The sequence below is a fragment of the Erpetoichthys calabaricus genome, chromosome 15, assembly GCF_900747795.2.
Source record: "Erpetoichthys calabaricus chromosome 15, fErpCal1.3, whole genome shotgun sequence".
Taxonomy (NCBI): Eukaryota; Metazoa; Chordata; class Cladistia; order Polypteriformes; family Polypteridae; genus Erpetoichthys; species Erpetoichthys calabaricus.
The window spans coordinates 4,205,392-4,277,480 of NC_041408.2; the positions used below are offsets into that span (position 1 = coordinate 4,205,392).

A 72,089-nucleotide genomic window follows, 5' to 3' on the forward strand; every position below is an offset into this window, starting at 1 on the left:
GGACCAGGATTAGAACTCGGATTCCTTGAGCTCTGAGGGAGCCGCTGTGACTGCTGTGCCATTCGGCTACCCAAGTGCTGAAAGTCTAAATAAAGGGAAAAAGTAAAACAATTTAAAAGTTTCAGGGCCCTGCTGGCCTGCAGTCAAATAAACACAAAAGATGACACAGCGTCTGCTATGAACCGGTTAAAAAAAAAAGAAGAACAAAACAGCCATAAAAGTGATAGGATGAAAAACCATGATGAGAAGGTTCCAGAAACCACAAGCATCCCACCGCATGACGAAGCCACTTTACAAGTCATGCAAGGTCAAACTTCTCTGTTTCCATTTCTTCATCCTTGCACAACTTCAGCTGCATAACACAGAATCATTAAAGTGCTGGTGTCTTCTCTGAAAGGACCACCTCCATCAGAACAGGACCACACAAACTGAGGGCGATTAAAAAAGAGGAGGAGAAACGGCGCTCACTGTCATTCTGCATAGATTGATTGATGATATAGTGCCTTTCACATCTATCTATCTATCTATCTATCTATCTATCTATCTATCTATCTATCTATCTATCTATCTATCTATCTATCTATCTATCTATCTATCTATCTATCTATCTATCTGTCGAATCTTGCCTACTACGCTATCTATCTATCTATCTATCTATCTATCTATCTATCTATCTATCTATCTATCTATCTATCTATCTATCTATCTATCTATCTATCTATCTATCTACAGACATCCCAAGTCGTCCCATGGGGCAGCCCTGTTGAGTTCCTTGAAGGTTGCCAGGGGTTGTGATTCCTATTTTGCGGGATTTCCCCCTGACCCAGAAGTTCTTGTGTTCCAACACTGAAAGTACTCTTGGGTCATTTTTAAAAGGTGCCACTCTACCTCATCCAAGTGAGTTGAAGTTGGGTTTGGAGGAGGGACAAAAATCGTCTGGAAGGAGTGGAGAAGCAGAAGAAGAAAAAAAAAAGAGAGAATTTCTTTGTTTTTTCTACAGGAAGCCTGTGTTGAAGATACTTTATTTGTAATAAAGCTTTCATTTGAACCCTGAACTCGTGTATGCGGTGTGGGACTTTGTGGTGCCTCCTACAGGTCACACCTTGACTTCCACCCCTCAAAAAGGAACAAACTTTAGCGACTTTAACATTTCACAAATATTTGTGGCAATGTGGCAAAACTGAATTCAAGCTCCGCTCGTGGCAATCTGCATCCCTGAATTCATTGAAGTGGCTTTGAGAATGACGCAAGAACGAGAAGTTCACCTTAAGGGTAGCTTGTCCTAATGGCGCATCAGAGAAGCATTCTGTAACCAGAATTTGTTGCCCATTCTTTTATTTCACAGGGCCAATGGTTTACCAGACAGTTTATTTCTAAGAACAGCAGACATTTTCTGGCTTGACAAGAATCTTGAACTCAAGCTCGGTGAAAGCCCCGCTCATCTCCTGATATCCAGCTGCACACAAACTGGGATGTCTCTCATCTGCTGTGTCTTTTCAGCTGCCTTTGTTTGGGTTATTTCTTGGCTGCCAGTGGGATTCCATCTCCTCTCCCCCCTTCCTCTAAAGCCATTGTTTAGAATTTATAAACACCAACAACTCTAATGAACTGGAGTGTCGCAAGTTCACGCTGAAGGATTACGGATTGGCGTCCATATTTATTTATGAACTGCTCAAGCCTCATTACACCTGTGTGCAGATTTTAAAATCCTGGACACTTATGAACACTTTGGAATTTCTAGTGACAAACCTCTATGATTTACTAGACAACTTCAACCTTCATTAATCACTCTGGACAACTCGTCCAAAAATGACTCCTCAAACCGAGTCAAAAAAGGGAATCTGCCTATGCAGCTTACGAGAAGATACAAGGGATTCGGAAAATCTTTAGACCCCCTTTGCTTTCTGCACACTTTATTGCATTGAAGATTTCACTTTAAGTGGAGGGATTTGCCTCCTCTGTTTGCTCACCAGTTTACCCTCAACCCACCCAGAATGACAAAGAGATACCTTTGCTCTCCTGAAAAAGGACAAGGAACCCCAAGAATCAGCTGCCAAAATGAAGAGCAGCAGATAAGAAAGGCGTTTTTTCTCTTAGGCAAAGAAAAATGTAAATATTACATTGAAAAGACCCATTGTTAGGACTGGGGTGATACGTTGAAAGTTAAATTACCTGACAAATCCTAGTGAGAAGTCAGGTAAAAGACCCCTTTAATTGGCTAGCTGGAAAGATTACAAAATGCAAGCTTTCAAGGCAACACAGGCCCCTTCTTCAGGCAGAGGTGTAATACAGAAACTGGAGTTCCCCAAGTTTAGTCTAGTCAAGATCTTTGGATAAGATAACTGTCCAACAAAGTCTTTGGAAGTTTCTGATGTATTTTTCAATACAATTTGAGTCTATAGTCAGGTGGTCTGTGTCAGTCCGAGAAATGCAAACAATCTTCACATCTGGCCGTAAAACCCATCTCTCTATTTACACCATGTTGTAATGTGTTCAATTTTAGCCTGAGAACTTCTGTTCTCTCTTGCCGTGTTCTGACGTTGCCCATAAGCCCTGTGACTTTGACGTCCTTCTCACGGTGTCCATGGCTATTGAAGTGGGCTGCTACAGGAACATCTGTGTTGCCAGGGTTGATGTGGCGCCTGTGTGAATTCATTCTTTGGCGGAGTGTTTGTCCAGTCTCTCCCACATAGAGTGCAGTGTCGGGACATTTCATACAGAGAATGATGGAGACCACATTAGATGATCTGCAGGAAAATGATCCCTTCATGCGATGTTCTAGCCAGCAGTGTGGTATAACTACATCAGTAGTGTAGCTGGAGTTCATGACGCTCGGGGCGGGGCGGTGCTTCAATTTGCCACCCTCCAACATATCTGAATATGTTAACCTATTTAAACAGAAAATTAAAATGACGTATAGAGAAAAATGAAGATTCATTTTGCATAGATTTATTCATCTATAGAGAAACAGCAATAATTTTTTACATATAATTATTTATAAGCATCAACCAGACAAGAATATAGTATAGACACACTGATAAGCTGTGTTCTAATTATTAGTTTAATATAATTACGCTGTGAAAGCCAGAACCAGTGTAGTGTACAAGTGATAGGTGGGGGTGTTTTCTGTGCAGAGCAAGAACGCATTCGGACTGATAACGAAATAAAACTATAAATTGTAAATTAGTTGTTTATCTTCCTAGAACTGCGGTGGGTTGGCACCCTGCCCGGGATTGGTTCCTGCCTTGTGCCCTGTGTTGGCTGGGATTGGCTCCAGGAGACCCCCGTGACCCTGTGTTTGGATTCAGCGGGTTGGAAAATGGATGGATGGATGGATGGATCTTCCTAGAAATTATTATCGGTGTAACGTTTATGTTTATTTTGTTATTGCTTCATAATTTTCAACAGAAGGACAGTCTGAAAATTATTTCTGAAGCATTTTGTGGTAAAAATCAGAGAATTTTACTTTTGTCATTCATGAGTGATATTTTTCCAAACCCCGCTGCTTCCACATGAATCGTACTGAGCCTTTGGGTCAATAAAGCTGCCCCCAAAAATGTGCTACCCCCTCCGCCCGCCCCTAGCTATGGGACTATCGTGGACAGTTGGATGATTAATCGTTGAGGTAACAAGGTGTGCAAACTGGACTCTGCACCACTAAAGGCTGTTTCCTCCACTTCATGTTTTTTAACTGACTTTTAGAGTGTGGACTGTGCGCTTTCCTTTTCAGAAAGGGATTTTCGTTCCTGACATCATTAGATTTTTAAGTTCATTTATGTTTTTAATATCCTTTAGATTGTCTTGTGTAATACAATTGCTGTTGTGTCTTTCATTGTGTGTTGACTCACCGCCCAATTTAAAGACATCTGTGCGCTCTTATCGGTAAATCTCAAGAGTTCCCAGTCTCTTAATAAAACTGGTTGGCGTAGTCGGATATTTTACGTTAGATTACCTGTAAGTGTGACCGGTTAAATCCAACCCTGCTGTCAGCTCAGAACTCATAGAAAGCGCTGGAAACCAAGACCACCCAATTCTGAGGTCAGAGATGGTGATCCCCTCGGAACAAACAGATTCCTCACTTTTACGAAATGTCCAGGCAGACTCTCGTCCATCAGGCGTCTGATTGGTACGCAACTTCGATGACCCCCAAACACATGACCGAGGTCATAAAGAACCATCTTCTGCAAAAACAAGAAGAAGAAGAAGAACAACAACAACAGATGGAATGGCCCCCACAGAGCCCTGAGCTGTCTGGGATGACCTGGAGAGACAGAAGCAAGTCAAGAGGACAGCCAGAGGCCGCAGAAGAACTGGGACAAGTTCAGGAAGGGGGGCTGGGAACATACAACCAGATGATTTTTCTCATAAAACTGAACAGCCGACAGTGGACCTCAGAGAGTTGATGCAATTTTAAAGGCAAAGGGCGACCACACCAAGCATTGATTTGCTTTTGTTTTTGTACCGCTCTTTGAATTACATTTTATTTTTTCATATTTGGGAACTTTTCCCTTGAATTTTTTCTGAAAATACGTTTTTTTTTTAAATTTGAGTCTAAGCCTGAATATAACAAATGCTGTCTGAGAAATATTAAAGAGCTTGGCCATCCTCCAGCGTCGTTCTTCTCGTTCCTACCTTCTGGACCACTGGGGTATCGAACCAGGAGATTCAGAGATAATAACAAACCATACGTGTGAAAGTGGACGGCACTCCCTGCTGTTTGGCAGAAGGAAATCGGAGAGCAGGAAGGAGATCACCGGTTGGAGGTCCAAAAAGTGTGTTGATGAATAGTCGTAGTGTATTGAAGAACAGAGGTGGCGGTGCCCTCCTTGGACTATCCAAAAGCTCATTGACTCCTAAACAGTGTGACAGGAGGACAGGAAGCAGACAAGATAGTGGGAAAATATGGGGTACCACCCCGTTAACCCCCATTTTACTCTTTAACTCAATAAAGAAAATGGTAACAGAAATGAACTCAGGCTTTACAGAAACAACATGGCTTCTGTAGCAGGTAGACTTCTCTTCTTTGTGGCCCTCTCAAGACGACGCCACCTTTTTTTTTTTTATGTCCCCGGGACCAGAAGGGACAGGACTTTCTTCTGACCTTACTATCAGGCTTGGTTGACCTCACTGGGTGAGGGGAGACAATTAGCGAGAGCGCCCCCTCTTGGCTAGGAGTGGAACTACTTACCTCGACTGAGTACGCATGTGTGACAACAGGACCACAGCAATGGCACTTCTGGCTGACCAGGCTGTCGTTTTTGATTTTATACAATCGACTAAGGTGAAAGGTCAGCGTCACATCAGAACTCAGAGACTTTGGGTATCTTTGTTTTGTACGGAGCTCCAGGTTTGCGGGGTGTTCATGTGAAATCTCTGACTCAGAAACTCACATTTATTGTCTGTCAGTATGATTCCTGTATGGCAATAGCACGCTCGAAAATCAACAGCAGCTTCTGTTCGTTCTGTCTTCTTATAGGAAATCGACCAGAAGTGGGTGGGACTTCCCAGAAGCGAAGTCAGAACTCGTCTGTGTTGTCGTCCTCCACTCTTTAAGGAGGTACAGGCAGTTATCATCCATGTTTTACCAGAGCCAGTGAGACGCTCCTGTGGCTTGGAGATGTTGGAAAGTGTAGTCAACATGCAAGACATTGCCACAAAGTACATGGAATAAGTCTTCTTCTTGTTCTTCTTCTTCTTGTTCTTCTTCTTTCGGCTGCTCCCGTTAGGGGTTGCCACAGCAGATCATCTTCTTCCATATCTTTCTGTCCTCGTCATCTTGTTCTGTCACACCCATCACCTGCATGTCCTCTCTCACCACATCCATAAACCTTCTCTTAGGCCTTCCTCTTCTCCTCTTGCCTGGCAGCTCTATCCTTAACACCCTTCTCCCAATATACCCAGCATCTCTCCTCTGCACATGTCCAAACCAACACAATCTCGCCTCTCTGACTTTGTCTCCCAACCGCCCAACTTGAGCTGACCCTCTAATGTCTTCGTTTCTAATCCTGTCCATCCTCGTCACCCCCAATGCAAATCTTAGCATCTTTAACTCTGCCACCTCCAGCTCTGTCTCCTGTGCCACCATCTCCCACCCATATAACATAGCTGGTCTCACTACCGTCCTGTAGACCTTCCCTTTCACTCTTGCTGATACCCGTCTGTCGCAAATCACTCCTGACACTCTTCTCCACCCACTCCACCCTGCCTGCACTCTCTTTTTCCCCTTCTCATCCACATTCTCCATCAATCTGTACTGTTGATCCCAAATATTTAAACTCCTCCACCTTCACCAACTCTATTCCCTGCACCCTTACCATTCCACTGACCTCCCTCTCATTCACACACATGGATTCTGTCCTGGTGGTCCTATTGACCTTCATTCCTCTCTTCTCTAGAGCAGATCTCCACCTCTCCAGGGTCTCCTCAACCTGCTCCATACTCTCGTTACAGATCACAATGTCACAAGAGATAAGTAACATATTAAAAAAAAAAAAAAAAACAAAGTCGTCAAAAACACCCAGCTGCTACAACACCCCCTAAAATTCTCAACACACGCCTTGTCAAGGAGCATCTATACTCTTGTGCTGAACACGATGGAAAGACACAGAGAACAAAAATATGGAGCTCTCAGCTGCTGTATCTACCTACCAGTGGTGAGAGGGTGTGTTCATTATCTCAGGGCACAACGTGAGCTACCACAGCTATGCTGATGACACACAGCTGTATTTATCAATAGCACCTGATGACCCCAAAATCTCTTTATTCGCTAACACAATGTCTAACTTGTATCTCAGAATGGATGAATAGTAACTTTCTCAAATTAAATAAAGAAAAAACCGAAATCTTAGTGATTGGCAATAATGGATACAATGAGGCTATTAGAAATAAACTGGATGCATTAGGATTAAAAGTCAAATCAGAGGTAAAAAGCTTAGGGGTAACCGTTGATTGTAATCTGAATTTTAAATCGCATATTAATCAGATCACTAGGACAGCATTTTTTCACCTAAGAAACATAGCAAAAGTTAGACCTCTTATATCATCGAAAGATGCAGAGAAATTAGTTCATGCGTTTGTTTTCAGTCGGCTAGATTACTGTAACGCACTCCTCTCAGGACTACCCAAAAAAGACATCAATCGTTTGCAACTAGTGCAGAATGCAGCTGCTAGAATCCTTACCAGGAAAAGAAAATCCGAACACATTTCTCCAGTTTTGATGTCACTACACTGGTTACCTATATCATTCAGAATTGACTTTAAAATTCTGCTTATGGTTTATAAAGCTTTAAATAATCTCGCCCCGGCTTATATATCGGAATGTCTGACACCTTATATTCCAAATCGTAACCTCAGATCCTCAACTGAGTGTCTCCTTAGAATTCCAAGAGCAAAACTTAAAAGAAGTGGTGAGGCGGGCGACCTTCTGCTGTTATGCACCTAAAATCTGGAATAGCCTGCCAGTAGGAATTCGCCAGGCTAATACAGTGGAGCACTTTAAAAAACTACTGAAAACACATTATTTTAACATGGCCTTCTCATAACTTCACTGTAATTTAATCCTGATACTCTGTATATCTAATTCATTATAATAACTATTCATTCAAAATCTGTACTAACCCCTACTCTCTCTTCTGTTTCCTTTTCCGGTGTCCTGTTGGTGGTGGCGTGCGCCACCACCATCTACCCAAAGCACCATGATGTTCCAACAATGATGGATGGATTAAAAGCCAGAAGTCTGTATGACCATCAGCATCAAGTGACTCCGTGAAAAACCCGAACTACCAAGAGGACTATTTCATTTATGTTAGGTAGAATGCCCAAAGGGGACTGGGCGGTCTCGTGGCCTGGAACCCCTACAGATTTAATTTTTTTCTCCAGCCTTCTGGAGTTTTTTTTTTGTTTTTTCTGTCCACCCTGGCCATCGGACCTTACTCCTTTCTATGTTAATTAATGTTGTCTATTTTAATTTCTTATTTTGTCTTTTATTTTTCTTCTCTTCATTATGTAAAGCACTTTGAGCTACTTTTTGTATGAAAATGTGCTATATAAATAAATGTTGTTGTTGTTGTTGTTGTTGTTCATTAAAAGCGTCAATTCAGAAAATGGTACCCCCAAAGCTGCACATGGCTCATTTGCACAGGCACTGATTTGAAAAACGATTCCACTCGGTGGGACATTTAAACCCGGCTGGGATCTAAACATTTATTACCAAAACACCTTAAAGTCAACTGTCAGTACAATACAACATCTGCCGCTTTTTAATATGCTGACATTTATTCTGGTGACCGCATCATAAAACTCATGACATATGTAAGAGCCATTTTCCTAGTTCTATAAGATTCATTGAGGAAGCAGAGCCTGGGGACTCGGAGGTGGGCTCCCCCATCTGTGGGACTGAGGTCACCGAGGTGGTCAAAAAACTCCTTGGTGGTAGGGCCCTGGGGGTGGATGAGATACACCCGGAGTTCCTCAAGGCTCTGGATGTTGTAGGGCTGTCTTGGTGGACACATCTCTGCAACATCGCATGGACATCAGGGACAGTGCCTCTGGATTGGCAGACCGGGGTGGTGGTCCCCTCTTTAAGAAGGGGGTAAACTTTATTCTTCAGTTAGTGACAGCCTTGCCATGTGTAAGGTGTGGAATGCATAAGGTTTTAAATTGTGCCTGGGCACATGCCTACGTGCCTGGTTTACGGGCCTTTTGAGTGTGTGAAGTAAATATATAAGAAAACTGCACTTAATTTATGTGCTCTGCCATACGTTTAAAGAAGAAGAAGCTAAGAATCTTTAAATAGAGAAGAAGAAGTAAAGAATCTTTAAGTACAAGAATAACTAAAGTTTCTCAAGAAAAGCTAAGTTTAGAGAAGATACATTTCTCCTTTTTTTGCCTTTTATTCTACGTGTGTAACTATTTTTCCTTTATTCTTGTGTGGATTATTTACTTTTAACTTTCACTAAATATTTTTAAAACGAACTTTTGGACTTTTGAGATTTCTTTTGCAGCGGCAGCTACAACGACTACAACGAAAATATTGGCTTTGCTAACAAGCAGGGTTAACCACTAGCAATGAAAAATAGTGTGCTTATGTGATGTAACGGTTAGGTGCGGGCGAGCAGTGCGGGGCGTCTCAGGGTAAGCAGACTTGAAGTGACTGCCATTGTTTTGATTGGCTGGACCAGGAACAGGGATACAAAGTACTGGAAAACTGTTGAAAAGCCCAGAATTTAAAAGGGTACGTTGTGGTATAGCGGGTCCGCGGCTTAAAAAAAAAAAAGGGCCAGTTTTAAATCCATAGCACCGTGTCGCTCTCCTTGGGCGCGACTGCACGACTGCGGGGAGTTAATGAGATAGTTGGAGCGAGTCGCACCTGCACGTGTGGGTGCGATCTTTCTCAATTGCTTCATTGGCGTCCTGCGGCGTGTGATTAAGGCTCTGTGCCCACGGAGACGTGAGTGTATATATACGGATCGGTACTAGGAGGTAGGGGAAGAAAATCAAAGAAAAGAAGGAGCAAGGTTAAAAGACGTGAAAAGGCAGTCTTAGCAGGAAGGAAGGAGGAGACAGCATGAGCTGGAGTCCTGTAAAAGACAGGACAGAGATGATCAAGTTTGTGATAGATGAGCCTATAGTGACGAATCATGAACAACACAAACTGTGTGGGAAACATCTGTGGCGAACAGAATTAAAAAATCTCACATTAGTCGTGTCGCATAATCCACATATCAGGTTTCCATTGTGATAAAGGAAGGGTTCATATGGCTCAGATGGTGGGGATCCAGCCTGGAATTTCCTGTTTAAGTGCAAATCACAATGGAAACTACAACAAAAAAAGGTCCTGGCCACTGCTGCTAACAAAGGATTCAATTAATTAAATAGAAGAAACTCTCCAAAAAGAGGGTCGGGGTTTGGGAAGCCTCTGAGGGCGTGGTCAAGGGCTGCCTGCTTGTGCTCTTTCGGATCTGCAGCTTGAAAGGCAAAGGTGTTGGTGACAGTGCCCTCCTCTAGCCCCTGGGTGGTGACTTGAAGGTGCTTTCTATGCATACGTGACTGACACCAGTCATATACATAAACACAAAACACACGCATTTTTGCTAAAATATTGTTAATTGGTGGAATGACAAATGCCATGCATTTCATTACTACATGCATTACAAAACACATTCCAACAGATGGTGCACTGCAAATGTTAACACTGAGGTCGATGCTGATTACTTAGATTTCATCCAGTCTGAGTCGGGTTAACACAGCTAGTTACAATAAAGAAAAACTGCATAGCTCTCATTCCAACTCAATTCACATTTCTTATTCTTATTGAAGTCAGAAACTTACCAAGTCCTATCAACCTGCAAATTCTGATAGGAAAAATGTTTGACTTAAAGGGTCCATCAAGGGATAACTTGTAGTGAAGACCACATGTATGTAATGACTCAACTTTCACAAATGCATAAAAACGTCACAGCAAGCCAAAAATAGGCATTTGGCCATTCGAACACAGACTATTGTCTTCAAAAACTTAAAGAGTCACTGTGGAGAAAGAAAGACAGCCGTCATTTCTAGGCAGTGGCTGCCTCTTATGCCAAGGTACTCAGGAAGCGGATCTGAGGTGGAAAGTCTAAAAATGGACACTTTATTCTTTGCTTGATAGGTTCATTTTCCTTTTTCACTGGTCACTTTGTGCATTTATACAGAAACAGTGACATAAAATTGCCTGTTAATGCTATTTGCAGATGTTCCTGGAACTCCACCTGGAGACACGTAGACATAAACCTTCAGTCGTCTCAATCACAATAAAGACTGACACGCCTTGCAAGGCTAATGCTTTCCTGAACATCCTTCCATGAGGTGAATTTTCATAACGATGGCACATAATAGCACGGAAAAAAGCCCTTGGGACAAATTAAGTACTATCTATCTATCTATCTATCTATCTATCTATCTATCTATCTATCTATCTATCTATCTATCTATCTATCTATCTATCTATCTATCTATCTATCTATCTATCTATCTATCTATCTATCTATCTATCTAGCCCCCTTGGTTTTCAGTGGGGCCATGGGTTATGAGCTTGGAGGCTCAACCCTGTTGGAATCCGTGGCCACCGCCAGGGGGTGCATGGACCTTTTCAGGGCCTTATTTGGTCCTGGAAGTGTGGCCAGAAGAAGCTCGTTAGGCACCTGGAGTCCATCCGGGTGCCTTACAAAAAGGAGCTGCCTCACTCCAAAAGTGGCCAGAGTCGGGAGGAGAGGACAAAGCCTGAAGAGGAGTGGAGGGAGACGGACTGGCGGCAGAAGGGACAGAATGGTGTTAGTGGTGTTGCATTTTGCTTACTGGTATTGTGGACTGGTACAAACTGTCAATAAACATCTGGAGTGTGGCAAAACCTGTCTCCTGCCTGTCTGTGTCTGGATTAGGGTGGCGGTACGGCCCCAGTGGCTCACAGGTGCAAAGTGCGTTTTATGGAAACAATCGAACTGCAAACAGTGTTCAATGAGCAGTGCAACAAATCTTCAATAAATAATCCATACAAATCCATCGTGCAATCAGGAAGCTGAAGTCCAACTTGATAAATAAAATAAAAGAGATAAAACCAAGGATGTAATTAGAGTCAGGTTCGGTTTCCCTTCATCAAGTTCTCAGCGCTCTCCCTCTCATCTCACCCCGGTCACCTATGAGTTCTGCTCAGCAGGCTGAGACATCGTTGGATGAGGCTCATAACTGGTCTCCCATTCCAGCCACTTCTGTTGGTACCTGCTGGGATGCTCTGACTTCAACTCCCTCATCCTGCTACCTTCCATCAGACCAGTGGACCCCCTGGATCCCGCCATCATAACGGCTCTAGATAATCAGTAAAAGTGACCCACCCCTGGACCACCTCTGCCTACGCTCATCCATGGGGCATCCCCAGCCTCTCACCTCTTTCCACTTGCGTTGGCTCCAGCCCGGTTCTGCTCTTCCTTCCCCATTAGCCCCGTTAAATTCTTCCTCTCCTCTTTCCTTTCTTTCTCTGACCGCTTATAAAGCCCTGTAAGTGTAAGTGTGCTAAACAGTCCACCGATCATTAATGAGGGAGGACCGTGCTGATCACTCTCACGCATGCGAACAAGTCGTCAGCCAGGACCCCCGTTAAGTACTCCGCGTCTGTCCCATCTACACCAAAGTCAACCGAACTGCAATGATAAAAACAAACTGCCCCTACACAGATCCTTCCCGGACCCCAGACCATGATATAGGGCAGGGTGCTGCTAACTAGGTCAATGAAGACCCCTGTCTCTACACTTTCCAAAGGGCCATGACGGGATTCTTTTATTCCTCTGGCATAGTTTGTAAGCAGGGCGGCATGGTGGCGCAGTGGTAGTGCTACTGCCTCATGGTTAGGAGACCCAGGTTCGCTTCCCGGGTCCTCCCTGCATGGAGTTTGCATGTTCTCCCCGTGTCTGCGTGGGTTTCCTGCCACAGTCCAAAGACATGCAGGTTAGGTGCATTGGCGATCCTACATTGTCCGGTGTGTGGGGTGGGCTGGCACCCTGCCCTGGATTTGTTCCTGCCTTGTGCCCTGTGTTGGCTGGGATTGGCTCCAGCAGACCCCTGTGTTAGGATGTAGCAGATTCCTGCTTCACTGGGTCATCCCAACAGGAGAAGGCACTGACTTCCTGCCTCTAAAAACGCTTTGTTCTCTTTGCAGCACTTTACAAGACTTACCAAGCATTTCAATTGTGCAAATGTTTGGCTGACACCACCTGAACACTGAGGCAGATGGGAGTTCTCTACAGCGCCACCTGCTGAAATGCGTAGATGTGAATAGTGTGACTGAAAAGAATGGCAAATACCAAGTGATTCAGAGGAATATTCTGGTCAAGCAGTAGTAATATAAATGACATAGTAATAGAAAGGTTTAGGTGTGAATGGGCCCTTAAGGTCCATCATAGTGCATACACACCGACACAGGGTCAATTTAGAATTGCTAATTAACCTAACATGGGTGTCTATGGAACAGGAGAGGACAAAGGAAAACCGAAGCAGACACCAAAACAAAGCATCTTATGTTGAAATACTCGGGGGCTTTCTCCAATGTGGAAGACTAGCAGGGTCGCCTCAGCTTATTCTTAAATTGCTCGGCGTCTCCACTGCACCACCAATCTCCGCTCGCTGCGTGGTTTTGAAGCCAGTAGCCACTTACTGGAGGGACAAAAGGGGGGCTTGGTTTGGAACAGATCAGAATCTTCCTTCTGTTAAGAGGTGTTGAGTATGAAAAACACACGGTTGTCAAGGATCCAAATCAAGGCAATGGCCACTTGGGGATTCATCTGGTTAGCTTATGTTTGAGTTTGTGTACAGAATTTTGTGTGTGACCTCTGTATGACATGTTGGCTTCAAAAATAATTCTCTTCGGTAGCATCGAGCAGAAGGCCAGGGGCCGGAGCCAATATGGTGTTGACTGCTGATCCATCACAGGGCATTCTCAAGAGAACAAGGGGATTATGTGCAAACCCCACCCAGACGTTGAACTGAACTCAGCGTCCTGAAGCGGGGATGGAGCACCAGTAACCAGCACAAATGATATTGCATAGTAGCCAAAGTATCCCATGTCAGCTGGGTACACAACATGTGATGGACAGCCAGGGCTCCTACACGGCTGAGAACACCTGTTTTAATGGAAGGACTGGGGGAGAGAAGAACACATACAGGGTACTATCTCTCCCGCAGCCCTAGGTGACAGACTCCCTGGGTTGCAGCTGCAGCGTGCCATGGTTTCCCACAGGGCATCATGGAAATTGGAATTCTGTAACTCAGTTCTGTTGGGTTCCATGAGTGCCACCAGGGTATGCTGCAGGGACCATGGAGCCCAGAAGTGCTTCTGGACCATGCTAAGTACTACCAGGTGCAAGACAAGAGGAGCCCACTGCCACTACACCAGGAGCCAGAGTCGGGAGGGAGAAGATGAAGTTTGCAAGGAAGAGTGGAGACAGAAAGAAAGAAAGAAAGAAAGAAAGAAAGAAAGAAAGAAAGAAAGAAAGAAAGAAAGAAAGAAAGAAAGAAAGAAAGAAAGAAAGAAAGAAAGGATTTGCATACTATGAAACAGACTATAATAAGGTAAAGATTTTTGAAAAAGATCCTTATAAAGTTAGAAAAAGAGAAAGAAAGAAAGAAAGAAAGAAAGAAAGAAAGAAAGAAAGAAAGAAAGAAAGAAAGAAAGAAAGAAAGAAAGCGAAGTGCTTGGTGCTTTAACTGTGCTTTGGACTGGGTACAGGGCAGGTGGAAAATGGTGCAAAAACGTTTTCCACAAGAAAAATAAAATACATGTATGGCTGAACTTGTGTCCTGCGTCTGTCTGTGCTGGATTTGGGGAGCTGAGCGCCCCCTGCAGGCCACAAACGACAAGCCTCAACATTAAAGCCACCTGCCTAGTACTGTGCAGGTCCCCCTCGTGCCGCCAAAACACTCTGACCCGTCAAGGCCTGGACTCCACAAGACCTCTGAAGGTGTCCCATGCCACCAAAACATTAGTAGCACATCCGTTTGGCCCTGTAAGTTGTGAGGTGGGGCCTCCACAGCTTAGACTTGTTTTTCTAGCACATCCCACAATATGCTCAATTGGATTGAGATCTCAGGAGATTTGGATTTAGGATTGCTGCCAGAAGAGAGTCGTCAAGCACCTGGAGCACTTCTGGGTGGCCTATAAAAGGAGCCCACCGCCACTACTCCGGGAGCCAGAGTCGGGAGGAGGTGGACCAAGCTTGCTGGAGGATGAGTGGAGGCCAAGAGAGAGAAAGAAGAAGAAGAAGGATGAAAGAAATAGTTTTGTGCTGTGTTTAGGGGTGTGAACTGTGCTGTACAGGTGGGAAATGGGGGAGGCATTTCCCATGAGGTTAAAGAGAAAAATAAAATAAAAACGTGTGTGTTGAACTTGTGTCCTGCGTCTGTCTGTGTTGAGTTTGGGCAGCACGAGCGCCCTCTGCAGGCGACAATGGAGAGACCTGAATACAGCAGTTTGCAAATGCACCTCATCAAATGTAACAGAGCTTGAGATGATCTTCTGGGAAGAATGGGATAAAATACCCAAATCCAAAGATGCTAAGTTTCTACAGACGTACCCAAGAAGACTCAAAGCTAACAAATGGGCTTCTACAAAGCACAGCATTGAGGGTCCTTCTTTCCCAGTTACTCGACTTGATAGGACAACCAACTCTAGGTGGTTGGAAACTTCTTCCATTTCACAATTACTGAGACCATGGTGTTCCTTGGAAACACTCAAAGCTTCAGAAATGGTTTGATCCCCTCGTCCTGATCTGCGCCTCATCACGATTTGTTCACAGAGGTCTATAGAGACTTCCCCGGACTTCACTGGTTTGGTTTTTGTCCTGCCATGTAGTATGACAGGTGGGACCTTCTGGACACAGGGACACGTGTGCCTTTCAAAACGATGTCCAGTCACGTCAGCTGACCACAGGTGGACTCCAGTCAAGATCGAGACACATTTCAACGAGGATTAAAGCAAGCAGGAAGGACCTGAACACCATCTGGAGTGCCACAGCAAGGGTTCCGAATACCCCTTGAAATGAAAGATTTCAGTTTTTGATTTTATTTTTTTTGCAAACCTTTGACTAAAACATGTTGTCACTTTGTCATTGTGGTTTACTGATTGTAGACTGACGGCCAAAAATGGAAACTTTATTCATTTAAAATTAAATCTACAGTGCAATAAGGTGTGAAGAACGCGAAGGAGCCTGAAGATTTCCTGAATCCGCTGTACATTTAAAAAACAAATCACACTGCTAAAGTATTCAGAATGCAGAATAAGAAAAGAGAAAAACGAGAAGCTAATTAAATGAGATCAGTCTGAGGGGAAATGACTCACTGACCGTGAAACTGGTGGGAACAAAAACCTGCAGGCACACGGGGTCCAAGGTTCTCAGTTTGAGAACGAGCATTTCAGCATTTTATGACTTCGTTTACTGTGATTAGCAATTAGTTGAACTGTTAAACTTTGTGCACTCACATTTGACAAAGAAAGTGAATGGCATTTAACACAGTTGTGTGAAAAGTTCGGAAACGGACACCTTCAATTTTTCATTTTTTCTCGGCGACTGGGCAGGTACTGTGGTGGATCCGCACTGCCGCTGCTTTCCCAGGCTGATATTTGAAACAGCAGCACAGCCTAGTGGCCAGGAAAGGAACTGACCTGTTTACTGATTTAACAAGAGGTCCTTCACTACGCCGCAGTGGCTGTTTCGCCTCAAACCTTTGCTGAAGTAAAAGTATAACGCATTTATTTGCTGCTAACGCAATAATCTTTTTGGAGCATTATTTTTAATGAACTGACTTGTTATGAGTCTGAAAATTCTTAATTGCTCGTGACAGTTTTAAACAGCCGCATTTTCGTTTTGTTTCCTATTTTCGTAACCATTCACCAGTTAATAATGAGATACTCATGACAAATGAACCACCAGCTCCGCAGGTAACTTGGCCTCAGTTAAAGCAGATCTGTCGTGGAATATCTGTCCGCATGAAATGTCTAGAAATCAATGAGAGAGGCCCCGTGATAATGCAAAAGCGCGTTTTATTGGTCCAAAAGCGTGCTGGCACGCAAGAGACCTTCCAGATGCGAGTGATGTTAAAGCGCATGCGCGATGCCGTCCGCGTCGTGCGTTAAGATGTTTAAAACGCATGTGCAAGTTCTGCGCCTCTGATTCACGATTCTCGTTCATTTCACTTCGGGTTCTTTACCATTATCGGCGAACGCAAACTCTGTCACTGATCGTTCTCTCGTTCATTAACCACCTTGATAAAAGGAGAAGTGTCTGCTTGTCTCTATCTATGAGTTTATCCAGTTACTATGACTCTGTTGTTCCAAAAGATGGCGCATCATAAACATTTTTACTAATAAAATGCATTGCATTTGTCATTCCAAAAGATGGTGTATCAGAAACATTTAAGTAAGAAAATGCACCGCTTCTGTCATTGCAACAGATGGTGCATCACAAACACTAACGCTGCTTTTTTGAATCCAATACCAAATGGCATGTAACAGAAACAAATGCATTGCATGGTGCTGAGGTGTACATTGATTGCTATTTCAATCCGCCTTAGATGGGTAGCACAGCTAGTCCACCTTAAAAAAAAGGAAGAGTGTGTGTCCAGTTGCTTTGTCTTCTGCCATTCCAACAGATGGCACATTGCAGACATCTCTCTATTATAAAAAAAAAATCTTGCAATGAGACGTGATCTTTGGAAGAGAGACAGAGAGACACTTTCACGTCCCGCGAGACGGACAAGTCATGTCATACTCACAACCTTTGGAGCCAAGTCCTGTGATACACATGCAGAGCAGGTTAGAGATAATGGAAGTAGGAAAATTCGAAAGTCTCAAAAAAATTAGAGTAAAGATCGCATTAGCGCAAACAAACGGAAAATATTACTCAGTGAAATAACAGAACAGCGAAAAGAGATTGCATAGTGTTTGAGGATGTCTGTGGGATAAGGGAGACAAGGCAGTGAGACAAAAGGACAGCTTCTGTACAGGCTTTTAAACGTTTGAAGCGCCGCACAAAATGCAGATAACACGGCACTGCAGAAGCAGCAAGCCAGCAGCTGATCGAGCAAAGAGCAGGTAAAAAAAAAAACAACTGTTATTTGTTTCCCATTGTATCACCATTTAAGATGGGTTTCGGAGGAGTGACCGTATTTCCTTGAAGTGCGTTCAGCCCACCACTTCACAACGCTGGTGGGGGGGGGGAGGGGTTGGCGAGCAAAGCGAACAGGGGTCGAAGCCCCCTAGTTTGTTATAATAAAATGTATTGCATTTGTCATTCCAACAGATGGTGCATCACAAATATTTGGTTGGTTAATGGTTTCCAGCACAGGGAGCACGACGGAGTGAAGCTTGGCTGAGGTATTCCTGACCTGTCAGCCATTTCCCTGAGAAGTGACAACAGGTAGCAAAAATAAACTGTTGAAAAACCAAAAAAAGGTTCTTCATTAAAAATACGCAGCATTGGCCCTTTGAAAACAGAACTAACGTGCTGTCAGTGCATTATGATCATCACTTTAGAGATGTACTGTTTTTGTCACGTTGACTCATAATTCTAATCACGGTTCGGCGATATCAATTATTCCTTTAGCTCATTTGACTGCATTTCCCGACTTGATCAAAGGTGTCGCCATTTCCCAGTTTCTCCAAAATGTCGCGCATGGGTAAGAGTTGCATTACAGTAAACGTAAACACATTCCCTCGGTAAGTTTTCTTTTATAAATCTCGAGGTTTGAGTGGGAAGTTGCGTCCGCACCAGTGGCGTAGCTAGGGGCGGGCGGAGGGGGCGGTCCGCCCCGGGCGGCATTATTGGCCAAAAGGCTCAGAACAATTCACGTGTAAGCAGCAGGGTTCAGAAAAATATAATTCATGAATGAATTCTCTGATTTTCATCCACAAATGCTTCAAAAATCATTTTCAGACGGTCCTTCTCTGACGGCATCAGACACGGCAGTTGAAATTTCTGAGGCAATAACAAAAATAAACAGAAACATTAGATAGATAGATCGATACTTTATTAATCTTTATTAGTACTAGGGTGTTGTACCGTGTTAGCCATTATGAATGTAGAGAAAAGCCAAGCAAAATGACACCTTTTATTGGCTAACTAGAAAGATTACAATATGCAAGCTTTCGAGGCAACTCAGGCCCCTTCTTCAGGCAAGATGTAATACAGAAACTGAAGTTTCCTATGTTTATATACACACTCTAGGACAAGAAACAACATTGGTAAATATTTAAATGAGAGGTTTTGTATGTAAAAAATTAATAGATTCATTCAGGCTAGGGTTAATTTAGCAAGAGAGAAAAGAACAATGTATTGTCAAGATCTCTGGATAAGATAACTGTCCAACAAAGTCTTTTGAAGTTTGTAATGAGTTTTTTCAAAACAATGTGGGTCTGTAGACAGGTTGTCTGTCATTCTGAGAGATGTAAACAATCCTCATATCTGGCCATAAAACTCTTGTCTTTATTCAATCCATGTTGTAAAGTATTAAATTTTAGCATGAGTTTAACTTCCCATTCTTTTCTCTCTTGCTGTGTTTTGAAGTTGCCCATAAGCACTGTGACCTTAAAGTCCTTCTCACAGTGTCCATGGCTGTTGAAGTGGGCCGCCACAGGAACATCTGTGTTGCCATGTTTAATGTGGAACCTGTGTAAGTTCATTCTCTGGCGGAGTGTTTGTCCAGTTTGTCTAGTACTACAGATATACAAGACACCGAAATGTACCGCTACTACATGGAACTGAAGACCCGGTGGAAGAAACTGGCACACATGGACAGCGACATCTTCTTCTTAACTAAATGCAAAAAGGAAAATCTTATCCCGAAAGGCATCATGATAAGGAATCCAACCAATCACACTTATAATACTCGGTTTGCAGAGCAACTTTGTTTTAGGACATCTGCAAGGATAAGAAACCACTTAATCCAAATTTTCTACAACATCAAGAAGAACACGCAAAGAGAGATCCAAGACCTCATCCTGCTCCTTGGAAATGACAGGCAGGAGATGGTAAAGGAGCTCCATTGCTATTACAAAAGACTCCAGAAACTCCTTATTGTTAACAAAAAGAAAAAGCTGCATAGACTACGAGAGAAAGCTGGACACTTAATAGCAAAAAACAAAGAGCAACAGACCTGCATTGTTAATCTCTCCTCATACACACCAAATGAAGCAGAGATGTCGATACTTACAAAGGGACTCTCATATTGTCCTGCAAAGCCCATTGACAACATCAGACTCTGCAGTGATATGGAAGAATTCTTCAGAAAACTCAGACTAAAAGAATTTTTCCACAAGAAAGAAAACAGTAACACACAGGAAACAACAACAAGCAGTTACAACAACCCCACCAATAAATCCACATGGACACCAGAAGCTGGCAGAAACTCTACCCTGGATAATTATATAGACTGCTTCCGACAGAGAGTGAAAACAGGAATCTTAAACAGGCAACAAAATCGGATAGAAAACATTACTAGGGATGAGCGGAGAGCCATACATTCACTAAGGGAAAATACAGAAATCATTATCAAACCAGCAGACAAAGGGGGTGCTTTAGTCATCATGAACACATCAGATTACATACAGGAGGCACAAAGACAATTGTCCAATACTATGCATTATCACAAACTGCAAGAAGACCCAACAGATCTCTACAAAAAGGAACTAAAAAAAATAGTAAGTAGCTTTCCTCTTGACATCAGGGATCATGTAAACAGTTTAATTCCTGAGAACCCCAAAATGGGTTACTTCTACATGCTTCCTAAAATCCACAAAGAAGGGAACCCAGGAAGGCCTATAATCTCAGGAATTGGCTCCCTTACAGAAAATGTTTCAGGTTGGGTGGAGCAGATCCTTAAACCCCTCACCCGTAACACAACCAGCTACATCCAGGACACCACTGACTTCTTAAAAAAACTGTCTGCTTTAGGCCCCTTACCTGAGGGAACCTTACTGGCCACAATGGATGTTGAGGCACTTTACACTAATATCCCCCATGATGATGGCATATTGGCATGTGAAATGTACCTCAAACAACATGATTTACCCACAAAGTCAGTAATAGAAATGATAAAATTCACTCTGACACATAATCTATTCTCTTTTGGACAGGATTGCTACTTACAACAAATGGGGACTGCAATGGGATGTCGGTTTGCACCTCACTATGCAAATCTTTTTATGGCAAAATTGGAGGAAGATTTCATGTCAATGTGCATCGTAAAACCAATGTTGTATCTCCGTTACATAGATGACATCTTCATAATCTGGACTGCCAGTGAAAAGGACCTCCTCCATTTTCATAATGAATATAATTGTTTTCACCCCAACATAAAGCTGAAGCTGAATTACTCAAAAACAGAAGTCAGCTTCCTTGACACCACCGTTCAACTGAAAGACAACACCCTTGTAACTTCTATTTTTCACAAACCGACAGACAGACGGACCTACCTGAAAAATGATAGCTTCCACCCCAAGCATATAAGGCGCTCCATTATTTTCAGCCAAGCAATACGGTACAATCGTATTTGCTCAGACCCGACAGACCGGGATCAACAACTGCAGGAGCTCAGACAAGATTTCATCAAACAAGGTTACACCACAAAAACAACAGACACTCAAATAAGAAGAGCTACTGCCATACCCAGAGACAACCTTCTGGAATATAAAAACAAAGACAACAAGGATCGCATCCCCCTTGTTGTCACCTACAACCCACATCTTGAAACACTTCGAAAAATTATAAAAGAACTTCAGCCAATACTAAACAATGACCAAACACTGAAAAATGTATTTCCTGAACCTCCCCTCCTGGCATACAGACAACCACCAAACCTCCAACAATTAATTGTCCGAGGCTCCCTAAGTGAACCAACAGAAAATGGCACATCTCCATGCCTACAGAAAAGATGCAAAACATGTGCCCACATCTATGATACAGACCGTATAGTTATACCACACTGCCGACTTGAACATCACATCAAGGGATCATTTTCCTGCAGATCATCTAATGTAGTCTACCTAATTTTCTGCATGAAATGTCCTGACACTGCACTCTATGTGGGAGAAACTGGACAAACACTCCGCCAGAGAATGAACTTACACAGGTTCCACATTAAACATGGCAACACAGATGTTCCTGTGGCGGCCCACTTCAACAGCCATGGACACTGTGAGAAGGACTTTAAGGTCACAGTGCTTATGGGCAACTTCAAAACACAGCAAGAGAGAAAAGAATGGGAAGTTAAACTCATGCTAAAATTTAATACTTTACAACATGGATTGAATAAAGACAAGAGTTTTATGGCCAGATATGAGGATTGTTTACATCTCTCAGAATGACAGACAACCTGTCTACAGGCCCACATTGATTTGAAAAAACTCATTACAAACTTCAAAAGACTTTGTTGGACAGTTATCTTATCCAGAGATCTTGACAATACATTGTTCTTTTCTCTCTTGCTAAATTAACCCTAGCCTGAATGAATCTATTAATTTTTTACATACAAAATCTCTCATTTAAATATTTACCAATGTTGTTTCTTGTCCTAGAGTGTGTATATAAACATAGGAAACTTCAGTTTCTGTATTACATCTTGCCTGAAGAAGGGGCCTGAGTTGCCTCGAAAGCTTGCATATTGTAATCTTTCTAGTTAGTCAATAAAAGGTGTCATTTTGCTTGGCTTTTCTCTTAATCTTTATTAAAAATTCACAAATTCATTACACCGATAATAATTTCTAGGAAGATAAACAACTAATTCACAGTGTATAATTTCGTTTCTTTAACAATCCGAATGCGTTCTTGCTCATCCCCACCTATCACTTGTACACTACACCGGTTCTGGTTTTCGCAGCGTAATTATATTAAACTAATAATCAGAACACGACTTATCAGTGCGTCTGTACTATATTCTTGTCTAGTTGATGCTTATAAATAATTATCCATCCATCCATTTTCCAACCCGCTGAATCCGAACACAGGGTCACGGGGGTCTGCTGGACCCAATCCCAGCCAACACAGGGCACAAGGCAGGAAACAATCCCGGGCAGGGTGCCAACCCACCGCAGGACACACACAAACACACCAAGCACACACTAGGGCCAATTTAGAATCGCCAGTCCACCTAACCTGCATGTCTTTGGACTGTGGGAGGAAACCGGAGCGCCCGGAGGAAACCCACGCAGACACGGGGAGAACATGCAAACTCCACGCAGGGAGGACCCGGGAATCGAACCCAGGTCCCCAGATCTCCCAACTGCGAGGCAGCAGCGCTACCCACCGTGCCGCCCCTATAAATAATTATATGTGAAAAAAATATTGCTGCTTCTCTATATATAAATAAATCTATGCAAAATGTATCTTGATTTTTCTCTATACGTTATTTTAATTTTCTATTTAAATAGGTTAACATATTCAGATACGTTGGAGGGCGGCAAATTGAAGCCCCGCCCCGCCCCGCCCCGAGTGGCGCGAACTCGAGCTACGCCACTGGTCCGCACACTTCGAGCCTCTTTTGTGTGCACGCAGGCTTTATGAATGGAAGGATGGGATAAGATAACTTTGTTTAAAGGCAGCTGCGCTAGTATTGTGCCACACAAAGACGTTACTGTATCTTGCAATTTAATTAGATCCTTGTACTTTGGATGTGTTGATATTACGCTTACACCTGGAATTGCTGTTTAATTATAAATGTACTATGAAGTCTGGCTATTTTTAATTATTGCTGGAAGATATGCTCAATTGACCATTAATAACGCCATTGTCGACAGACAACCTGCGATGCTCGCAGTGCGCAGGCGCGCATGTCTCACTCCGGAAGTATTCACCGTGACCCCGTGTAACAGGCGCGCTTGTGGGAGTGTAAAGACGCGCCGCTTCTGGCTTCTCGCGGTGTTGTGTTAGTCCGATTGAGTGCGGCGTGCGCGGAGTTGATTTCTGTACCGAGACCCGCACGAGCTTTACAGGTAAGAGCACCGGCTTCTGCCATTGTTTCGTTTGCTGTGTAGAGGATTATTTTTTAGTTTATCTACATTACTGTGACGTTTTTTGTTGTAGATTAATAAAACGGAACAGATTTTTGCTTTATTATTTCATTCACTTAATCGGCACTGAGACGCAAAGCCCAGCATGGCAACATACCGTTAAAATGATTCGTCTGCGGCAGCTTTCCAACCCTTAAAAGAGAAATGATTGCTATTTTTAATATCTGGAAATTATGAATTAATAAATTAACCACCCTGTCCTGCCTTACTCCTGGTTGTTCAGCATTGGCGCTTTCATATGCTTGCGGAAGGTATTTTCTGAAGTATTGGAGTACTAAGGTGTTGTAACCGTGTTGGCCATTATGGATGCAATGAGGAGTCAAGCAAAATGATAGCTAAGATTGGCAAGCTGAAAAGATTACAATATGCAAGCTTTCGAGGCACCCCGGGCCCCCTCTTCAGGCAAGCTGTAATACGGATATGCAGCAGTTCGCCGTATTCGTCCGACGATGCAATTTACTAAATTTAAGAATGTGAAAAACAATTAATTAAGCTGCAGCCCTCGCCGCACTTTCACATACGGCGAGGCCCATGTTGTGCGCCAACAAACTAGAGCAGGAGGGCTACAGTGGCTGCCGGTTTTCATTCTAAACCTTTTCCTAATCGGTGACCAGTGCCTTTCACTGCTAATTAACTCCTTTTCCTTTCATTTTAATAGACTGGTTTTTAAAGGTTCAGTCCTGTAAATTATTTTCTTTCTTTAAATGACAGCCAAACAAACACGAGATGTGAAACGAGCCAACAGATAGATACTTTATTAATCCCAAGGAGAAATTCACATACTCCAGCAGCAGTATACTGATAAAAAAAACAATATTAAATTAAAGAGTAATAAAAATGCAGGTAAAAACAGACAATAACTTTGAATAACGTTAACGTTTTTCCATAAAAAGCAGCGTTCGCAAATGCTTGTGTTGAAGATGAAGCACTCCAGCCATTTTCTGTATTTCTTTTGTTTGTTTAGGGGTCTGTACACCCTTTGTATTAAACAACATTGCCGTAATTTTAGGTGATGAAACAAGTTGCAATGCTTTTACGTCGGAGTGTAGATTTAACTGTTTACTCTCTTGCTTGCTAAAACCAAAGTATTGCCAAGCCGTATACTTTCCCTTTATTCAATTTTGTTTTTTGTTGTTTGCTTATGAATGTAGAAATTATAACCACAGAAAATGTTTTTTATGGCTTTTGCTGTTTTTTTTTTTTTTAATTAGGATGGAAACTACTAAGGTCAAGATGGAGTCCAAGGAAGCTGCATCCAATATTATGAAAACCCTTTATTCCTTCTACCAGTTTGGCTACCTGTGTGACATCGCTGTGCAAGTTGAGCAGCAGGGGCTACAGGAAGAGTTTAAAGCACATAAGATCATTTTGGCGGCTTGCAGCGATTTTTTCCGGAAACTTTTAACCAAAGAAGAGATGTCTGCTTCCAAAACACCCATCGTTACTTTGCAGGACATTCATACTGAAGACCTCTCCATGTTTCTTGAGTTTGCATATACAGCAAAAGTACATGTGGAGCCTGAAAAGGTGAAGCGCTTAACGGAAATAGCGGAGAAGCTGGACTGTAGAGATCTATTGAACGTTTGCAAGGCTAGTTCATCAGAAACAAGTGCAGCATCTCCACAAATGACCGTGGATGAGAGCAGCAGCAATAGCACTGAATACTCGGACAGGTCCCAAATAACACCAATACATTGTGATGGCACTCTGGAAAGTGAAAGGTCCGTCAGGGAGAAAAACAATGCGGCTAGCACTCCAGTTCAGCAAGAACAGACATTGTTACAGCAGGGGCAGGAGACGGTTAATGTGTTTGGTGACATGCGTGATATTCCCCAAAATAAAGACAGTTTGACAGACTTTATAGATTTGGGGAAAACGTTCATCCTTGTTCAGAGACTGAATCCTGAGTTGAGGAAAAAAGGTGACGAGGATGGTAGTAAAATTAAAGAATCTCTTAGAAAAAAACAAAATTGCCCACAGGTAATTTACACATGTAATAGGTGCAGCAAGAATCTTTATACCATAAGGACATATCGGGCACACATGATCAAAGAGCACGACATTAACGTGCTTGTCAAACACGGCTGTGATATGTGCAGCCAGCTCTTCTCCACTCACAAAAACCTGCAGCAACACAGGTTTGGAGTCCACAGTGACGAAAGACGTTTTACTTGCATAATCTGTGATAAAACGTTTAAACGGCAAAAGGACATCAGGGTCCATGTTAAACGGGTACACGAAAAGAAGTCGTCCCCTCAGTGCTGTCCCTACTGCAACAAGAGCATAAGTTCAAAAGGCGGTCTCACTGTTCACATCCGAGTACATACAGGAGAAAAGCCTTACCAGTGTTCGGATTGCTCGGCTAGGTTTGCACAGAAGTCTTCCTTCAACAGCCATGTGAGGTATGTGATTGCCGACATACAATTAATTTCCCTGTCAAGTTTCTGTTTAAAGGCTCGTGAGTAAGTAAGGCATTTTGGGTACTGTATTTAGCTTTTTTTTTTTTTTTTTTTTTTTTTATAAATATAACCGTTAAATTGAAAACTTGGGCACCTCTGCTGTTGTGAATTGAGACAATCAAATAATTGAGTGGCTGAACAGAAAAAGACAAAGCTGTGGCTACTACTAAAAACCTGTGATTGTATGTTGTATTTTTTTTTTTTTTTTCTGCAGGGTTTTGGTAGGTTTGAATGGTTAGTTCTTCATTCAACAAAATTGTCCTTTTTTTGTTTCACATCAGTTACACATAGATAAAAGGATTTAATTTCCCCTTGGGATTAATAAAGTATCTATATCTCTATCTCTGTGTCATCAGTGAGATAGTTTACCAGTTTGTACCTTGTGTGTATATTCCCAAGCACAATATAGCATAGATCAACAGAAATTAATCCATTGAATATGTAGATAGCAATAAACGCGCACCAGAATTGCCAATATGGACCACTCGCATACAAAATACAGCTTTTAGTGTGCACTTTTTTAAACAGAAAAAGATGACAGTCAAATGATTGTTGCGGTCCCAAGGGATGCCTCATTAAATAAGTGTCCAAAAGACAAAAAGGAAAGCATGTGTCGTTGCTAAAAGAGTAACTGTAAACTACCATGTTGCAAAATAGCAAAGGGGTCTCTTAGAAAAGTGCCAGGTTTTATATGCCCGGGCAGCCGGAAGGATCAGTTTCCAAACTTGCATTGGGAAAGACATCTGTTGTCCTCTTTGTGTTCCTCCTCCACTCTAGGGAAGCAAGTGAATAAATGTGCCAGTGTAATAATAAATTTTATTTATATAGTGCCTTTCCCATGCTTGGGGCACTTTACAGAGTTTAAGAAAGAACGGCAGGGTAAACAGTATATAGCATTTTACTAAACCAGAAAAATAGAGTAAGATAGTAAATTCAGAGAAAAACCTAGCAGACAACATAATTGATGGTCTAGCACACACACATACAGGTTACATGAACATTTTGACAGAGAAGTAAACTGAAAGAAGGGTAATAAAGTCAAGTAGAGCTAAAAGCCTTCCTGAACAGATGAGTTTTGAGTTTTTTAAAAGAATTCATGGAGTCAGCTGACCAGATTAATTTCGATAGGTCATTCCAGAGTCTGGGCGCTATACAGCCGAAGGCCCTGTCACCCTTGGAGTCTAGATTAGTGTGGGGCACAACAAGATTGCCAGAATCAGAGGACCTTAGTGGGTGGACAGCCACAGAGTGATGGAGAAGGTCAGTGATGTAGTTTGGCGCAAGGTCGTTTAAGGCTTTATAGGTTGTTAGTAGGATTTTATATTCGATTCTGTTAGACACAGGGAGCCAGTGAAGGTGAAGCAGGATGGTGTGATGTGCTCGCTGCTGCTGGTTCGGGTGAGGACTCCTGCAGCCAAGTTTTGAATAAGCTGGAGCTGGGATATAAGATTAGAAGGGGCACCTGCCAGCAGCGAGTTACAATAATCGATGCGGGAAGTGATAAAAACAGGGAGAAGTTTCTCAGCATTAGAAAAGGAGAGGAAGGAGCAAACGCGGGATATGTTATGGAGGTGAAAGTAAAGTTTCTTATTGTGATTTATGTCAGTGGAATAAGAAAGGGAAGAATGGAAAATGACACCAAGATTCTTTGCAGTGGAGGCAGGTCTGATGAGATCACCGCCAACATGGACTGGGAAGGAGCTCATTTTATTAAGTTGCACTTTAGTCCCAATTTGCAGGAGTTCAGTTTTGTTGGAGTTTAATTTTAAAGAGTTCTGCTCCATCCAGGTATTTATTTCACTGAGGCAGGTTGTGAGCTGAGAAAGCTCTGATGAAGTTCCACTTTTAACATTGAAATAAAGTTGAGTATCGTTTGCATAAAAATGATAACCCAGTCCAAAGCTATGAATAATATGGCCAAGGGGGAAGCATATAAATACAGAAGAGCAGAGGGCCGAGAACAGAGCCCTGAGGAATTCCTTGTGTGACTGGCGCTGAGCTGGATCTGCTGTTGCCAAGACTAACAAACTCTTGCCTTATCAGTCAGATAGGACTTGAACCACTGGAGGGCAGTGCCAGAGATACCCAGCATGTTCTCCATTCTGGACAGTAGAATGTCATGTCTGACCCAAGTGTCAAATGCTGCACTGTGGTCTAGTAGGTGCTGGTTTGTCCAGTGTCTGCTGCCATAAGCAAATCATTGGTTACCCGTAGCAGAGCAGTATCACAGCTGTGCTGCACCCTGAAACCAGACTGAAAGGGTTCATCAAATTATTAGAGGTTAAGTAGTTGGTGAGTTGGGAAGCTACAACACGCTCAAGAACTTTTGACAGAAAAGGTAAGTGGGGAAATAGGCCGAAAATTAAGATTGTCTGTATCAAGGCCAGACGTTTTTAACATTGGGGTTACAGAAGCAATTTTAAAAGTGAGTGGCACGGAGCCAGTGTCAAGGGATCCGTTTATTATTGTTGTAATAGTCGGGATTACGGCATGAAGGCAGGATTTAAGACCACACTTTTTATCTTTAGCAAAGCGATTTGTTTGTTTTTTTTTTTTTTTTTCTTTCATTATTATGTTTGAGGGAAGTGTTGTTACTTGTAGCTTTTTACAGAAAAAAACAAAAATTAACATTTTCCCCGGGACAAATAAGTATCTGCTTATCTGTCTGTCTGGTGTTAGGTGAAAAGTATTCATGTGCTAAACTAGGCTTGAGAAACAAAAGCAGTACATAATGGGGGGTTTGGAGGAGAGATCATGCTTTTATAGAGGTTACTGTCTTGACAAAATACAATTTTGATTTAAATGATTTGTTTTCCTTCTGTCCCAACAGAAAAATACATCATTCTGGAAAAGATAAAATGGCAAAGCCTGTATACTGGAAGCTGGCTATTCCAAATGAAGAATCTATTCAAATGAATGATGATGCAGGAGGGGGTGTTAATTCCTCAAAACACACAGATGCCGAAATGTTAAATGTGAATATCTACAGTAGTGATAAACAGAACAGTGTTCTTTTTGAAAACCTAACAAGTACCTCCGAGGAGAAGGGCCCAGATTCACTCAAGAATTCAAAGATGGAAAGTGAGCCAGAGACCTTTCTTGGTATACTGGAGAAACAAGTAAGGATAGAACAGTTAGAAAAGGAAAGAGAGGAGGCCAGTGAAAAAAAGTCAAATCTGAAGAACGGCTTGGAGTGGACTGAAACGCAGCGAGCGGAGAATAACAGTCAGGACAACCAACATAGCAAACAGGATGACTTGGGAAGTGCATCTGATGAAGACGCTGGAAATAGCAGCGACTCGGATACAGATTCTGTAAATGTTGAAAAAAATAAAAGTGTTGCATCGGAGTGCTTTAGTTCGAAGAATGATACCAACGTAATTACTTGTGACAAATGTGAAGGACAATTCTCTTCCCGAAAGAAATTTGTCTCTCACTACAAAGAGACCCACCAGTCTGTACCAGAAATCGTGTATAAATGTGACACCTGTGGTAAAACGTTTGCAAGCTGCAGCACGTGGAAGGAACATCAAGCTTGTGTCCACACAGACGACCGGCAGTTTGCTTGCATACTCTGCAGTGCAACCTTTAAACGCAAACGAGATGCTCATTCTCACTACCTTCGCAAGCATGAGGGCCAAGTCAAGAGACCACTGTGCTCTGTATGTGGTAAGATTTTAAGTTCCAGGACTGCACTGGTGTTTCATATGAGGACCCACACGGGAGAAAAGCCGTACAAATGCCCTGTATGCGATGGCAGGTTTGCTCAGCCATCTCAGCTCAAGATTCACATAAGGTCAGGTATTGTTTCCACTCGCAAAATAATGAATTACTTTGTTGTTTTAAACATGGTGTTTTATACTCTTTCTAGTTTGGGCAACAACAGCAACTTTGCATGAGTGAGCAGAAGTTAGACTATTCCCCCAACTAAAGCGGTCCCTAACCATACTACTGTTTTAATATCGTTTATGAAAGCATATCCATCAACACTAAAACGATGAGATAGATGTTCATCTACAAACTAGGTACGTGCACATATGTGGGAGAAAATCCTGGAAGCGGTAGTAATGCCGCCGGCCATGGGATTTATCATAAAACTGTAGAGACTGGTAAATTGTAGTACTTGCTTTTTGTGCATATATGCAGCATTCAAACAGTACAAAATGCAATTAAGATGCACGTGAGTAAGCAAAACGACAAGCACTGTGGAAAGCAGCTCTTCTCTGTCTGCTACGAAAAGGGTGACCAATTAGGGAATGAGACGTTGTAATGAGCAAGATCTGTTTAGGGAAGGGCAATGTTATAAGCTCAGACCAATCGCCGTGCGAGTCTGTGTTTTTGCCAATCTACATTACAGTGTTGAGGCTGTGTTTCCAGAAGTATCTGGTTCTGGGCGGCATTTTCAAAAGTATCTGTTAAACACCAGAGTCGTGTGGGCAAAAAATTAACTTATGAGGTGAATGTCTGTCTGCATTTTTAAGCTAAACTGTAGTAGTATGGATGCTTTGCCTTCTGAAAAGTAATGGTGTGTAGCAAAGAGTGGTCAGTTGATGAATTCCAGTTCTGTTTAATAGCAGCAGGAAAGCCGATCTCTTTAGAGGGAAACTGTGTATCTGAGGAAAAGACTGTTTTTTTTTTTGTTCTAGTGCAGTGCTGTTTTCAAGTGGACATGCACATTTAAAACATGGCACTGAAAGAAGGATGACGAGGGGCTACTGCTTCAATTAGCTTTCTCAGTGTTGTAGGAAAAGTGTTCATTTTTTTTTTTTTTAGAATTTCTTAATATCTGTGGTGTTGCTGTCTTGCCACAATAGTGTGGTAAAAAATTGCATAACCCATACAGCAGTCAAACAATACATCAGCAAGCAGGGGCTCCCTGTCCAGGATTTGTTCCCAGCTGGGGTGGGCTCCAGCTCATAGTCTGAGGTCGGGATTAAGCAGGTTAGAAAATGACATGGCATGAGTTTGTGCTTTTCATTCATTAAAGGCATGCTCCACCTGCAAGAGCCAATCTTAGAAAGTTAATTGTAAACCAGTGTGTGCTTAATTTGAATAGAATGTGAGATTCACCTATCTACATAGACATCCCCTATAAGCTAACATATAATCGAATATTCGTTCGGGTCTGCTGCTGTATTTCTGGTGTGACAGCAGAATGATCTCCGATTATTAGATGGTTTGATGAAAGGTTGAAAGACATACAGTTTTGAACATAGGTCACCGTGTATGTGACGACGTACAGAAACTTAAAGAGATGTAACTAAGCTTTAAATGAAACCTCATAGTAACTTTTTTTTCCCTTTGTTTGTGTAATCAATTTTTTGCCTTTTAAATTTCACTAAAACTTTGAAAGTGAAGTCAATTAGTCTGTGGAATTTTTTTTTTATATAATGAGCAAAACTTTCTAGTGGCTGTATTTGGAACTATTTTAGAAACTCCCGACAAACACCACCCATACTTACCTGGTGTAATTTGTAGTGATCACTGAGAAAAATTAATCTCAAATTTTAATGCAGAATGGAGGTAACAAATGTTTTTGACAGGCGAGCCGGACAACAGCAATTAATATCAAAAACATCCAAGAAAAAATGTCTTGTTGCATAATCTACATGTTGGGTCGTCCAATTGTGTGATCATAGCACTCCAAGCACATGTATTTTTGCTAAAATACTGCTACACCACTTAAGGAAAAAGTTCTTATGAATGAGAATGGAAAGGAGAGAGGTATGATTGAGAGAAGGAATAACTATTTTGGAGGCAGTTGAAGAAATGTAAGTCTTTCTAGGTGAAATGCTTGTTTGAAGAAGCTGGGGTCTGCATTTGGGGGGTGTGAGATGCGCCCTATCACTCACTCCTTTAAAATGAAACCCTGAGATTGTCGTCTTTTCAGTCCATGTGACATACAATTTAATGTCGTTTCTTATCTCGCCCACAGGTCCCACACTGGTGAGAAGCCATATATCTGTGAAGTGTGTGGTGCATGCTTTTCTAACAAAAGCAAACTGGACAGCCATAGAAGAACGCATACAGGTACCAGCATGCAGTTGTATTTGTGCCGCTGACTACATCGGGGTTGTCCAACGCCATTCATGGAGGGCTGCAGTGGTGGCAGGTTTTCCTTCTTGCCTGCCCCTTTCCTAATTAGAGACCTGTTTCTGCTGTTAATTGGCTTCATTTTAATTGACTTGCATTTTGAGACTCTAACCCGGTTTCTTTTTTTCCTTTAATACTGTAGCAGCCAAACAAATACAAGAGGCAAAATGAGCCAATTGAACACCAACTAAGTCAGGGCCTTAAACTCTGCCTTAAACCAATTTCCATTCAATGCGTTTCTTAATTAGAAGCTGATTCTTTACTTAAATTAAATCTGTTTTTTAATTTCATGGCTTATTGGTGCCATCATTCTGCCACAGCAGACATTTCAAAAGCTGTTGATTGTCAATTTTGAGGGGATTGTCAGAATGTTTGGTGGATCAGAGTAGACTGGTATTTCTCAGGCCTTCACCTTTCGTTATTTTCAGATATTGTATGATGGACACGGTTTACCTGGTCATTTTTTGGCACACTTCTTTTGGAATTTTAAAAAGCAAATCAATTAAAGTTGAGGCAAACAATGTGAATTAGTATCAGAACTTGGCCACTAATTAATAAAATACTTGGAATGAAAATCTGCAGCCATCTAGGATCTGAGATGGCCAACCGTGGACAATGTAAACGCCAGTATGTGGTTGGGTCTTTCTGATATCCAAGTATATAGAAAGATTGAGATCACGTTATTGTGGCTTGTAACTTTCTAATTCTAACCACAGCTTACAAAACTTAATGGACAGAAAATGTAGCTAACAAGTGGAATTTTTAAATAAATTGCATTGTTTTTAAAGCATAAATAAACTGTTAATGCTTAAGGCAAAAGTAGACATTTTATTTTATTATTTAAAAATGTTTTTATAAAGCTGTTTGCACCCTGTGGTGTTTACCCAGAAAGGAAAAGTACCTTTACATAAAGCTAAGTGTCTGTCTATGTATATTTTTAGGTGAACGGCCATACAGGTGCGACTTTTGTGAAAAGAGATTTGCAACCAAGGAATACCTGAAGTGTCATAAACGATGCCATATGGGAGCAAAACCATATAAATGCAAAGTGTGTGGAAAAGCCTTTGGCCTGCGGGCCTCTCTAGCGCAGCACAATAAGATGCATACTGGTAAGTCAAACTCTTAACGTAAGCACTAAATAATAATGCTTTGTACCATGAGTGCAAACAGAACATTTGAAATTTTAATTTGCGATAGGAAATCTGCACAGAAAATAGGAGCCACAAACTGGAAAAGCTGTTATATTTCTAACATTAACATGCTTTACCTTCCTAGATTTGAAAAGGAAAGTTCACCAGTGTTTATTTTTATTGATAGATACACGGCCATATTTTTGTGAATTGTGTGGAAAGGCTTTCAGTCAACAAGGAGCCCTGAAGCGACACCAGAGGATACACACTGGAGAAAAGCCCTACAAATGTAAAGCCTGTGACCGGATGTTTACTGACAAGTCCATTTTAAGAAGACATGTTGCGGTATGGGATGAATTCGTTAATGTTCTACTTATATGACTGCTTTACTGTAATTAGGTTTCTGTTGTGACCCTTCAAACTGTAATGACAGAAATGCAGTATTACAGGAATATCTACACCCAAAAATTATATGTCACTTACCCCATGTAGTTTGATGGTCAAGAAAAATTTTTTAATCTCGTGTTCTCCGGCATAACGAGAGGAAAAAATGCTGTTATAATGGAACGTAATGGCAAACCATGCGGTACCATGGCAACTGATGTGAAAAATATCCGTATCGGGAGAAGTTCTCCCGTTACTCGTGTTGTAAAGTCCACAGGTCTGTTTTTCAGTCATATGCTCAAAACATGCAAAACACCTGCTTTTTTTTTTTTTTTTTCCTTTGCTAAAATATTACTGTTACTTTTGGAAAAACCAGCTGACGACATTAACGTGAAAATATATTCCTATAATTCTGTGCTTTTGAATTTAATTCAAAAGTACAAAAATATTGGAATCTTATTTTCCTGTTAATGATGTAGGCAGCATTTTCAAGAAGTAAAGTTAATCTTCTATATTATCCTAAACCTAAAAATGTGACTTTTTTGTCACGCTTTAAATTGGGCATATTTTAAAACCTACATATATGTTTGGTATCATTCTTTTCACAATTTATCGAACTTTTATGTGATGTCGTTATATTTTCAGATTCTTATTCAGTTTTTAAATTATAAACTAAAATATCAAGAAAGTCGTGGTTTTTATTTTTGATCGAGTAAACTTTTTCACAGGAATAAACTATTTAAATAAATAAAAAATGATGTATTCGTAACACCAATGTTTGTATTTAGGTGATTTAGTTAGCTGAAGGTTGAGTTACGATGACCTATTGCATACCACTTTCGTTTTCACGTGATGTTTCCTGTTATTTAAATGAGTCTTTTTTTTAAGTTTTTGTCTATAAGAATGTCAGTTAAAATGAATGGATCATTTATTTAGTCCCTTATAAAACTGAGGTCCACTATGCTCAATGTGTATTAACAGGAATACTTCAATCGGTAAGAGAGTAAATATTTTATTCTCATTTCATGATTTTTACTCCGTTATTTTTCTTTTACATATTTATAGAAACTCATGATTTTTGACTCCCAATAAATTTTTCTTTTGTACATTTACAGATTTTACTAATATTCTGGCTGCAACAGGGGGTTGTGCGCCAAAAACTGATACAAGTGTATAACAGGCATGTGGACACGAGTAATGTGGGAATTTTCTTTTTTCCCCCACAAATGTGTTTGTACAATGGCAAACAATATGAAAAACAAGTTCATCATTACATTCCATTATATCCGTTTTTTTCCTCTCATTCTGCATGAAAACATATTAAAATAAAATTTTACACACTACGTGGGGTAAGTAACATCTGGTTTTTGGTGGAGTATTCCTTTTAAGCAAGTGAGTACGTCTTCATCAGTTTCTTTAGTAAAATAGTACTGCATATGAATGAATGTGGACTGTTCATATAAAGGTAGCATTTCTTATTGTTATCAAAGTAAAACACAAAAACCGCCCATAACCTGAACTTGCTACTACCAAGACAAGTTTATACAGAAGTCATCTAATTACCATTGAGAGTTGATTTTATGTAACTTCTCTACTGTGTAAATAAGTTGTAGTTTAGATTGTATGTATCTAACAGTGTGCATTATGATAAAATATTACAGTATATGAAAGGTGAATATGATGTGGCCTTTTTTTGACGCATTCGGGCCTTTTTGAAGGTTTTAGGCCTGAATTACAACGAGAAACAGCATTTTGATAGAAGAATCTCTGCAGCGGCACAAATGTCTTTAGTACGTCATCTGCTGGACTGCATGTTATGTGTAGCATGTTACCACATGTAAGAATTTCATTGTATACATGACATTAATGACCAAATAAGCTTATAGGTTAAGAAAATGTATTTTTATTTATTGCAAACATTGGTGCATAGTGTTCTACCTATACAAAACCCAAAAATACAGGGAAAAAGTTGATATGGTAACATAAAATACTGTACTGCATTGAGCCAGCCTCATCCTTCTGCATATGTGAAAAGGAAGCAGAGACTCAACATCACAGGGTCACTGATCACTTCTATAAAAGACGTTTCTCTGCTGTGTCCTGTAAGCAGTCACAAAAATTGGCATTGAACTATTTGTAATATTTGCTTTCACTTCTGCTGCAGCTGATCTACATGATATTTCTGTTTTAGATTCATGACAGGAAGGCACATTGGAGGACTTACCTAATTGATCTTACCACAAAGAAAGACCACAACTGGTCCAAAATTGAGACATTAACAGATGGATGCCTTGCGGGTCCTGTGAATGATGACTTTACAGACATATTAGAACAAGCTCATGAAGAACGAGAGAAGACCAGAAGGAAAAAGACACATCAGTCTACAAACTCTACCTCTTAATGTATAAGGATAAATCAAAAAGTAAAGGCAATTTGAAAATTACATGGTAACTGCCATGAAAGGAAGCTAACGCAGTACAGCACATTTACGATGGCAGGGTTCACTGTCTCTGCCCGCAGAAATCTCACTATGGTGCAATCCTACACTGGAGCGTCAATGTTCATATGACCTTGGATTCAACAATCTGCAGTAGACTAACGGAAGCCATTGTGAAGGTATTGTGTCCGCTTCTGCCAATTACGGTTACTGCATACTTTTCAAACTGCCTTTACATTTTAATTTGTACTTGTGCATAAAAACTTGTATTTTTTAAACTATACCAGTACATGGTATGCTTTCATTTGTTTACCTAAGCATTTCAAGTATACATTATGTCCAAAAATGTTCTGAAGAAAATTCTAATAAATTTTCTGCAAATGTGTTGTGTTGCTGTTTATTAAGCAGATGGTGCGTGCTTCTTCCCTTCCTGTGGCAACACACAACAGAACCCACAACAGTAGATTGACTGCGTGTTTGAAGGTAACGCAGCCAGTATTGGCACCTATCCCCTATTTAAAAAGTATCACAATTTCCCATTAAATAAGTTGAAACTGACAAAACTAACTGGCATCTGCCATTCTTTATTCCACAGAGCAAACAATTTGCTTTTGATTTAGGACTTAAAGGAATAGTCCACCCAAAAATAACAGTTTTATACGCTGCTTACCCCGTAATAGTCTGTTATGGTAGTGGAGAAAAAATTTGAGATTCGGCCCTCTCCTTCATTCATTGGTCAACAATCCTGTCTTCAATTCAAATGTGCAGTATTGTTGGAATCGCATCTTAGTTGTTGACATTCAAATCTGAGTTTTCAGGAAATAACTAATGATGATTTAGCAAAAAATGCATATTTTTTCACATTTTGACAATACAAATGGATGATGGACATGTAGATTATGTGACGCGGATGATGTGAGAATTTTTTTTTTTTCCCTTCTCAATGGACATTTTTCACATTGTTTGTTTGTAATTGTCCAGAACTGGTCACAGCAGGGTTTCATTGAACTTGCTTCTTCAATATGTAATTTGTCTACGAAAATTTCAGCCACCTCTACAAAGTACATGGGGTAAGTAGTATAAATAAATAAAACCCAAAAATTATTTATTTAAGTATTCCCTGAACGTATTTTAAAAAGTAAAACAAATGTAAGTGGCATGGATCAATTTATTGAAACCCATAACCTAACTTACCCAACTGACACAGCAGTCTTCAGTGTTGGTAATAACGCCTAATGCATGGCCTGTCTGTTTTGCCTTTTTAAAAAAAAAAAAAAAAAAAAAAAAAAGGTGCTGCGTTTTATTCAACATAACTGGCAAACACAGCAATACCATCGTGCATAGCATGGCCCTAAACTCTGCTTCTCATACTACCCTTTGATAAAATAAAGGATTCATGGGTTGAGCTGGTCCATATTATAACATTAGATACATTTAAATAAATACGCACCAGAATGGCTAAAAACAGGGCTGTAGAGTCTGTAAAAATGTACCGACTCTGTCTAAATGTAAATTTGTAATGTGTTAATTTTCAATTTCACATTTATTAATTTGAAACTTTTTTTTCTTCTAGCCTTTTGATTAAAATATAGGCTCTTTTTTAATTAAGTTTTGTATCTTATTTAATGTTAATCCATGTTTGTAACTTCTTTAATGAAAGACATAAAAAGGCCACAGCAGCCTAACTACACACTTTAAACCCAAACTTTAACAGGTTAGGATGCTAACAGGTAGTCTGATGATGCACGTTGTCAGAGATGAACTGCTTTGTAACTTGTGTGCTTCCAGCCAACAGTAAATAGAGAAGTTGGACACCATGGTTTTGTGTACCAACTCTACAACTCTGACTACACTAAAAACAGTGAACTGTTGTCATTTTCTAAGCTGCTTAATCCTGACCTGGGTTGTCAGGGTCTGCTGGAGCCTATCCCAGCTAGCATGGGACGGCAAGGCAGGAACAAACACTGGACAGGGTGCCAGCCCATCACGCCGTGAACACCCACACCACACACACAAGCCAATTTAGTGTTGGAAATTCACCTAACTTGCATGTCTTTGAATGGTGGGAGGAAGCCCATGTAGATAGGAGGAGAACATGCAAACTCTATGCAAGGAGGAGCCGGGATGCAAACCCTGGTCTCCTTGCTGTGGAGTGCTACCACTGTGCTTGCTTGCTTGATGTAGGGGCCTACATCTGAATTGGCTGAAGATAAACCTCACGGTCACATTAGGGGGTGATTTAAAATTAACATGACAATGTGTTTAATGTGCAGTATGATAAGTGAGTCCATTTTTGCCCAAATAAAACCGCAAATCTCATGTTATGATGTAAAAGCCAAACTGCCCCAATACACATGAAGTTAAAGATAAAATTCTTATGATTTTAAATGTTGAAAAGATCACATAGTGTAATCTAAAGAGTTGTAAATACTTTTTCCCATAATCCCAAACTTGTAAGACTTAATGTGAGTAAAGAAATCACACTTTTGAAATGACAATGATAAAACAAAATAACTCATTGTGAAGTAAACCAAAAGTGCACCTGTCAGATAGACAGAAAAAATGAAAGGCACTAGATGCAGAAAATAAAATTCTTAGACTATTAAATGTTACAAAGATCCCATAGTCAGATCTAAAGTGTTGTAACTGCTTTTTCCCATCATCCCAAATACTAATGCTATTAAAGAAATGCCACTTTTGAATTGAAATAAAAAAATAAAACATCACATTATGAAGTCAACCAAACCCACACCCAATAGACAGAATGAAAGGCACTATATAACAGATATGAAAAGTACTATATGATAGATATTAATTTTAGTATAGTGGGCAGGATCACAAAATTAGATATGAAAGGCACTAAATGATAGACCGATATGAATGGCACTATATAATAGAACAATTGGGGGCGGAGTGGTGGCTCTGAGGCTAAGGATCGGTGCTGGTATCCAGAAGGTTGCTGGTTCGAATCCCCGTCAGTGCCAAAAGAGATCCTACTCTGCTGGGCCCTTGAGCAAGACCCTTAACCTGTAATTGCTCCAGGGGCGCTGTACAATGGCTGACCCTGTGCTCTGACCCCAAGGGGTTTGCGAAAACTAACAAATTTCTAATACAAGAAATTGTATAAGGTGAAATAAAGAACAAAAAAATAATAATTTTAGTATAGTTGGCAGGATCATAGAATTAGATAAATAGATATAAAAGGCATTATATGATAGACCGAGAGATGAAGAAAATAAAATTCTTACAATATTAAAAAAAAGTGTTGAAAAGCTCATATAAAGAAATCTTTAAGATTTGGGACTCCTCTCCGCCTGTCGCTCCAAACGTGCAAGTCAGGGGTGGACTGGCCATTTGTGCAATGGCCGGGAGGCCACAGACTCTGGTTTGGTCATGGGCCGGCCCTTTCATGAAATAAAATGTTATGTACTGGTTACTGTTTAATATTAAAATGAATTTTCTAAACTACTAAACATCTGTCCGGTACTGCGATTTATATAGTCCTATATAATATACCGTATTACTTCATCAACTTGTTTTAGTTCTCAGTACACAATGTTGCAGTGAAAAACTTGGTCAAAACTGCCTTTTGGCAATTTCTGTTTTGATACCGCTACATTTCGGTGTGCATATACATTATTGCAATTCATTTGATCTCATATGTAGTATTTAAAATCTTAGGTGCTAATAATTTGTTTAGATTATGTATTATGTGTTTTATTGTTTTCTGGTAGTTGGTGTGAACGATAATTAGTGGTTTTCAGCTGCGATTATTAGTATGAAATAAAGTTATAAAGCACAGGATTGGAATTTTTCGTATTAGGACTTAACATTTATAGTTTATCATTAAGTTAAGGGAACATTTCAATTCATTGTGAATTTCCCCTTGGGATTAATAAAGTAGGGCGGCACGGTGGCGCAGTGGGTAGCACTGCTGCCTCGCAGTTGGGAGATCTGGGGACCTGGGTTCGATTCCCGGGTCCTCCCTGCGTGGAGTTTGCATGTTCTCCCCGTGTCTGCGTGGGTTTCCTCCCACAGTCCAAAGACATGCAGGTTAGGTGGATTGGCGATTCTAAATTGGCCCTAGTGTGTGCTTGGTGTGTGGGTGTGTTTGTGTGTGTCCTGCGGTGGGTTGGCACCCTGCCCAGGATTGTTTCCTGCCTTGTGCCCTGTGTTGGCTGGGATTGGCTCCAGCAGACCCCCGTGACCCTGTGTTCGGATTCAGCGGATTGGGAAATGGATGGATGGATGGATTAATAAAGTATCTATCTATTTGAGGTTTTCATTATAACCTCGGTTATAATTTATTCCATTGTAAATGAGCGGCTGCTAGTCTACTGGCACTTGGACATGACATTTACTCCAATAACGTGTATGCCGCGTTACTAAATTTTTATTTTTCATTAAATTTAATTTCTAAGCATGTCGTCAAGTTTTAAGTTGTGTCTAAACAGCAGTGTCCAGATTGACTTTGGCCACAGTTTAGATTGAGTTCATATCACAGCCTCATAGCAAGTTGCGAGCCGCGTACTCCTCACAAATTTGAAGACAATTACAATGAATAACGGGCCGGATGGGTCGACCTCGTCACCTCACCCGTTGAAGGATACCCGGGCCGGTTTTGAGGCCCAGTCCGCTCCTGGTGTAAGTACTAAAGCAATTAAAGAAATGCCACTTTTGAAATGACAAAAATTATTCAACAAAATAATAAAAACTGTTAGACCAAGTTGACGTGACCGAATACCAGCTGTTTAAAACTTAACAGACGAGTCGAGTTGCGGTAATTTCGAGGGTTGCCCTAGTAACGCATTTATCACAAGCGTAAAATATTGTAAATATTTTACTTTGATTTCTTAATCTCACTTTGTGTATTAAAAGGCAGTAAATTGAAATTACAGATTGCGCGGAAGTAAAAGGCCAAGCGCCGTTCGCCCCACCTCTCCTCCATTATGGATTGGCCGGTCTTCCTGAGCGGCCGAGACCAGACGGACCCTATCCGGTAATTACGGTAGTCAGTTTATTTTTCTCCCCCGAACCCCGGTGTGCGTGTGCCCGCGAGTCTCTGTATGTGTGTTTTTTTTGTTTTTTTTTTACACCCCCTTCTCCCGGTATCCGTAGTCCGCCGCCTTTTCCACAGCGCGCGCAGCCTCGCTTCTGTTCCCAACATGGCGGCGGCGCCGTATTGAAGCGTCTTGCCGAGCGGCAGGCTTACTTGCCTTTCCCCTCCCCCTTCCTCCCTCCCTCTCTCTGTGTCTCAGGTCGGGAAACAAGCGTCGCATCGGCGGGCAGAGATTCTGATGGGCTACCATTTTACCGGGCTTACGGTAAGAAAAGAAGACGCGCCGTGTGGCTGTGCCTGGTGTGTGTGTTCGTATGTGTGTGCGCGCGCGCTCCGCGTAGTCAGCCGGCCTCAGCTCGCGTGTTGCTCGGCGTCTGTGTTTGCTGGCGGCGCAGTGCAGTTGTTTTGCTAGCGAAAGCGCTTCGTGTTTGTGCGCGCGTGCGTCTGTCCCGCCTCGGCGCTGCCCCATTGTACCGTAAAGCAAGTCACGGTGGAAGTCGCCGACGCTACTTTTGCTTTGAATGAAACGAGCGCGGCTACTTTACGGATCTCCAGATCCACGCGCAAAAATGGAAGCACGTCTTTGAGACCCGCCGCCGCCTCTCCGAAGGAAGTGGACGCTTTGACTTTCCTGGCTCCTTGCAGGTGTACAGACTGAATACCTGAGATCGCCGTCATATTGGATTACTTCCGTCCATTTTCTGAAGAGCTTTAAAAGTAATAAGTAAAAAAAAATCAAGAGTCGCCTATCCTGGCAAGACAGGAGTGAGCTGTGGACGCGGCAGTAAGTCCACCGATCGCTTCAAATGCGCCTTCCGCCTCACCAGTTCCTTTTTGTAGAAGTTTAAATTTTCAAATGAGTGCCTGTCAGATATGCAGACGGGAGCCAGTGATTTTGTAAGTTAGTCCGTTATTATTTAAGACTTCTTAATACCCACCGTCCTCCTCGGCTGCTTGCCAATGCTAATTCCAAATATTCGAACTGTTGTGTATACGGACATTCGGAAAACACTACTGCATATACACCGATCACCATAACATTAAAAACATTGTGTGGGTCCCCCTCGTGCCACCAAAAGCACTCAACAAGACCCCTGAAGGTGCCCTGTGGTATCTGACACCAAGACGTTAGCAGCTGATGTTTTTCTCCATTGATCAGACTTTTTTTTCCAGCACATTCCACAGATGTCCAGTTCGATTGAGATCAAGGTGTTGACTTGACCTCCAAAATCCCCCTGAATTCATTGTCATGTTTCTGAGATTTGTTTCTGGCCTGGCAGCAGTCTGTGTGCAAGTTTCACATTCTCCTTATGCCCATCCTGATTTTCTTAAGGTACATCAGTTTCATTTCACATCCCACAGCTGTGTATTTTAGGTTCATTTACAGCGGCAGACTTAAAGCAAAAGTAGAACTTTTCATTTATGAATCGGACTCTTGTCTCCCCTGACTCCTGTGCCCATAATAAAATAATCTGCAATATTTTAATTTAACAAAAGGAGGTCTTTAAAGTTCTAGATCAGCATTAATGCTACTAAAGTCCATCCATCCATCCATTTTCCAACCCGCTGAATCCGAACACAGGGTCACGGGGGTCTGCTGGAGCCAATCCCAGCCAACACAGGGCACAAGGCAGGGACCAATCCTGGGCAGGGTGCCAACCCACCGCAGACTAAAGTCCTGAATCATCATAGATCAGGGGTAGGCAATGTCGGTCCTGGTGAGCCACAGTGGCTACAGGTTTTCATTCAACCCAATTGCTTAATTAGAAACCAATCATTGCCAATCTCAGACCTTATTTAATTTTATGGCTTGTTAGACTGTGCAATGTAAGGCTATTATATTGTAGATTTTTTTCTTTTCCAAGGATATCATCCAAATGATTTGATGCCAAAAACAGATCATTTTCAGTCTGTCACATTTTTTTATTAAGTGTTTTATTACATCAAACAGTGCATGATGAACACACACAGATGTAATTGGAAAAAAGCTAGCTGGAGAACTGCTGGCTGCTTTGTCTTTTACATCTTATTGCTAATAAGGAGCAATTAAAACACTGAATGCAGCAGTTTAAGATTGAAATAAGCAATTAAGGTTGGAGAACCTTAACAAGCGAGACCACTAAAATGAAGCGTCAAAATGTCACTTAAGCAATATGTGCTTCATCAGCAATAATTGAGTTGTCATTAAGGAACTGGGTTCTAGCACAGGGGTGGGCAATGTCGGTCCTGGTGAGCCGCAGTATATGCAGGTTTTTGTTCCAACCCAGTTCCTTAACGAGAACTCAATTATTGCTGATGAAGCACATATTGCTTAAGTGACATTTTAATGCTTCATTTTAGTGGTCTCGCTTGTTAAGGTTCTCCAACCTTAATTGCTTATTTCAATCTTAAACTGCTGCATTCAGTGTTTTAATTGCTCCTTATTAGCAATAAGATGTAAAAGACAAAGCAGCCAGCAGTTCTCCAGCTAGCTTTTTTCCAATTACATCTGTGTGTGTTCATCATGCACTGTTTGATTTAATAAAACACTTAATAGAAAAATGTGACAGACTGAAAATGATCTGTTTTAGGCATCAAATCATTTGGATGATATCCTTGGAAAGGAAAAAAATCTACGATATAAGAGCCTTACATTGCACAGACTAAGAAGCCATAAAATTAAATAAGGTCTTAGATTGGCAATGATTGGGTTGGAATGAAAACCTGTAGCCACTGCGGCTCACCAGGACCGACATTGCCTGCCCCTGTCATAGATAGATAGATAGATAGATACTTTATTAATCCCAAGGGGAAATTCATATACTCCAGCAGCAGCATACTGATAAAGACAATATAAAATTAAAGATTGATAACAATGCAGGTATACAGACAGACAATAACTTTTGTATAATTTTAACATTTACCCCCCCGGGTGGAATTGAAGAGTCGCATAGTGCGGGGGAGGAACAATCTCCTCAGTCTGTCAGTGGAGCAGGACGGTGACAGCAGATGATCAGGAGATGATCCTGTTCAGTGGATGCAGTGGATTCTCCATTATTGACAGGAGTCACGATCCATACCACCAGGTATGAATCTACTCCCATCTCTGTCAGCTTGTCCCCAAGGAGCATAGATGAAAGCATTAAAACAGTCTCCACTTTTATAGCTTAAACATCTCCCACCTACTCTTGACATTCTGTCAATCAAAGTCTACCTTGCCTACTTCATAACAACAGAGAAGAGCGACTCGGCTGATTCGAGGGGGGTATTTTTCGTACATGGATTACTCGTTTAGCCGGATGTAATTGTTGATGATTTGGCCTGATCCTGGATCTGTCGGTTTTTGGAAACTCTTGCTGGATTTGTTGTCATAGCAGCACATCCAAGTCCTCAAAGCTGCTCGGTGCACATTTGTTCGATGTACACAAGGATTAGCTCACACACTTAAGCAGTGTACCGTTTATACTTGCACGCATACTTTATGTAAATCTGGAGGATTCCACCAAGTGTCAGTGCGAGAAATTATCACAGGGAGAAAACAACCTCTCGTTACACCATGTTGTGAGTTGAGGGAAGAAAGAAGTTAAAAAAATTTTATTTGCATTCTGATGCTGTTGCGTAGGTGCAAAAAAAAAAAAAAAACAGATGGCAACAGTGATGCAGAAAATCCAGACAGTATGTGATAGCTTTTAATGTATCGCGTCATTACGATAGGCAGTACAAATGTTGTGTATTACCAATGTGAGAAATGGATGAAGAAAAGCACCATGAAGACATTTGCATGTCAGCATTTATGTGTAATGATTTGCTTCACCACATCGAATCATTCATCAAATATTGAAGAACGCAGGTTGATCCTGATGGAGCTGCAAGCCTGCTGTCAACATGTTAATAGTGAACAACGATGTTTATGTCGCGTACCAAAACTTGTAGTACCACCAAAAATATGGGTGGATTGTGTGTGTGTGCAACTCAAGCATACGTCAGCGTTAATTTCTGAGGACATGCTCAGAGGACGCGTCCAAAGGAACACTGGAAATGCGTGACTTCCATGATGCGTGTGCATATGCATTCTAAATGTCATGTATAAACCTGCCCTTATTGGTTAGTTGGCTGACATTTTTATTTTGTATTATATTATTATAAGAAATTATGAAAGTTTTACCGGAACTTTAAATGCTTGTTTCCTTTGCTATTTTCATTTTACTTCACTGCTAACTGAAGTACCAAGCATTGCCCAGGTATTTGTGTAAAGTCATTGCTGCTTGTCACTGCCATCGTCTCTATTACCTGTCTGTTAGTGTTTCTGCTCTCGTGCGTCAAGAATTTCTTCTTATTGTGTCTGATTGGATTCCATAATTGTGGTAACTCTTTGCTGGGTTGCCATCATGAATGCAACTTCTTTTTATTTAATGGTTTCCTGTGGTTTCACAAATAGACGTTTAATCACAAATTAACAAACTGGATGGCTTGTTGAATAACTGAATTATTGATACAGCATGTAAGCTAGGCTGGGCAACATTTTTTATTTTTTTTTGTTGTTCTCTATCTTCATTATGAAATGTTTGCAACTCCATGAACTTTGTATGTTAACTCTTTGAGGGCTGAATATTTTTTGGCTATCTTCATGCAGGCGCTGGAGCTACAGGTGGATTTGACGAGAGAGCTAAGCGTACGCACAAAGCAAAATACTCCATAGACAAAGTTTTGCGTTTTATGGCTGAATTGGACTCGGGCTTAATCGCACTGAGATTTTGATGCAAGGGAATGGGAGATCACAAACGAAAGTGATGTACCAGCATCAGCTGATCATAGTGCTGAACACTTTGTTGTAGTGGCCAGACACTGTATGAAGACACTATGGTATGTCATTATAAGTCGACACCCGCCTTGAAAGAGTTAAGTTGGGTTAATGGTAATATATAGGCAACTTCCTATGATCATCCACTCAGCTGTTTTGGAGTAATGCATGTTTTTATTGGTGTTGGCCCACAGTTTGATTCACAGTCAAATTCTTGAAACTTCATGAAACCTATATTTTAAATTGCATAAATAGTAATGTAAATACAATATTTTGTAATTTTGTAAATTGTATTATGTAATTTTTGAGTGATGTGGAATAGAGCTGTCACTGTAAGAAGGGTCGAACCTAAATGATATGCCACATTCTTTACCATCAGTAGAACTTGTTTGGTTTTTGTGTATGGTGTCTGTGTGTTTTTCTTTTTTTTTTTTTTTTTTTTATTTTGAAAGACTTCTAAGTAAAAACCTTGATTTGTGTTTAGTTTCAGTTTTGGCTTTTGTGGAAAAGGCTTTGGAGACAGGACCTCTGCATTCTTCACAACTGATTTTAGGGTTAATCACAGGTGTGTTTTTTCACTGCTACTCCGTTCAATGCTTGCATGGACTGGATGTTGGGTGTCTGTATGTGAAGAAAGATTCACGGATCTTGACTTTGCCTACAATGCTGTGATCTTCGTAGAGTCAATAGAGGCTCTGATTGGAGCTTTCGAGACTGAGCGAGGAGTCCGAGTGTCAGGGCTTGCAAGTGGCCTGGATAAAAACCAAGTTCCAGGCATTTAATAACCACTTGGGCACGGCCATCAGCAGTGTGTCTTTGTGGAGAGAGTGTCGACTGCGTTGAGAGATTTACTTACCTTGGCAGCAACATTCATGTCTCTGTTAACTCTTCCTATAAAGTCAGTAGACGGATTGGGACAGCATGGGGTGGGGGGGGGGGGGGGTCATGAGGTCTCTGGAAAGGGGTGCCTGGCGCTCCTGATATCTTTGTCAAAGGACAAAGGTCCAAGGGCCTCATGTATAACGCCATGCGTAGAACTCGCACTATGGCATGGCATAAGCACAAAAGCGGGAATGTGCGTACGCACAGAAAATTCCAGATGCAGGAATCTGTGCTTACGCAAACTTTCACGTTCTTCCACTACATAAATCCCGATCAGCGTGAAAAGTAACGCACGTGCACGCGCCTGCTATCCCGCCCCAACTCCTCCCAGAATTATGCCTCTTTGAATATGCAAATCAATATAAATAGCCTTCTGTGAAAAGACAATGGGAAAAGCACGGGAGAAAATGTAAGAATTTCAGCGAATACCAAGTGGAGGCAAAGGAAAAACGTACTATTTGTTGGTTTAAACAGTGATATAATCAACTAAAGGAAGTTGATCGAGTGACATAGTGTCGGAGACACTCGAAAGCTCAAGTTCACAAAGTCGCACAGTGCCCGAAATAAAAAAAAAAAGTTGTCACATATCAAAGTCGGCGTGAAACGGCGACTCGTAGTGGACCGTCTGATTGTCATATGAAAGCTTATTAGGGTACAGGGAAAAAAAATAGGCACATAATGGGGAAAAAAGTACGAAATGTCAACTTTAATCTCAAAATTTCCACTTTAATCACGTAGTTTATTTTGTCATTAAAGTAGAGCATCATAAACTTCATCTTAAAATCGTTTATTTTACTAGTTTCTCAAGTAGCACCTTTATTTTGTATTTGATCTTCTATGTGCTCTGTGTGTGTGAATCACTACGTGCTTCCGTTCTTTCTCTTTCTCCGACAGGACACAGAATCCATTGCATTCGTGATATTACAGCTCTCTGAATAATTAAAATACTGAGATGTATACGTGATATCTTTTTTTATGATGATAGGAATGAAAGCATGTTATTAAACATGGGAACACGGTGGCACAGTGATTGTTCATATCTCCCGTAAGAGGCTTGCTGCGTCATGTGCGACCTTCGATGAAATAATTTATTACAGAAGTACTGTCTCTTTCAAACGTACTAACCTCCAATTCCTGTCCTTACTTTTCTTTCTCCAAATACCCAATCGCCACACAATCAGCTCTGTAATAGACGTTAAGCAGCTTTGTAATAGACGTTAAGCCATCTGTAAGATTTGAACGCCGATTCTTCAAAACTTTAAGGAACATTGAAATATCTTTGTAGTACATGCTTAATTATTCTATCCGTCTATCCTTCCAGTGTCGCGTTAGCACCAGCAAGAATACAGCGCAAGGCAGGAGCTATCCGTGAACTAGCTAGCGCTGTGGCACCGTGTCCTCACATGTTTAATTATTAACAATACTGATTATTTAAATGAAGTTAAAGTTTTATCTGTATACTATAAGCAACATATTTTGCTGCAATTCATCTTAAAAATAATATCGTCATCATACGCGCTTTATAAAGTGGCGCAAGTTGTGCAATATTATAACAGTAGTGCAAGTTTACAGTGAGGTAATTGTACTTATAAGTACAAACAGTTCTACAAGGAGCACTTGATGGACTGATTGAGTGCGTTTATAGTTCTTGGGATGAATCTGTTTCTGAAACGCGAGGTCCGTACAGGAAAGGCTTTGACGCATTTCGCCGTGGCTGAGGTAGTGTGTGCTTGAAACTGTATACCGATAATTCTCTTTCCGATCAGCTGCTGCTGTGATTCCCCACTCAGATACAGTGATATAAATATTCCGAGTGGTGCAGTGAGAGTAATATGGAAAAAGATGATCCGCTGTGGCAACCCTTAACGGGAGCAGCTGAAAGAAGAAGATGCAGTGAGCATAACAACGCTAAAGCAGTTATGGTATTTGGAATACTATGGCTATTCCCTGGACCATTATGTTGCTACAGGTTAATTACAATCAGATGCATTACACTAATAAACAATATGCAGTTAATTTCAGTGTATTTATAAAGCCGTGTCAGGAATGTGGGTCTAAGAAAGAAAGGGTACGCACACAGGAACAGTAGCACTGCTTTGACACTGGGTGCCACCAGTCTGAAAAACCGAGCGGAGAAATTGCGTACGCCAGGGTATGAGGTACCGTGGAAATGTGCATGGCTTTACGCCAAGTTTAGGTTTTATACATCGCGATTTGAGTGTGGAATCGTTCGTACGCAACATACATGTACGTTTATACATGAGGCCCCAAGTCTTTAGAGTCCTAGTGCTTCTTGTTTTGCTATATGGTTGTGAGACATGGATGCTATCCAATGACCTGAGACGAAGACTGGACACATTCGGTACTGTGTCTCTTCAGAGAGTCCTTGGGTACCACTGGTTTGACTTTGTGTCGAATGAGCGGTTGCTCACTGAATCCCGAATGAGGCACATTACCTGCATTGCCAGGGAGCATCAATTATGGTACTATGGCCATGTGACATAATTCCCTGGGGGTGATTTGGCTCGCAGGATCCTCATTGTTGAGGACCCAAGTGGCTGGACCGGGCCAAGGGGACGCCCACATGACACCTGGCTGCAGCAAATAGATGGCCATTTCTGGGGCTGGGACTGGACCTCGTGTCTGCTTGGGGGGTTGCCAACCAGGATCCCGAGCTGTTTTGTCATGGGGTGGGTGCAGCAACGTGCTGTACCAGTGCATGCTGCCCAACCAGATCTGACCTCATTTGCTGAAGCAATTTTCAACCAATTTTGTGTACAGTAGTTGAATAGACTTGAATAGATAACCGAGTGGCTGTTTTTTCTTTTTTCTTTTAGTGACCTGAATTGAGGGAATATGAGCACCTCTGTCGTTCATCTGACGTCAGACTGCTTTCCCTCCAATGTACTCCATGAAATGCACCGACTGAGATGCCTGGAGCAGCTGTGTGATGTGACAATTCGGGTTGAGCACCAAGGTGTTCTTGAAGAGTTCAAAGCCCATAAGATACTCTTGGCGGCATCTAGCAAGTACTTTCAAGAACTTTTTCTGTGTGAAAAGGCTGAAAATGGCTCTGCGGCCCCCATTGTATTACAGGAGATGCCCACTGCAGATATCGAGTGTTTTCTAAACTTTATTTATACAGCTACTGTGAATGTTTCAGAGGACAGAATTGAGCGTATGTTACAAGTGGCCACAACGCTGGGTAGCCCTGATTTGCTGGAGGCCTGTAAACAAGTAGATAAGAGGGCAGAGAGGACGGCGTCTCCAGAATCGTTTGACTCATGCAAGTCCGAACTGGAGAGAAGCCAACAGGATCTTCACTTTCAAGCTACAGAGGACATGCAAGGTGGCCAAGTTGAGTCCATTGGTCCATCAGATGGACATGGCAAGAGTGACAACTTGGATAAGAAAGCAAAGCAAATGGAGAAAGGAGAACAAAGGAAAGAAAGTAGCAGATTAATTCAAGGAAAGATGAGACGATCTAGCACTAGGCTGGCTGGACGGAAAGTCTTTGTAGATATTCCAAAAAAGAAGTACATCCGAAAACTTAGGGAGCAATTTAATTCAGCCGCACAATTATCAGAGCAGAATTCATCAGTGAATACAATTCTGCTCCCAAAGGTAGAAGAAGGAGAAAAACCACACTCTGAGGAGAGAATTCAGGAAGTGGGATCTGAGCAAGAACTGCTTGGGAGTGATCATGCAGCTGCTGAGGTTGGACGGGATGTTGTCGAAGAGTTCTTTGATGTTGAATTTGATATGGACGACGACCCAGCAAAGGATTTGGAAAACGCTGACCGAAAGAAGAAGGGTGGAGCATTCCGTTGTGATGCCTGTCAGCGGGATTTTCAATATGAGAAAAGCTACCTGAAGCACATTCAGCATAGTCATGGCATCATGCCAGAAATCATTTATCGCTGTGACACCTGCAACCAGACCTTTGCGAATCGCTGCAATCTCAAAAGCCATGAGAGACACGTCCATAGCAATGAGCGACTCTTCCCCTGTGAGATCTGCGGCAAGAAATTCAAGCGCAGAAAAGATGTGAAGAGGCACGTGCTGCAGGTTCATGAGGGAGGCAGCGAGCGACACATATGTCCCGTATGTGGAAAGGGACTCAGCTCGAAAACTGCTCTCAAGCTTCATGAAAGGACTCACACTGGAGACAAGCCCTATGAATGTACTGATTGTGAAGCCAAGTTCACCCAACCTTCTGCTCTTAAGACACATCAGAGGTAAAGTGGGAGAAGCAGCAGTCTTTGAGTTATGTTATACATAGCCCATCTGTTTCTGTGCTGTCTGGGGCAGGTGTCCCCAACTCCGGTCCTGGAGGACCACCGTGGCTGCAGGTTTTCATTCCAACTCTTTTCTTAATGAGTGATCTGTTTTTGCTGCTAATTAAGTTCTTTTGAACTAATTTTAATTGACTTTCCTCTTGAATTGTTTTTTTCCTTAGATAGCAGCCAAACAATAGTGAGATACAAAATGAGCCAAAACAACTGGTTTCCATCATACAGTATCTGAAAATAAAGAACGATGACGGTCTCGGGAACCTCAGACTGCTCAGGTCCCCAAAATATTTTAAGAGAAAAGAGAAAATCAACAATTTCAGAAATGTCTGCTATTGTACAATGAGAGCTGCAACAAGCCACGGAATTAAAGAGTTTAATTAACAGCGAGAATCAGATCCTGATTAAGCAACTGGTTGGAATTTGAGGAGCTGACATAGCTGGTCTTCTGTTGGCTCCCTCACTTCACATTTCATTTCTGTTTGGGTGCCATTTTTGGAAAGAAATAAAGCAATTCAGGGGAACAAATCTTAAAAACAAGTCAATTAAAATGAATGTAAAAGGAGTTAATTAGCAGCTAAAACTGGTTACCAATTAAGAAAAGGTTTAGAATGAAAACCTGCAGCCACGGTGGTCCTCCAGGACCGGAGTTGATGATCCATGGTCTGGGGTAATGATGGTCTTGTAGAGCAGTCATGCTTGCTTGCTTGCTTGCTTTCTTTATGGTTACATTTTTTTGGCTATAAAATGTTTCTTTAACCTGGTGTATTTATCACATTTAATTGTATTTATTTTCTGTGCATCTGCAACACTCCTGGAAGTGATAACACAGACTGTTCCAGATTCCAACAGTGCCGTGCTTTCCACCACTCCAGTCAATGTTTGGCATTGCACAAAGTGATCTTAAGCTTTTGTGTGGCCACTTAGCCTTGGAAACCAATTCCACTAGAACTCTTTCAGCTTACCGATAAATCACATACTCCAGGACACCCGTGAAAATTAAGGGGAAGTGCAGTTTAGGACTGAAGCCAGGAAGCAAACAGCTGTGGCAATTTGGAACAAACTACAGAGACATGTAGTTGAATCCGAAACTGTGACACCTTTAAGAAGTACGTGGATGAGATATTGGGAGACCTTAGCTATTAGGTAAACAAACAAGCTTGATGGACTGAATGGTCCCCTCTTGTTTGTCAAATGTCTTGTGTTCATGAAGCTCCTGATGTACAGTTCTTGTGCTGGTGTTACATCCAGTGGCAGTTTTTGTACTCTGCAGAGCGATGCCGCAAACGACAGGTGATTTTTTTTTTTATGTTCTTTAAACTCTGTGGTCCTGCTCTGTGAGTTTGCATGGACTACCACTTTGCGGATGAGTAGTTGTTACTCCTCAATACTTTCACAACTGTGGTCGAAATTTCACATTTTATTAAAGAAAGAAACATCCTCTGACAGGACAATTCAGTAATCAGGCAGGAGAAAAGCTGTTCATTGTTAACTTTTAATTACTCCTCAGTAAAATGCCTTGGAAGGAGCATTCTTCAAAAGCAGTCCGTTACAGCCTGGTCAGAGAAACAAAGGATAGAGGTTCATTTTATAAACTATTGAATTTACATACAGTGTCAATCAATGCATACATTTGTTTCTGGTTGGTTCGTTGGTTTACACCCAAATGATTTATATAAAATAAAAGTCTATTATATTCTGGTTGTTCTTATACCTTTTGGGATGAGCCATCACTCTTGAAATTTCTGTGCGTATAACAATTGTCCATTCTCGTTTATAGGACATCTGCTGATATCTTAGTCATCTCTTAGTCATCCTTCAGTACATTTTATATATTACATCAACCTTTCGTCTGGTACATTCTTTATTTACTTGACCATCTCAGTATTTTTCCTGAACCAATTCTTATATTTCAGTGTACATTTTGTTGTTCACGTGACCTTTATTTGGTTTCCCACATTTATTAACCCTTTATGCTCTTTCTTTAAGATGAAGGCTATGTTACCCTAAAATTATTCTTCCACACTTCACATTAATAGCACTTACAGTTGGCTAGAGCAAATATTTCACATACTGACTGGTGGCAAAGGTGACATCCCATGACGGTGCCACGTTTAACGTCACCGTGCTGTTCATGCGGTTTATGGTGCTGAAATCCATAAATAAATCATCAGTTCGACTAAACATATTTATAAAACTCAAAGAAGTTATCACAGGCGTCATGCTTCTTTTCAAATTTGCGGTTTCTGATGATGATGACTTAACTCTTTTTATTTATTTTTTTTCCCAGTTTAATAACATCAGAGCGTTTTGGTAAAGGAGAACTCCAGAAGATTACTTGTGCAAGTAAACATGGATTTTTAAGAAACCAGGTTTTCTAGGGGCAGAAATCGCACCTGAAGTTCTCACCTCAAAAGAAGGCTCTAGGAGTCAGAGGATAGGCAAATAGAGTAATTAGCTTTATTGTAATACACAATAACGCAAACTCAACCCAATTAATTCAAACCGAGTTGAGCCCTGAACAGGCCAAAAGTTAGTTTATATAATCATTTCTTATCGTTCTGACCTCGCTCAAGACCTCTCATTCGTTGCTCATTTGACTCCCTTCTGCAGCTGGCCTCTTTGATGTTTTTATGGAAGCCACCAATATTCTCTGTGTCTTGCTATTCATCTTCACCTTTTGCTTCACTTATTTTCTGGCCAGGTTTCAACTTGCAGGTGCCCCCCCCCTTGTTCCAGCCTCGGGCTGTCTCTATCTATCCTTCTTCCCCTTTTCTGTTCTCCGGGCAATTAAGACATTGATGGTTTCCAGCTAAGCTTTAATTAAAAAGGAAAAAGGCACGAGCCTTTATTTAACTATTTGCTTGGCATACCTAATTTGTGCTTCTGCTTACACTAAGTTTAATACTTCTAAGTTTTCATATCTATTTATTCTAATACATGAATATAATAACTTTTTATTTTCCATAGTTTCTGCCTTAGAGATGCATGGATTAATTCACCAAGTAGTGTGGTAGACAGTAGTACTTTAGCGACTTTCAAAACTCAACTTGATGTTATTTTATTTTTATCACTCTTTTTAATATTGTTTTTTATCAGTATGCTGCTGCTGGACTATGTGAATTTCCCCTTGGGATTAATAAAGTATCTATCTATTTTAGAAGAAGTTAGCAGATAGGACTGGCGAGCTTTGTTGGGCTGAATGGCATGTTCTCGTCTAGATTGTTCTAATGCAAACACACTAATTGTGTGCACCATACAATGAATCCAAATCCATTCTGAGGAAAAATTCCATCTCGTCACACTATTTTAAAGAGGTTTAATAAATGTTAATCTACTGCTTGTGCGAAGGATGTGTTTGTTGGTCTATCAAGAAGTGTAAGAAAAGCAGAAAACATCAAAAGGGTGAGACAAGCTGCAATACTGAGCCCTTAGAGTTCAGCACTTTAGTTGTTTGTATTAAATATTTCAAACCGGTAAATGAGAGAGAGAGGTACATACTAAACGACATTGATTAATTAATTTTCTTATCTTATTTCTTCTCTAACGAATCCATCGATTCATACTTTCCAAAATTGTCCCATCCTTGGCACTGCGCCTGTTACTTGCACATTATAAGGCATAAGGTCGATATCGGTTTGTGTAGCATTTTTCTTGTCTTAGACAGCTTTAGTTTTATCCGTTTTTTGAGATCATTGTCACTGTTCACAAGTTTGAAGTTTGATTCTAGTATCTCTAATAATTTGTGTGTGTTTTGTTTACCGTACAGAATCCACACTGGGGAAAAACCTTTTGTCTGCAGTGAATGCGGTGCAAAGTTCACACAGAACCATATGCTGATTTATCATAAACGATGTCACACAGGTAAGAAGGCACTAAGGCACTATTGTTAACCACCCAAAGGACCGGATATTCACAATTTTCTGATTGTCTTGTTAAACCTGTTTAATATGTCAGTGATTTCAAAAATAGCTTTTACTATATAGCAATTCTTTTGCTTTTGCCGACTGTTTGAACTGAGTCGCTGGCTGGGTACATCAAATTACCTTACCGGTGGTCACAGGAGAGTACCACAACTGTCCCCAATGTGGTATGATTACGTTAAATAAAGTCTGTGACTGAAATTCAGTGCAAAAATCATGTAATGTGACAGGGTCTTTACTCTTAGAAATTCTCTTCCTGTCGCATTTTGAAGGTCCCCAAAATACTATTGTATAGTTATGCACACATGAAAATAAACAATATCTACCCCTGTTTTTGGTATTTATTCCACATTTTCTTGAAATGTATGCTTCACCAGCTTCCATCTGTACCCATATTCTCATTGGAAAGTTCATTTTAAAATAACCGCTGGAAACCAATGCACTAATTCCTTTTATAATCGGGACCTTTTAGTCACGACTACTCTTAGCCGTGTAAATTGAAAAGACTCGACTTTCAGCCTTTTGACATAACTCATACAATGTAAACTGTAGATTTTTCTTATAAGGTTAATATATAGATTACTTATCCAAATTATTAATAGACAATCTGACAATAGACATGGTGATTTAAAGAAATGGGTTTAGTGCAGCATAAGTTAATTGCATTTAAAAATATTTTCAGGGGAGAAGCCCTTTATGTGCGAGAACTGTGGAAAGAGCTTCGCATCCAAGGAGTACTTAAAACACCATAGCCGAATTCACACGGGATCTAAACCCTTTAAATGTGACATCTGCTCCAGAATGTTTGCCCAGCGGAATTCTCTTCACCAACATATTAAAGTGCACACAGGTAAGTATAAGAGAAGATAAAATAATAAATGAAGCCAACAACATGTAGTTTAGTGTGAGGATGTGTTTGCGTATCTTGTTAAGAGACTGGCACCTTCTTCCAGGTTAGGGTGGGTTTCTACCTTTAGCCCATTTATGTCATTTAGGTGTCCACTCCCTGCCACCCCACATTGGACTGAGTGGGCTAAGAAAACTTCTGTGTGGGTTACATTTTTTGTTGGAGCTGCATCCGCTTTTCTTTTTCCCAGCTTTAATTTCCTTGTTAGGCATATACTGTAATAATGTTGGTGTGAAAGGAGAATACAGCCAATGAGAAAAAAAATACTGCTGACCATTCTGAAAAGATCGGCATTGTTTTCTGCAAGCGGCGTTCACACCTCTCATTGGTTCTTCTGTGCTTATGCTGTGTTTGAAGGTGAGCGGCCATACTGCTGTGATCAGTGCGGTAAGCAGTTCACTCAGCTGAATGCGCTGCAACGACATCATCGGATCCACACCGGAGAAAAACCTTACATGTGCAGACTGTGCCTCCGCACCTTCACTGACAAATCCACACTGAGAAGGCACACACTGGTAAGTAAACGCCGTTAGAATAGAGCGTCAGAAAACAATGTGCTAATGTGAAAATTAAAAACAAAAATAAACCACCGTGTTGCTTAGTAGTGAAAATGCACTTGACATTGACATTTGCCTACACTGGGCATGTATGCATCTGTAGAACAAGGAAAAGGAATTGTCCTCCTTGAAGAGATGTTTACACAGTGGCCACAGAATTTATTGCACAGCTGTAATGGTTGCTGAATTCTTTGCCTTTCACGCATGCATGCAGCATTTAAACTGTGTGGGTGTCTGCACCACCACACCTCTGACTTCTGCAATCCTGTACTTTGTATTGGTGGCAAACTCTTTTCCACCCTGAACAGCTTAATGTATCAGCAACACTTAGTCACATTATTGTTAATGCTGGATTTGGAACATTCCTATTGCTGAGGTCCAAGTTTTCTGTCCCTCTTTCTTCCTTCTTTTCCTATATCCGACTCGGATCAGTATTTAAACACAGTGTCTCAATATCTCCTTCTCTGCCTTCTCACCCCCCTTTGTAACTTTTTAATAAGCTGTAATCTCCAGAGTTAAAGTCCATGCAAGCACATTTGCGAAAAGTATCTTCTGGACCTCTTAAGTTTGTTTTTAATCAGGTGGCAAGACCCCTCTTCTTCTTCTCCCCACCAATCGCTGGTAAAGCAATCCTTACTAAGCTATACTTGGATTATTTTAACAACCCCCTCCAGAGATGGTAATCTTCCTACTGGATAAGTTTGCTTAAAACTTGACAGATTGATTCATACACAGAGTGTACATTTTGGTAGCTTTTATTTAGATTGTTTGGTTTTCTCACTAACCTTGCTGCGTTTGATTCTCCTAGATTCATGATAAGGAAACCCCATGGAAGTCGTTCTTGGTCATTTTGGATGGAGCTTGTAAAAAAGAACCCAAGACACGAATGAAGCAAGGAGACGAGCCAAATTTATTGAAAATTCCAGAAGAAGAAAGAACCACTACACAAAACGAGGCCGAGCAGAACTCCGATCCCCAAGGAGAATGTAAGACAGGATCACAGAACGGACAGGACTGGGGCCTCGGCGGACAGACTGCAATTACTTTAGTAAACCCCAGTTCCTCTCTCGCTCCCGCACTGAGCACTTTTGCTGTGATTCACCCCGAAACTTCTCATCAACACCTTCAGGCTGTGGTAAACATGCAGCATCTCGGAGAGCATGGAGCTCATCTAGTGACCGTTAACAATCAAGTGAGCATCACCGTCCCAGTGTGCATTTCCCTGACCTCTCAGATTAATAACATTCTCACACAGACCTCTGCAGGTGGGCAGAGTGCGTGCAGCGTGGCAGTAGCCATTCCACAGGATGACCCACAAGTGTCCATTGTGGATGGTGGGTCTCAGAATGTTGAAAATACCGCAGAAGGTATTGGTTGCCTTCCACCTGAAGGCGTGTAGAATGGGTTTTCAAATAGAAAACAATCCAGTGGTCCAAGCCCACTTGTTCCTGTGTTAATTTCCATGTATTTTATGAGATGTGGGTCTTGATGCCTGCTCTCCCCCAGCAATTTTCTTCTTGTTTAAAGTTCGAGAGACAAGAACTCTTGGAATTCCCACTTTCTTTTTTGAATGCTAATGTGAGTCTTAAAAAGGCCGACCCATGCTGTGTCATCCGTTTTCTTGACTGGGAACCCCATAGGTTATTTTTTTTTTTTGGACAAACTAACTGGAAAATGTGAATCACAGGGAAGTATGTTTATCTCAAAGAAACAAACAAACTTGACCCAGAGATTTCCCCACCGTTGTGGAATGAAGGTTATGTTGAATTTCTAAATCGAGCTTCGCTGCCTTTGCCAGAATTTTCTCAAGAATGAACATGTGTGCAATTTACCTACGATATTCCGAATGGAATGCAACCTGCTTTTTCATACACAGGATGGCAATGTGATGTCTATGCGCCCCCTACTGGAGACGGACATGTTTAATCCTGACCTCCAGATAGCATTAAACACGTCAACCCAGTTTCACTTAAAATGCACTACTACAGATTAGCTTGATATAAATTATTTTTCCAAGGTAAATTTATTAAAAAGATGGACACGAAGCAGAGTGATGTGTACCGTACCGCAGCTGTGCACCAGGATTGTAATTATTCATTATTTTATATAAGATTTGTTTTTTGTTTGCTTTGACAATTGCGATCATGGGGATGCTCGCACAGGTATGCTGCGTTTTTGTTTTTGTCCCTCATCTACAATCATCCGTAAATGTATTTTTATTGCATTGCAGTGGTCTATCATAAACAAATCATTTTTGTTAAAGCGAAGGTACACTTTAAATAAAAAAAAAAGTTTCAGTCAAATTCGACTGGAAATCTTTTCACAAAGGTAAAGCCGTTTTTTGTCAGTGTTGGTCTTGTTACTCATAAATCTGTCCTTTTTATACGCCTTGGCCCATATGACCCGGGTTGGTCTGGTTAAGCTGACGTGACACTGCATTATGTTTCCACCAATTTTCAGTCGTAGCCTTCATTTATAGAATCTTAAGTCAGTTGTGGCACACGGCAGGAACCACCTGTTGAGTAAATAAACATTCAGAGAAACTCGGTCATAACATTCTGCAACTCACCACAACGAAAACTGCTGTCTTCTTGCAAGTACTTTTTTTTGCCTAATTATTTGTTTTGCTCGAGACTATAATATTTCAAAAGACAAATTTAAAAGCTTCATTTTTCATGCGCGTGTTTTTATGTAACATTCTTGTTTGAGATGGATATTCATTTATGATTAAGCGAGTTGTGTTGCCACTGTAGAATTTAAAACTAGTAGTTAATGATCGTTAGTAACTGCCTTCCAGGAGGCATCACAATGACTTGTTTATAAATTCCATTTGTCCGAGATTATGGATTTGAACTGTGAACAAGTGCTGGTTTGGTGCTTTAGATTCTGATTATTTGGTAATGACTAAAAGCTTTCCAGAGCTCAGAACGATTCTTTGGCTCAGGCTGAATTTATGTGATCTTGTTAACCTCTCCTGTCAATTCTTGTTTGACTTCAATAATGGTTAAGCCCGTTGGATTTTAATTGCAATCCAGTCTATGTAGAAACCTGTTTGTTCTTAACTTCTTGTCTTGAAAGCCATATGCATCTCCTGGTAAGTTTTTTATTAATAACTTCTTGCAGCAATCCTCTCATTTCAACAGCTCTCTCGCTCTCTGATTCCTGGCTGGTGGCTTTAGGAGGTGGTTGGCCACGCAACCAGTACACTGCTATGAATGCCGCAGAATTTTGGACTCGTTTCATAATGTGACCATTGCGATGGTCCTGGCCTGGTTTAGGTTAAGTAATCGGATCTTCAGAACTTCCTCCACTTGTTTGGTCCACCATTTGTTGACCGCAGTCTGTTGTATCCTCCACTGGGGGGGGTTGGTGTCTCCGGAGGAGTCTGTGTGGTAGCCTGTTTGCACCCACTCTGCGCACGTGGCCTGACAACCTCAGTCTTTGCTGCTGAATATGGCTGGTTGCTGTTGACATCTTGCCTGAATGGTCTCGTTGGTGATGCGATCGAAAAGTGAGACTCCCAAGATCTGTTGGAGGGCCATGTTGCTGATCTTCTATAAAGGAGAATTGGCAAGATCAGCATCCAGAAGAGGTGAAGTTTTGGTCTTCATGGAGATATTGGTTCTCTTGCACAGGCGTCATTTCAGGGAAGTGAACGCCACAAATTCTTGTCCAAATCTGCTGTGGCTGCCACTTTTATCAGCTAAGTGAAGAAGATTGCTGGAAATAAAAAGGCTGTCCGGGAGTGTCTGTGCGATAGTCCCTGCCATATCTCTTTGAGTATTTGTGTCTAGGATAACAAATTCAAATACGTTTGATTTTATATAATCGTGTTAAGGTGGGTTCCTATGTGTGTCAGAGCAGATGATTAATGAACGCTAAGCCAGAGGTTCAGTGATACAATGTGGCCACAAGGAGAGAAGGTAAACATGGGTGTTTTGATATACTTTATTAATCTCCACGGGGAAACTGTCTTTATGCATTACCTTTTTGGTGGAACCCAAGTGAGGCTCGTCTATCTGGTGTCGTGTGCATTGTACCATGAGAGAATTGGGAGGAAAAAAGGAAATAGATGGGCAGAAATGTTGACAGAACTCGCCAGATCTGGAAAACCTTTCTACAGCCACCCACGCTGTCAGGGATCACATTAATTGGCCGTCACAATGTACCGCATTTGTGATATTTTAGTAATTTTAAAACTCTGCCGAGAGGTTTCAAGGCAATCCTGTAGTTTGTCATTCCCTGTCAATCCTAGTCATGTGATTTGACATCTTAATGGCGATGAAATCCAGCAACTGAGTTAAGTTTGATGAGCTGTCTGACTCCAAGTCCCTTTAGTGTGACACTGGACTTCGGGCACCTGGGGCAAATGGTCACTACCACTCAGATCAGATGAGGAGATGTCCCACAGGAGAGATTTTCAGATGTGGATCCATGAAATGAAGCACCGGGAGCAAAACGGAAAACAGTCCCTGAACAGAAGTGGGAAGTAAATGGTAAGATTGTATTCTGCTTTGATTCATTCATATAAAAAGCAAAGCCAAAAACTTTCTTCTAATGATCCTTTCCCTAAACAACAGTTTTGAAGTGAGTGTTCCTTGTTTAATTCAAAATTGTGGACGGCGGCACTACCACAGCACCATCTCAAATGGTGTGGGCAATTTTGGTGTCACACTGATTAACTGAATTTGACAAAACTTCATCATTCTTTGCATGTGTAGCAGCACCGGCTGAAATCCTTGCGTGGAGTGGTGTCTCCTTTCCCGTTTCTGGTAGGATTGAGTTCACCAGAGATTTTAGACTTTCTGCTCATTGTGGTTACACTGGGGATCACATGGTGTTTAGTACTTCATAGAAAACAAAAACTTTGCCTTGTCTTTGGTTGTGGTACTCTTATGATCTCTGATACGTATTCATTTTAGTGCATGTTTTAGCAGTTGTATTACACATCTGTTGTGAGGGTTTGAAGTACCAAGAGTCTGAATCTCAGGTTAGTTTGTATTTTTTTTTTGCCTCCTAACAAAGTTGGTATGTTTACGTTCCACTAGGACGCCATTTTGTTGGCACCACCACCACTCTAAGAACATTGTGTTGACTATTTATTTCTATGGAAATCTGTCTCTTCCTGGGGACGCACTTGTTAGTGACAAACGAGCAATGGTACAAAAGTTCCCAAAAAAATTCCCCAATTCTGGCGTATCTGTACTTGACAGATAACAAACCTATTCTTTGCAATAATCTCCACTTGCCTTTTGATTTCCTGGTTACAGTTTCTTGTTCTTATGTTTTGAGTGACTTTTTAATTTGTGTTTTGAGCTTTGATGAAAGGTCTTGGGGATTCCCTATTTTGGGAAGTTTCTTGACTATTGCGTCTTCTGCTCATTTTCATTTTTTTTGTTCTCTGACCCTCTTTAGCCAGAACAGGTACTCGCCCTGCGCCTGAACTGGGGAACTTAACGGTGTATTCCAAGACGCCAAAGGCTTTGTCGTGGATGCTCTGAATCCATGGTACGGGATGATTCGACACCATGGACAGCAGCAACAGGAACCCGTTCTTACGGTAATAAATCTAGCACACCTATTATTTCTTGTTATTTTATTACTGTACAGTTTGACACAGAGACATTGGTAAAGATTTAGAGGAACCCAGTCATTCTGTTGGATTCAGAAAACATGTGCTGCAGTTGTGTGACTGTTGAGAACAAATCCTGGAAGTTGGGATTGTCGCAGTGCCATTTCACAAATCACAACACTCCACAACACAAGTAATGACAACATGCTCTACATGAAACAAAGAGTTAGAGTTGCATTTTGTGACAGGTACACAAATTCACAATACACATTTTAATACAATAAATATTTTACATGGATTTTGTGGTTAATTGCACTGACGACACCTGAAAAAGATCTGAACTTTTTTTTTAATTCTTCTCCACGATTGTGCAAAAATACTTTACAGAGAATTTCATTGACAGAAACTGCAAATCACACAAAAAAGCATAAGCAGAAGAAATCTTAAAAATAACAGCCGGTTAAAACCAGACCGGGACTCTCAAAGGAAGCATTTTTCTTCCGCATAATCGAAGGAGCAGTAAAACTCGGAATTTGGGAAGATTAGCAATAGCTTTTGAGGGCCTGCCGGCAAAAAAAAAAAAAAAACGATGGACGTAGCAGAGGCTATATTATCAGTAGTGGCGAACTCTAACCTTATAGATCTAGTCGTGTGTTACCCGCACCCAGGGGCAGATCTACCACCAGGGCGTTCTGGGGCCCATGATGGAAATGGGCCTCAAGTCTTCACGTGTCAAAATGACCAAGGGGGACCAAACTCGATTAAACGATCGAATCTCCACGTGCCGAACACTAGAATGGGGAATACAGTACCGCGAGGCGCAGGTGTCTGAGTGCTGCATTGTTAAAAATATCGCCACCTCTCTGTTAAGGATCTCCCTTGAGCCTGTGGGGGTCTTAATCCAGGCCTGCATGCAGCTGCACAAATTCTATACAGCAAACAGAACAGGGTTATGTGAAATCTGACTTAACTCCAGCCCTTTATTTATACAGGTATTAACCTCCAAGTTTTAAATACACACATGCAGCCGTTCTCAAACCCACTTAAGCCAATTCAGGGTCATGGGGAGCTAGCAGCTTTTGGTGAAACCAGTTTGGTGTGGGGTCCAACAACTTAACGCACACATCTTTTGGGAATCAGGGAGGAAGAATGTGGAAAATCGGCACAGACGATGACCAGAGTGAAGTTTGAATCGAGATGTCTAGATCTTTAAGGTGGCATTGCACAAGCATGCTGCCCACTTCACGTTTTAGTACACCATAGAGAAACAGAAGTGTGCACCTTCTGATTGCAAGGGTCACTAAATCGAGGCAGATCTGAATGGCAGGGTTTCTCAGTCCTAATCCTGCGGCTGCAATGTTTTAGTATTGCAGCAAATTCCCACCTTTTAGTTAACGACTTATTTAATTTGATGCCTCTTTGCATCTTCTGAGAACTAGTCGGTCACGCAGCAGGCCATCCACAAACACACCTAATGTACACGAGGCATTTGGAGAGCTAGTGCCTATCCCGGCAGCCCTGGACACAAAGTAGGAAATGATTCTGAATAGGACATCTGTGTTTGTGGGGTCGACCCACACATCGGTCAACTGGCGATCTTAAATTAGCTGTCGTGCACATCTTTAGGTGTTTCTTCTCTGGAATTCACTCAGGGTGCAGCTCCCCACTCCAGCCAATCGTCCTCCTGAGATAGCCTCAGACTCGGGGTATGGGGTGGTGGTTGGTTGGTTAGGATTAGAGAACGGCCAAGCGGCCATCTCTGTCTTGATGCTGCTCTGCTAATCCCTCCCATTACACCGTACAGTACTGAAAAAGGCAACGGTATATAAATGTATTATTATTAATGTGCGGACTTCACTGGTTGTAGAATCTGATCCCGAATGCCAGGATCTGTGAGACCCGCGTTAACCAGAGTGCCCTCCTGTTAAGAGTCGTCTTTATTTTAAGGCGCACGTGTGTAGTGTTGGATCAATGGTAAAATTTTGACTTTGGTATCGACACCAGTGTTCGGACCACCGCACCCGTACCAAAAACATTTTGGAAGCAAATAACGGTTAACTCTAAAACCTCACGTCTTACTCCAGCCTCCCTGGTGTGGCACGAGAGTCCCCATTGCATTGAAGGCAATAAAGGCTGGGGGTCCCCCCGTGAACTTCTGATCATGTCAAAGCATGTAGTTTTTCAACAACAGCAACACAGAGTGTCAAGGAATTAAGATGAAAGTTGACAAAATTCCAAACTGCTGGTACTGTACGGTTTTAAAATGTGGGGTTTTTTTTTGGTACTTTACCAGTACCGCAAGACTACGTAATCCTAGTCTGTACTAACTGATCTGGATTAAAAACAGGACGAAGCGGGTTAGAATATGACTGACTGACCGACTCTTCTCTATTGCAGACACTTCATTTGACAATAGTACAGTAGACGGCTTTAAAAAGAGGCAACTAAAGGAGGTTGGTGTCGAGAAGAGTATCCGGCCTTAAAAGTTTCTGCCTGTATACCCCCTTTAGATGGTCGCCACATGGAAAACGGTTATTAAACCGGCAGAGCTAGAGGTGTTTTTAATTCTTTTTAATGCAAAATAAATATTACAAAATCTGCAGAACAGTCTGGGTGTTTGTGAATGAATTGAGTGCGTACTTACATATGTCAGTAGCGTGCAAGAGTAACCAAACCAGTAGGAGGCGTATTCCAACCTTCATAGTTGGGTTACCCAACACGGTGTGTGCCAATGTAACTTGGCAGCTTTGGAATGTCCCTTTGTAGTATGATGAGTGAAGGAATGGGTAGCCGCTGTCATGTAAAAAGCAGGGTACCCGATACAAAAATGAAACCTTTGGGGCTCCCTGCTTTTAAAGGAAAATAGCCAAACAGTCACAGCCACTACTTATACTTTCTACATTTAAAAAAAAAAAAAAAAGATTTAGATGAGACGCGACAGGATGGATTATTAAAAGAGAAGGCCGTTCATGTAAAAGAGTGCAATCTTTGTTGACTGAAACTGAACATTTGACTAAGTGAGGAGGCCATTCGGTCCACTTGTCGCTCGTTTGTTTAGCTAATAGTTAAGATGTCTCCACGTCCCATCCAGATAATTCTAAATAAGAACATAAGAAATCTGACAAATGAGGGGAGATCATCGAGTCCGCTGGTCGCTCATTTGTTCCGCTAACAGCTAAGATTTCTTTGTATCTTTCCAGATCCTTCCAAAAGGTTGTTAAGGTTCTGCTTGTCCGTGGCTTCCTGCCTTCAGTTCTAAATGTTTCTCCTTAACTGCAACTGGCGTCCTCGATATGATTCACCGTTCAGTTGAAACAATTCGGTTACTTTAATCGATGCCTTTGAGGACTTTGAAGACCTGGATTAGGTGCCCCGTGCCGTTTCCCCTGCTTGAAACTAAACTACCAGCCGTATGCAGGCTGTTTAAATGACAAGATAGCAGGTGGGTGCTGCTTTTTTTTTTTTTAATTTCCCTTCATAAAGTGTGGAGCCCTGACTGCTCAAACCTATAAAATACCCTCCTGTCACCACTATGTTACAAGTTATTAGAGTACCGATCAGGTAGGACATCAGAATGACGACAATCATTCGATAATCTGTCGATTTAAAAGGTGGCTGAATAATAGGGGGCAAGAACAAGTTCCTCATAGGCATTGTTTCAAGTTCCGATTAGCACGTGTAAGTAACAGTGTCGCTGTAGTTTACACGTGTCAGTTAATGACCCCATAAACCGGTCACTATTACTATGGAGTGTTTTTCTTTTTCCCTAAATCACCCTGAATTTCTGCTCACTGCCAGGCAGTTATTGTGTTTCAGAAGGTGTCACTGACACTCCGGGGGTCAGCCACATGTCATTTAGAAGATCTTATGTGCAGTTTAGCAGTTTACTGCTTGTGGAAAATCAATGAATATCACCATGTTGAAACTCTCAAAAGATATATGAGAGTGTGTGTGTGTGTGTGTGTGTGTGTACAAATACGTAGCCATACGTGTGAACCTGTGGGAGTGTCTCATGGGTGATGGTTTAGGGAAGAAAAAGACTGATGCATTATTACTCACATGGTTTCAGTTTCCTCTAGAATGGAAGGGAAGCAGTCGTATGGGAATGACCACACATCCGGTGTAATTGTCACTAGCTATACCTCCTCCGGTCACCCAGATACTTAAATTACTGTCCATTAGGAAGTTCTGCTCTCCTTTTTGATTTGGGACATTAAAACGGTGTGTGTCCGGAAGGTTCTTGTCCCTTTTTTTTTTTTTTTTTTTCTCAATATGTTTACATATGCAGTATAGTATATTTATGTTGCATATACATAATACAGATATATATATTAATACAGATATATATATATAGCGAGAGATAAACGTAAAGATAATGTATGCATAGATCTAGATAAAGTGTATGTATACATTTATAATATTGACGAGCACAAACGCTTAGAGATCATCTTGAAGGCTCCAATTAGGTAAGCAATACCACCCCAGGCAGAGCAGGGGCACTCTCACTAATACCATCTCCTTTTCCATTCAAAGTTCAGATGCTCTGTAGCCAGACGTTGACTGACCCAGCTTCTGTTTCCATCACAATGCCCCATAGTATAAAAACCACAAGAAGCGGGCATTCATGTGAGAACCATTCCAATAAGACCGATTGACTGATGCCAGTTGTTTTCACCCTCAAGTGTATTTTTTCTTGTCCCCTTTCTCTTCATTAAATGGTGTTACCGTCTGGAACCTTTATGTTCCTTGCTTCGTCTTTACGGATTACAGTGGTGTAATCTGCGTGAATCTGAAGTGGAGCAATAGCAAACACAAAAAAGGACCTGGGAGTAGTCATCCATAAGATGGATTAACAGGTCCAACATCTCCAACTATAAGTCGTGACCCCAAGGGCTGACTTTGTGAAAGTACGATATACTAATGTTTTTGTTCATTTTTGAAAGGACATCATCAATGTCCAACCGAACAGTGGGGGCAACTACTGGCTTCTTTCTTGACTCGAGTGGCACAACGGGTCAACTATGACTTGGTATAATGCCTGTGCTTGATAATATATAGATAATTATATTCTGTATGATGTATAGGTATGCGGTATAGATAATTTATATTCTGTATCATGTATAGGTATACGGTATAGATAATTATATTCTGTATGATGTATAGATAGATACTTTATATATTTTATACATACATATAGAGACCATGAGGAACATACAGATATATAATATACACACACACACCTTATGTACGAACAAACCAGTGAACGCAATAGCAAATTATTGGATAGACATTCACAGCTTGAACAAATACAAAGCAAATATTAAAAAAAAATGTAAAAATAAAAAAAAAAGAAAGTATTTTTTTTAAATATAGTGTTTGTTTTTTTCAGGAATGCATTCGTTTCTTATATACCTCTGAGTTTTTGTTGTTGGTGCATTTCGGACTTCACGGGTGATCTGCATTTAGAAGCACAACAAAAAACGACCGCTTTGTAGCCTAAAACATAGTCAGAGGAACAAAAGGGTAACTTTTACAGTCACGACATTTTAGAATGTTATACAAATACTTCAGCACTGAAAAAACCGTGGACTCGGATGTGGTCACAGGCTATTGCATAAATCAATCGTTAAAAATGTGGTAAGAGGCAGCATGCCGTGGCGGTCTTTCACATATCACTTGAGGTCTCCGGCGTCTCCCTGGATCGTCTTTTTAATGCGAAGCAGCATTGTGGTCAGCCACTGGTCCAAGCGAGACACCGAGTCAAACTCCTTCACCTGCGACAGGAACAGAAGTTTGTATAAAAATGAAAGTCTCTTTTTTGAAAAACCAACACTAGATTATCTGATAAAGAAAGAGACGAGTGCGGTTCATTTTTACAACTGCACTGAAGGGAGGACCACACTGGACACCGCTTTGTTCAATCCTGCTTCGGCAAGAGTTGTCAGGCAGGCAGCATGGAATTGTGGGTAGGGAACTGAACTAAAAACAAAGCCAGACGGCTGGAGGTTCAGCTCCGAGCTGCGAGGTCGAGGACGTCGCTTAACCTACATGTGCCCCAAATACATGGGCGGGTGGGTGACGTGAGCTTGTAAACTCACTCCGGGTAGGGTTCGCCACAGAAAGACTTGACGTGACACACAGGTTGAAATTAAACCAAAAGGAATAGCAGGATGTGGGATTTGCTTGTTTGTTATGAATGGGAATCCCACCAAGCTCACTGCTACAAACTGAGCGACTTCACAGTCACAAATACTGACGAGCTGTTCAGCTGAATTCCAGATGATCCTGGAGCTCATCTGTGCAGATTATCTTAAAAAAATATATAGTCTACTTTTTAAGGATAGCAGCTGCTTTTGGGGTCCTTATCATTTGTAAGGATGAGGAAAGCCTACAACAAGACCAAGTAGCATATAAAAAACATCACTTACTGCCTCCGTAAACGCTTCACTATTTTGCTCCTCATGAGCTTCAAGTAATTTCTGCAAGGAAAAAAAAAGAAATTAAAACATTGAAATAACTTAATAAATAAATAACACAGTAAAGCGAGCAATCGCCACGGGCCTGTAAAATCAAACGTTTAATCCGTCCGTCTCTCCATCCCCTTTTCTTAACTCGCTAATCTCGGCGATCATCAGTAGGGTTGACAGGTCCTGCCAAAACTTCCAGCCCAATAAATTCTGAAAACCCACGTAATGGTGCTGGAGACCACCCAACTGAATAACGCATGTTCCCCTTAGACCATAAGACAGAATTTAAAATGGAAGAGCAGGTTGGGGGTGGGGGGGTCCCCTCCTTTGCAGGTTTGAGGGAGATAACATGAGGATGAAATCAAAGAGTGGAATGGAGACGGGCTGGGTCCCAACATTGGAGTTTTGAGACCTTTGATACTCCAAATAATGTGGCAGTTGGGGTCAGGGGCACTTGGCATTACATGGATGCCACAAGACCCATGTTTGGGTTTGGGCTTCCGTAAGAGGCATTAGCTCTCTGGAAATGTGTTCTTTTCAATTGCAGCGTTTTAATTAACCTGAATTTAAATAATAGAAAGGTATTATCCCCTTCCAGCATGCAATAAGATGGTTAAAACATTACTACGAGAAGTAAAAAAGGATAAGCTAGCTCTTTACTGACGGGTTCACGTGGTATTACAGACGGGAAGCCTATGACAGACTCTTTTCAAGCATGTGGGCGTCTTGAAACCTACGCAGTCTGCCATCTTTCGTCGCCACGCTGAACGGATTTTCACCGGACAGAAGACATACTCTTCCGCCCGGCAGCTTCAAAGTGTTGGCCGTAGATCCATCCTTATATTCGGGTTGCTCCATGTGCAGGTTCTTGGCTTCCGGATCCAAACAAGGACAGGAAAGGACTCAAATCCCACCTTCAAAAATACAGGAATAGCACAATGCCTACATACAGTTCTCATTCTCCCAACAAGGCGAGAGAATGGTGTGCTGACAGAAGACAGAAATATACTGGTCTGTCTTCAGGCTGACTATTCAATTCTCCAGTTGTCTGTGGCGCTCTAGCCCTGTGCTTGGCTCGACAATTCTAAATGCGGGTGCTGTGCCCCTGTACCATATTTGGTCTGCCTGTGTGAATGAGTCCATAACAGTGGGCACAGAGAACAGTGACATTAAATTTAATAAAAACACATACTATAACAGGGGGGGTTTATAGAACATGAGGTGGCCAATTCACTTAAAATTAAAAAATAACCCAAAAAAAGTCCTGCGAAAAGACAGTTTTGTCTCTGGGATTAAGAAAGGATTTCAAATCAAAACATGCACACCAGCCAATTGATATGGTCACCCACAAAACACTAATTTGGTGGAAAACCCGCCTAACGGGCAACCCCCATCATCGGGCACAAGGCAGGAACAACCCCTGGACAGGGTGCCAGTCCGTCACAGGATGAGAACACGTGGGCACACATGGGCCAGTTCAGCTGAGACAGACTCCAGCTCCCCGTCACCCTGCTCTGGGAGGGCACGTTTAGAAAATGGATGGATTATAATAATATAGGAGGACGCCTTTTACAGAAGCTGTGTGTTTTCTATCCGCTTGTCTTTGTAGACCTTAAGCTTCTGTAAAGTCTTAATACTTTATGTGCCCCCAAGGGGAAGTTAAGTTTTGTACTTATTATATTATACAAAAACCAGTCAAATTATAAGAACAAGAAAACAACCCTAATGATGTTGTGTCCTCTGCTTAGACTTTACATTTCTTTCCGTATTAAATATGAAGAATTCACTTCAACTAAACAAATCCATCAGCCTCATTCCTGCCGGGTGATTTTTCTTGTTTTATTACCTTCAACAGCTTGCATTCTCTGGAGTCTGAAAATGCAGGAAACATTTCTTCATACTTCTCAACAGCAAGCTAGATTATTAAAAATATACAAATATTAATAATATTAGTGGAATTACACTAAACAAAAAAAAAAAGAGTATTAGGACAGAAAATCAATGAGGCCTACAAAGTTAAGTGAGTTGAAGAGGAACTGAAGTCAAAACAAACACCAGTTTGCACTCGTAACAAAGAACATTTGAGATAAGGATGGAGATAAAAGATTAATTATTAAAAGTACAGTCACGTGCCACCTGAGGGCTCACTTTAGGACTGGCCATTGGGCCGTGTGTTGGTCACAAAGCCTACAGGTCTCTGTGGGTCACCGGTTTGCATGCTTTAAATGGGGGGAGCGCAGACCGATGGGTTGGTGGAAGGCAGTCGTTTTTAACCACAGGGTCGTGGGTTTGCCACTGGGTCACATAAGTGGTTGGCAGTGCCACGCTGTATGTTTTACTGTCCCTGTTTCAAAGTGAGCTTGTTTCACCAAGGGGGGTCACTCCAATCACCAGGGTGGTTTGTAGTTGCTGCTGTTTGGTCATCAATAAATTTTATAGTTCTGCCATTTTTTAATTTGAGAAACGCTGCTGTAAACCTAGTTGAGAGGTTTACTTACCTGGGCAGTGACATTCAGGTCTCTGGTGACTCTTCCTATGAAGTCAGTAGATGGATTGGGAGAGCATGGGGGGGGTCATGAGGTTGCTGGAAAGGGGTGTGTAGCGATCCCGATATCTATGCAAAAGGACGAAGGTTCAAGTCTTTAAAGTCCTGTCTTGCTATATGGTTGCGTGACATGGACGCTATCCAGTGACCTGAGCTGAAGACTGGACCTCTTTGGTACTGTATCTCTCCAGAAAATCCTTGGGTACCGTTGGTTTGACTTTGTGTCGACTGAGGCACATGGCCTGCATTGTGAGGGAGCGTCAGTTCCGGCACTACGGCCATGTGGTGCGTTTCCCCCGAGGGTGATCCAGCTCGTAAGATCCTTATTGTTGGGGACCTGAGTGGCTGGACCAGACCAAGGGCAGATACAGGGTCATTTCCGGAGGGTGGGACTGGACCGCGTGTCTGCCTGGGGGATTGCAAAGCAAGATCCCGAGTTGTTTCTTTGTGTAGTGGGTGCGGCAACACACTGTTCCAGTGCATGCTCCCCAACTTGACTTGGTGTAATGGAAGGCACTTTGGGCCGAATGCATAAGAATTAGCCACGTGAAGCGGCTCCAATATTAACAAACCTTAAAAATCCTCTACGAGTCAGAATACATAAGTGACCCTGTAAAATATTAATAACAGAAGATTTATTACTGTGGAGGGTTCTGGCAATTTCTAGAACATTCTTACTGGTTTTCCTGTGGCTCTCAGCCATAAGTATGAATCGCCCCATCTTGTAAATCGACACACGACTGCATTCCTCATGGAAAGGGGTGACGGTTTTATCTGCCCACCCCATCAAAAGCGTCAGGTGCTTTGTGTGATTTGCTGTCCATCAGAGTGAGGACCTTTAAGTTAAACCTAAACCTGGCAAGCTCGCCGTTTCAATATTTTAGTGACATTTACAACATGGATTGGGTAAATGGAAAATATAATTATGTGGTAATTTACCTTTGGTGTTATTCTGAAAATATAAAACTTAAGGATTTGATTTCAATGGAATAAATTTGTACGTTTATGAACGGCACATACC

The 72,089-nt window shown here is 41.4% G+C and overlaps 2 protein-coding genes across 2 annotated transcripts in view; one reads left to right on the top strand and one right to left on the bottom strand.

Moving 5' to 3' along the window:
- The first annotated feature begins 23,356 nt into the window (after window positions 1-23,356).
- Window positions 23,357-58,811, top strand: gzf1 (GDNF-inducible zinc finger protein 1). The gene is made up of 13 exons (XM_028820406.2): window positions 23,357-23,503; window positions 24,793-25,983; window positions 28,871-29,836; window positions 31,976-32,070; window positions 33,075-33,242; window positions 33,451-33,608; window positions 35,839-36,046; window positions 41,343-41,408; window positions 49,657-51,043; window positions 54,867-54,961; window positions 55,703-55,870; window positions 56,285-56,442; window positions 57,293-58,811. Exons 2-13 carry the CDS (start codon window positions 24,794-24,796, stop codon window positions 57,881-57,883), a joined length of 5,250 nt encoding a protein of 1,749 aa, XP_028676239.2. The 5' UTR covers window positions 23,357-23,503; window position 24,793; the 3' UTR covers window positions 57,884-58,811.
- An 8,645-nt stretch (window positions 58,812-67,456) lies between these two features.
- napbb (N-ethylmaleimide-sensitive factor attachment protein, beta b) overlaps window positions 67,457-72,089 on the bottom strand; it is a 40,535-nt gene continuing 35,902 nt past the window's right edge. The window contains exons 8-11 of the mRNA XM_028820291.2: window position 72,089; window positions 70,370-70,438; window positions 68,485-68,535; window positions 67,457-67,830 (exon numbers count right to left, since the gene is read on the bottom strand). The exon at window position 72,089 is cut by the window's right edge and continues 104 nt beyond it. Coding sequence (XP_028676124.1) covers window positions 67,729-67,830; window positions 68,485-68,535; window positions 70,370-70,438; window position 72,089 — 223 coding nt within the window. The 3' untranslated portion in view covers window positions 67,457-67,728. The remainder of the gene's footprint in view (window positions 67,831-68,484; window positions 68,536-70,369; window positions 70,439-72,088) is intronic.

Bases quoted from the DNA above. Each gene is read 5' to 3' on its own strand.
- gzf1 (XM_028820406.2), top strand. From the start codon at position 24,794: ATGGAAACTACTAAGGTCAAGATGGAGTCCAAGGAAGCTGCATCCAAT. The intron at 32,071-33,074 runs GTACCAGCATGC...GTATATTTTTAG, and splicing joins CCATAGAAGAACGCATACAG to GTGAACGGCCATACAGGTGC. The intron at 33,243-33,450 runs GTAAGTCAAACT...TTTTATTGATAG, and splicing joins GCACAATAAGATGCATACTG to ATACACGGCCATATTTTTGT.